Below are 72,089 nucleotides of genomic sequence, written 5' to 3' on the forward strand. Positions count from 1 at the left end.
CACTCGATCGAAGCAGGGGAGGGTTTTAGCAGTTGAATGAAGCCACTTAACAAAATGTTTCATGGGCCTGGGAGTTGTTAGTTAATGAGATAAATTCCCCTCGTATGGCAGCTCTTTCCTGGGAGTTTTTGGCCCTTCTGGAAGCAGTACAAACTCTTTCAGGCTGTTGGGGTTCCGCAGAATTATTTCATGCCCTTGTGGGAATTACTTTATCATTTTAAATCAGAGATCAGCAAACATTTTCCGTAAAAGGCCAGATAATAAATATCTTCAGCTACGTAAGCCATATGGTCTCTGTCACAACTATTCAACCCTGCCATTGTAGCAAAAATTAGTCAGAGATAATATGTAAACGAATGGGAGTGTCTCTGTTCCAATAAAACTTTATTTACAGACAATGGAACTAGGATGCCATGTAATTTTCAGGAATTACTAATTAATGTTCTTTTTTTCCTATATTTTTTCAATCATTTAAAATCTATTCTTCGCTCATGTGTCAGATAAAGACAGGCAGTGGGCCATAGTTTTCCCATCCTTGCTTTAAGCCAATTGACTGATAAAATAGAAATACCAACATAGTCATCAGCTTCCCTCATTTACCTAATCCTTAGCAAGCCCTCAAAAATGTCAGCTATTACTGAAATAATTAGTCAGTTGGGACACGTTTGGGAATGAAGGTCAGCACGTAATTTTTCTATGCATAGGAAGAATGCTGGTAAACTCAGTGGATTTGGTGGTGGGATCAGAATTGATTTCTCTGACGTCCCACTTTCTAGAAAAGCTTAGGGTCTGAACTAAAACTGTAGAGTTTTCAATGTGAACTCTGAAACCCCTTGGCTGCGTGGTACCAACCGCTGCCCCCGCCAACCCCCGCCGCCCTGATATACTAACCTTCCCAGTGCTGCGGGGAGACACGTCTGCTCTCTGGTTTGCCCGTCATCCCTGGAAGGGTAACTTTCAGAACAGACAGAAGAGGAAAAGCTACCTCCAGAGCTTGGGTGATGGCAAGTAAGGATTTTCTTTTCTTCTTCACTCTGATCCACTAACTTGCAAAGATCCTTTCTCTACCAGGGAAGAGGATGAGAAGCTGGTGTGGCACTCAGGCTCCTAGTTGTAATTTTATGTGATAAAGGTACTTCCTAGACAGAGGATACCTTGATAAAACGAGGCCAGGGTTTCTTTTCCTCTATGCTTGTCTAATAAACTTCATTTTATTCTTCCCTGTCATTTTCCTCCTCGATTCTTTCTCCTTCCTCCCATTTTTCCTTTCTCCTTTCTGCCTTTTGAAGTCATGATTTGATATTCTGATGAGTTCTGCACCCTTCCCACTCCAAGTGTGACCCTGTGCAAAAAGCGACAGAAGCACTGGGAGCTTTTCAGAAATGTGGGATTTGGGGCCGCACCCTAAACCTACTGAACCATAATCTGCATTTTAACGAGATCTCCAGGGTGTGCACTGTAAAGTGTGAGAGGCCCAAGTCCTTACAATACCCTCATCGCTCCAGAGGAAAAAAAGCTCAAGACAAACCTCAGGCGTAAATAGATTCCGGAGGGAAGTAAAAACTTGACCTTCCAGAGATTATTCATATCTGAGGAGAAAAATGGAGAGTAGTAGTCAAACTTTAAAGTGAGCAAGTGACAGCCCTGCTTGGGTGAGCCTCGAAGGCTTTTTCCCTCTAGCAGTCATCCAGGTGGAAACAGGTTATCCAAGACCAGAACAGGATAGTTAAGGACACAGAGCCTGGAGCCTTAGAATAGCGCCCCAGCTCCAGTGAAGGGAGATGTGGAAATGATACCAGCACACATTCTGTGGCTCAGGCTGGGAGTAACAGAGCCCACTTCACTGCAGAGAGATGTCAGAGGACGGTGTAGAGGGCAGAGGCATTCCTTGGCATTCTGGAATAAACAGTCAGTGGTGTGCTCTCTGGGGGAGGGGGAGGAGGGCTGGGGAGAAAGCCTTTGATTTGGAGCATTTACCAGTTTTCATGGTGTACATAGTCCTACCCTGGCTGATTTTAAACTATCAACGTGATATCACCGAAGGTGGAGTTGGGAAGAGACACACAGTAGCACACCATACAGATACGAGAGGCGCCAATAAACTCAGAAACGTAGTAAGTTGTAATAATCAGGAACTGATTAAAATAATTTCCTCTTCCTCAATTAGAAACTGAGGAGTTGTACTTATTACCTTTGTTTTTAATATAACTAATTTAATTGTGAGTTTATATAATTTAATTTTTAGTAATGGCTGTGTTGAACAACTACGTCCAAATATTCCCGAGAATTGGCTCTCATGAGACAGTACAAGCAGGCTCCAGCACATACCTTTAAAAAGGGCATTTTTCTACCAAGAGGGGTGGGATAGGGAGGGTGGGAGGGAGATGCAAGAGGGAGGAGATATGGGGATCTATGTATATGTATAGCTGATTCACTTTGTTATACAGCAGAAACTAACACACCATTGTAAAGCAATTATACTCCAATAAAGATGTTAAAAAAAAAAAAGGGGCATTTTTCACAACTTTGGACTGTAAATGATAGGATGCCTCAAAAGATAGCTGCACAATACATTTGGGTATCATTCATTCACACTGATGTCCTAGCAAGCCTCTGTTCACAGATTGCCTTCAAAGGAAAAAAAAAAGATCTGTAGTATTTCACTCTTACAGTTCATCCTACAAACTTCCGTTAAACTTTCTCAAGAACGTTTTATAGGTGTCCTCTGTATTGAGTTCTAGTTGAGAATTTTTCAGTTTCCAATTGGAACATTTCATGTGACTTATTACACCCGTGAGTTAACACAGAGATGTTCCCAAAACACCATTTTAGCCTGGCTTCAACTCTTCATTCACAAATTTTTAATGCCTATCGCTCAACAATCATAATGCCTTGGCTTGAGTTTCATCTCATCTTTCCTCTTCTTCAATTTTAGCCAAAGGAAAATTGACAGGCAGCACCCTCACAGCAGTAAGGAGAGTGAAATGAGCTTAAATGGTATAAAGCAAATAATCAGCTTCCTATAACACAAATGACCATTAATTTCCTTAGCAGGATCCAGAACTTTTACGACATTTCCAAGAATCCTTTCTCGTATTTGCCTCGTGTTACGGATACACGGGACAGAGTGAGGCCACCTGGTGCCTCATTCCAGCTCCCTCATTAACTGCCCCCCCACCCCCACCCCACCCCCACCCCCGTCTACGTCACTCAACCTCACTGAGCCTAAGTTTGCAGCCTGTAAAATAAGGGGCTGGTAGATAACGTCTAGATCCCTTTCAACTCTTTTAAAAATAATTTATTCTGGAAAATAAAAATTAATTGGAAATAAGATAAAAAGAAAAAAAAATCCAGGAAGGAACAACTTGTTGCTCATTTGGGCAGTCCGCCTGGTCTGCCTTTCTTTGATGGATGCCACCATTTTAATTCTCTGAGAGAAATATGCACACCCATCCACCCTCTTTCCTTACAAGGTAACAGCTCATAAAATGCACCTTCCATAAAAATGATTTGCATGACCCATTTCGTGGCTGCTGAGCTGTTTATGATCCTAAAAGTCTGGTTTTCTTCACTGAGTGGGCTTCTGTTTGCGTGCCCGTCCCCTCCAGGGTCTCCCTGCGCCACTGCAGTCTGCTGCCAGCCGGGCCGCCTCCACCGTCCACCTGTCCTCAAGCGCTGCTTCCGCCGGTGGGACTCCTACGGTCGCCTTCCTCGCAAACTCCTTCTACACAGTCCCCACGGGGTCTGTAGCCCCAAAGCCAACAGCTTGAGCGCCCGGCTCAGGCAGCAGAGGTGGGGACGTTCCCCACGATGCCTTGGAAAGGAAAAAAAAAAGAGGTCCCCGCAGGATGCTGGCGCCTAGGGTACTTTTAAAACCAGCGTGGCCAGGCATTAGTCTCTCCCCTCACTAGGCTCGGGAGAGGGCAACCCAGGTGTCCTTTAAACGCCTCCGATCTTGCAGGTCCCGGTTACAAAAGTCCCATTGCCACCCAGGTCCTAGGTCCGCGTGATGGGGTTTACCGTGGCGACGTTTCCGGGCCACGGCCCTGGTGTCGAGCGCCTCCTGCCGAGCCTTTAAGTGCGCGAGGCGGGAGAGTCTGGAGTCACTGAGGGCGGCGGGGGGAGGCGCAGCGCGCGGGGCCGAAACGCACGTGCGCAAAGAGCGCGGCGAGGAGCGCTCGAGGGCGCGCAGGGGGCGGCCCGGCCCGAGGAAAGGCGCGCGGCGCGCACCGTGGGCTGCGGACCTTCCCAGGCCGCTGCAGAACAGAGACGTGTGCCCGCGCCTCAGAAGGGCTGGAAAGAGGGATTCAAGGTAAAAACAGAGACAAACGGGAACAAAGTCTTTTACCCGGCAGGCCTGGCGATTCCCACGCTTGGAGGCGGCTTGGACGACGGGCAGTGGGTGGGCGGGGAGGAAGCGACTTTCTTCTGGGGCCGCTTAACTGCTGTCTTAACCAGGTCTCGTGCTGCTACAGGACTAGCTTTTGTGTTTCAAGAGCCCGCGAAGGTGGTCGCACCCCAGGGCAGAGGTAGGAATAACGGGATGAGCGGGGCGTTCGGCACAGAGCTGGTTTGGTGGTGATTCGCAGGGGAAACTGAGAGTTCCTGGGAGCCGCCATATAGGCTTCCGGAAAGTGGGCCCCTTGGGAGTTCCTTAGCGCTGGAAGAGATCTTAGCAGCCGTCTGGCTGAGCCCTCGTGCTGCTCACAAGAGGATCTAGAAGCCCAGAGAGGTGGACAACTTGCCCGAGGCTCCACAGCTCGTTTGGGGGCAGAGCTGGAGATAGAACCAGTTGTCAAGAGTCTCGTCCTAGGACTCTGCCCACTCTCCCTCAAGGTTGCATCTCCCGTAATTCTTCTGGAGAAAAGAATAGGCGCTTTTTTTCTAGGGTAGTGCATGGAGGGATGGGCTGGGGGAGGCGGAAATGCGGTCCGTGATTCTTTACATCCTCACCACCAGGGCGAGATTCCACAAACAGAACTAGGAACCCACAAAGGTACCTTCCGGAGCGGTTACCCAAAGACAGCGTTACCATATAATTTATCATTAAAAGCAGAATACTCTTAAGAATGGAAGGGAACCCTATTAATAACTTTGCCCAGACAGTCTGATATAAGCCCATACTGCCTGCCGCAAACCAAGACTTAAGGTCACCCCTCCTGAAGCGCATTTTTGGAACTCCAGTTTAAAGAGCACACCCTTTCTCTCAGCAGCTGATGGGCAAGACCTTCTTCAGTATCAGTTACAGCACCTACTGTGTGTGCGTCCATCTAAAACAAACCAGAGGCAGCTAAAGGCTGGGACTCAGGCTTAGTCCCTGGTGCCCTGGGGGATGCCTGTCCCCAGATGCCTACCCATCTCAACATTGTTTTCTGCTTTCCATCCCAACCGCCACTGTCTGCCTTTAGGGCCCCATTACCTATTATTGGGTCTTTCTGCCTCTCCCATCACCACCCTAACCAGGCTATCTTGCTAAGAAAAAAATTCCCTGCAGTGTGCAAAAGTTTACGTTTGGTCCTACCTGTCTCTCTAATGTCATCCTCTGCTCCCCAGACGCTCTCATTCGTGGACCCTCAGGTCTGCCAAGCCAAGAACCTGCAGTGCTCAGTTCCTCCAGGCTTCCTCACCCTCCGTGCCTTTCCCCATGCCATTCCCTCTTCCTGAAATGCCTCCCTGGGCCCCATTTCCCGTCTGCCTCGTGAAATCCTACTTCTCCTGTCAGTGCTGAGCCCAAGCACCACTGCCCAAATACTCTGGTGCTCCCTTATCACGTGGTAAATGTTTGTTTAAAGCTGCTTCTCCCTAATAGATTTATGGGCTTCTTGGGAGCAATTTGGTCATCTTTGTTATTATTCATCACTGCTGTGGAGTAACATTAAGAATGCTGTTTTTCCCTCTCCTTTTCCAAAAAATAATGTGATTTTAAAGTACTAATCCATTTTGCTTTTCCTTGTTTGTGCAAAAATCTTTTAAAATTTATTTTACTGGCATGATTACATATAAGACTTCAGTAGAAGAAAATTTTCACTATTTGAGTTTGTTTTCTGGCCATTTATCATTTGTCCCATTTCATGGTTATTACTGAAAATAATTTTGTTGTATAGAGAAGGAGTGCTGAAAAGCAATCCTCTCCAAGTGTCAAATGCACTAGGTCCCTTTGGGCCAAGCATCTCAAGGCCTGGGAGGGGTTTGGGTTTCTTCCTGAATTTCCTTGCTTGGATTTTGGTACAAGACTCCTGATTAGTCTCCCTGGGTGCTTCCTTCATGACCAGCCTCCACCTGCCCTGCAGCTCCAATCTTCCACATGACCTCCAGAGGGATCGTTCTAAAATAAAATCTGATTATGTCAGTTCTCTGCTGAAAAAAAGTCAGTGACCCACTAGGTAGACACACCAACCAATGGTCAAGAATGTGACTACCTAGGTTTGATTTCTGGATTCACCACTTGTTAGTTGTGTGACTTTGGTTAAGTCATTTGACCTCTCTGTGCCCTAGCTTCCTTATCTGTAAAATGAGCGTAATAATAGTTATTTTATAGAGTTGTGAGGATTAAATGAATTGAGTTCACATTAAGTGCTCATACCAAAGCTTGGCACAGAATAAGCACTTGATATTAATTATTACAATCACTATTATTACCATTATTTATGTGAGATAAAATCCTAAGTTCTTAGTGTGCCTTACTAGCGACTTTTGAGCTGACGCCTGTCAAATTCTCCAGTTTCATCTCTCCTTTCCCTCCGATTCTGGTCAGACCTCACCACGTGTTCCGCAACCCCATTCTGTTCCTACCTCTGTGCCTTTGCACCTGTTCTCTTTCCTTCAGACCTTTCCTTCTTTGTCTTCCTGGACCACAGGCAAATATGCCCCCAGGTTTCAATATGACTCAAGACCACTCTTTGCAGTCCCCCTGCCCCTGCCCCCCTGCTGGTGGAGTGGACCTTACACCTTCTCCTATCATATTTCAGAATTTTTCATTGTACTTATTTGTTTCCATGCTTGCCTCCCATCCTAAGCTATTACTGAGGAAAAGAACTGCTTTTTTTTTTTTTTGGCGGTACACGGGCCTCTCACTGCTGCGGCCTCTCCCGTTGCGGAGCACAGGCTCCGGACGCGCAGGCTCAGCGGCCATGGCTCACGGGCCCAGCCGCTCCACGGCATGTGGGATCTTCCCGGACCGGGGCACGAACCCGTGTCCCCTGCATCGGCAGCAGGCGGACTCTCAACCACTGCGCCACCAGGGAAGCCCAAGAACTGCTTTTTGTCTTTGTGTCTCCAGTGCTCGCTACAGTGCTTGGTGCAGAGCAGACATTAACGAATGTTTCTTGGGTGACTGCATGTCCCTCCCGGCTCCTTCAATTCCTTAGCATCTTCCTGTTTCCTAGTAGCATAACTAGACTAATGACACTCAGCAAGGAGGAAGTTTAATATTAAAATCACCTGAAAATAGACTCAGAGTTGACTCACGTCTGTACCTCTCTTTCCCTACCCCAAGCATTTGACTTTGGAAATCTGATCTGGGAAAAGTATGATTATTAATTAAACACTGTCAGGCTGTCAGAACGGTACTTTTTGCTACCTTCATAAATGCGTAGGGCTGAGAGTTTACTAGTTCGGCAGTGTCTTTTAAATGAGATCAACATATTTGCTTGCATGAAATATTTATGTTTCTTAGCGGCACAAAATATTCTGAATCAAACTTCTTGAGATCTGCCTGCAGAGTTTCTGTTCACTCTCCCTTAAAGTGGAAAGAGGACATGGTAATAAAATAATGCATAAGAAGGAAAGCATGGGAAACTTTTTTATTTGGAGAATTGCTCTTCTATGTGATTAACTCAAAGTTTCTTGCTTAATATAAAAGGGGAGAGACTAGATTGGAATAGATGATCTCTAAGTATCCTTCACAGTTTTCCCCTAAACTTTGACAAGAAAATTCTTGTTGTCAGTAAAAGGAGCTAACTTTTAAAGTGCAATTAAAAAAATATATATATATATACATTGTAAAGCAATTATATTCCAATAAAGATGTTAAAATATGAATATATATTTCTGTTTGGTTTTTGGAGGGTTGCTATTGATTATTACATTTGTTTGAAGTACACTAGAAAAAAATCAAAATTTGATGAGAAAATTCTTCCTATATGTCTACGGACAAATATATTTATAAAATGCACCTACCAATAATTTGATTTAAGAAGGTTTCAGCTCCAGGGAGCCTTGACAGATGACTCCCTCCCTCCAAGCTGTTTGGCAAATTTGTTTCCCCAAAGCTTTAGAACACAACATATAATACTGCCAGACCAACCAACCAACAAACAAGCAAAACACCTTTCTGTAGTTAAAAGTAATACCTTTTTCGGAATGGTGTTAATTCCCATGCATAGCTGTTACCTTGGAATTCACAGTTTTTCAATTCTGTCTAAAATTTATCAATTTTTATTAAGACAAGGAAGCATAAAATGAAATTGATACAAAATGTGGAAATGTTGAATCTGTACTTCTGCTACAACTTCATCTCAAGGAAAAAATAAAACCTTCGACCCACCTCCCCACCCCCTTCCCCCAGTACCATTGCAGACAGACTTCTTATTGGTGTGAAAATATAAGTGCACGCATAGATAGACCAGGAAAACTGTCTGTGCCGTATCCCTGTGAGGCATAGATCTAATTAGTTTGTAAGTATCTCTCATCTTTGGACTATGTCTATTCTCAAGTCTAGATTATGAAATTGGGTGTTAAAATTTCCAGAATGTGTTGCACATAGATAAGATGTTTGAAAGACTTCTTAGTTTGCAAAAGAGAAAAACCTTAAATTTCTGCTCTGGAAACTGAAGGCTGGTGCATGTTCTTTTATGCTGGAAGCTTGTGTTTCATTGGCTACAATTTAAGTTTTGGTCACTGACAGAGCTTGAAGGCAGACCATACCTAAATAAGCATAAATGGGAAAGTTCCTTGCTAAGGCCTGGATGAATTGCTTTGTGGGAACAATTGGGAGGTTGTTCAGGGTTGTGGCATTTAAATCTATTCTGACTTGTATTTGACAGATGATCTTTGTGAAAAGCCACGTGTTAGACTGAAAACATTCAAGTTTGCTCTCAGTTCCAATATGGGCATTTTGTTTATTGTTGTTGTTAAATCAGTTCCCTGTTTCAGGATCTCCACTGGGAAATCTTAAATGGCAAAATTAGTCCCTGTGTGTAACTCAGTGCTTTACTAGGTTCAAAAAACGATGGATCTGTGAAACGAAGTGAACTTGTCAAAATAACTGTCTTACTATCACTGTAGATATTGGTTTTTAATAGTTCATTTGGAAAGAGGGACAGTATAATCTTTACCTTCAGTGTGAACTGTGAGCCCCTAAAAGATAAATATCAGACATGGCCTCCTTTTCCTTTGTTATATAAAATGTGTGTGTGTGTGTGTGTGTGTGTGTATGTGTGTGTGTGTGTGTGTATTTCATATTATATATATATTTCGTATAACAAAGGAAAAGGAGGCCCTGTCTGATATGATTGTTATTATATAATAACATAGCATGTAATATGTAAAGACTCTTTTCCTGGGTCAGCTTACCATTCAGGGGCTACATGGGCAGTAACTGAGTCTGTGAAGAAAGAGATGGAGAGAGAAAGAGAAAAGCATGTAGGTCCTCTCCCACTTTCTCCTTGCGCTGAGTCATAGTACAGATCTGTTGAGTTTTTATTTGCTTACTTGTTTGTTCAGTTGGTTGTTTTTTCATATTTTCCCGTGTAGTTCTGAGCCACAGAACTAATTAACCATCAACACAATGAACTGATGTTGGTTTAGCTGGAGTGATCATGTTCTGTAAACAGGGTGGTAAGCAATGCGAGTCTCCCTACGAACACGTGAGAATCGCTAATTGAATTCTGAGAACCCGAGGGTGACGGGCCCACCACCTAGCTATGGTGATTTCTCCTTAGCCTCTGAGGGAGCTTTGGAATGCTTCCAGAAGGTGGTCAAACGTGCTTAGATTTTTAAATTCGTATGATTTTTATTGTGCAAGTCCCGAGAGTTTCATGCTGGTGTCCTGGCTTTTTATTGTTTTCCTAAAGGGAATGTTTTCTGTTCAGTTCCTAGAGTCATAATTTAGAGCCAGAAGGGACCTCTCTCCTTTAAACTGAAGCTCTGAGAGGTCCGTTATCCACCTTTCTGATATTTCGGGGCCCACCTCTTTCCCCCATTTTCACTACCACGGTCCTAGTTCATGCGTAATCCAATCTCACCTGGCCAACTGTAGGCATCGTAACTGGTTGCTCTGTGCTGTCCCATCCTTCCTTCTACTCCTGCCATTTGCACTAACCCCAAAGTGATTTTTCTAAAAATCATACCTGATGCTTTTACACATCCATGTGTAAAAACCCTACAAAAGATTCCTGTTGCCTTCAAAATAAAATGACACGTCTTTACCTGTCGCAAAAGACTTTCCCACCTCAGCACCGACCACTTTCTACCTCAGTCTATTTCTGCTAAACTGGAGTAATTCAAGTTCCTCGGCACACCATGTTGTTTCACACCCTATCTTTGTGTGTACTTTTTCCTGTGTCTAGAATGACCTTTTCTTCTTCCCCACTGGAAGCTCATTCATCAAGACCCAATCCGGGCATTTTCTCGTTGATACCATTCGTGACCCCCAACAAGACACACACGTGTATCCGTGTGACAGGGCTGTGCTGAAAAGAGTGGGAGTTGGAGGGTGGAGGCTTGAGGCCCTTTGAAGTTTCAGAGGAGAAGAAGCTCACCCCTTGGGCCGAAATAGTAAAATCAGTAGACATTTTAAAAATGGCTAGAAGGGTGTGGACGCAGCTTTGTTGCCTGAGGCAGGTGGCGGTGGAAATTAAGGGAGTCGGGGGCCAGCGCTTTTCGGGACCCGCAGTCGCGGCCGTTGCAGTCACTTCGCCTTGTGGCCTTTAGCGTAGGAGTCGCATCGATAGCAGCCATGAGCAGCGGGGTGTACGGGGGAGATGAAGTTGGAGCCCTTGTTTGTTTTTTGGTTTTTTTTTTGTGGTACGCGGGCCTCTCACCGTTGTGGCCTCTCCCGCTGCAGAGCACAGGCTCCGGACGGACAGGCTCAGCGGCCATGGCTCACAGGCCCAGCTGCTCCGCGGCACGTGGGATCTTCCCGGACCGGGGCACGAACCCGTGTCCCCTGCATCGGCAGGCAGATTCTCAACCACTGCACCACCAGGGAAGCCCGGAATCCTTGTTTTTGACATTGGATCCTATACTGTGAAAGCTGGTTATGCTGGTGAGGACTCTCCCAAGATGGATTTCCCTATGGCTATTGGTATGGTGTAGAAAGAGGTGATGGAAGTACATTGATGGAAATAGATGGTGATAAAGGCAAACAAGGCGGTCCCACCTATTACATAGATACTAATGCCCTGCGTGTTCCGAGGGAGAGTACAGAGGCCATATTCCACCACTGAAAACTGGCATGGTTGAAGATTGGGGTAGTTTCCAGGCTGTTTTGGCTCATACCTCCAAAATGAGTCAAATCAGAAGCCAACCTGCATCCTGTTCTCATGTCGGAAGCACCGTGGAATACCAGAGCAAAGAGAGAGAAACTGACAGAGTTAACGTTTGAACACTACAACATCCCTGCATTCTTCCTTTGCAAAACTGCTGTTTTGACAGCATTTGCTAATGGTCATTCTACTGGGCTTATCTTAGCCAGTGGAGCCGCTCATACCACTGCAGTTCCAGTTCACGATGGCTATGTCCTTCAGCAAGGCGTTGTAAAATCCCCTCTGGCTGGAGACTGTATTACTATGCAGTGCAGAGAACTCTCCCAAGAAATGAATGTAGAACTGATTGCTCCATATATGATCGCATCAGAAGAAACTGTTTGTGAAGGATCTCCAGCAAACTGGAAAAAAGAGAAGTGGCCACAGGTTACAAGGTCTTGGCACAGTTACATGTGTAACTGTGTTATCCAGGATTTTCAAGGCTCAGTACTTCAAGTATCAGATTCAACTTACGATGAACAAGTAGCCGCACAGATGCCAACTGTTCATTATTAATTCCCCGACGACTACAACTGTGATTTTGGAGCAGAACGGTTAAAGGTTCCTGAAGGATTATTTGACTCTTCCAATGTAAAGGGGTTATCAGGAAATACAATGCTGGGCGTCAGTCACGTTGTCACTACAAGTGTTGGAATGTGCGATATTGATATCAGACCAGGTCTCTATGGCAGCGTTATAGTGGCAGGAGGAAACACGCTAATACAGAGCTTTACTGACAGGTTGATTAGAGAACTCTCTCAGAAAACACCCCCAAGTATGCGGTTGAAACTGATTGCAAATAATACAACAGTGGAACAGAGGTTTAGTTCATGGATCGGTGGCTCCATTCTAGCTTCTTTGGGCACATTTCAGCAGATGTTAATTTCCAAACAAGAATATGAAGAAGGAGGGAAGCAGTGTGTAGAAAGGAAATGCCCTTGAGAAGAGTTCCCGAACCTCTACCTTCTATGTCACCTTATGTTTCATAGCTTTAGTATACTCAGGAAAAGAACAACCATCTTTTGTAGAATGTTTATACATTTTTGCATATTTCAGTTTCCACTTAAATTTTTTTTTTTTTTTTTTTGCGGTACGCGGGCCTCTCACTGTTGCGGCCTCGCCCGTTGCGGAGCACAGGCTCCGGACGTGCAGGCTTAGCGGCCATGGCTCATGGGCCCAGCCTCTCCGCGGCATGTGGGATCTTCCCGGACCAGGGCACGAACCCGTGTCCCCTGCATCGGCAGGCGGACTCTCAACCACTGCACCACCAGCGAAGCCCTCCACTTAAATTTTTTAAGGCTTTAACTGGCTCTGTAGATTAAAATAAGTTTGTGCTTTCCTTGAAATGCACTTATTCTTATTACAAGCATTTTATAATTTTGTATAAATGTCTATTTTCTCTAAATATTTTGCTTTCAGTAAAATGCTTTCCAACTCCGTTTAGTATATTACCACTGGGTTGGTAGAATTGCTTTTTACTGACTAGTAAAACTTACTGCCTATATTTTTTACCTTACGCTTTTAAAATTAAATAAAAGTTACTAGCCAAAAAAAAAAAAAATAGCTAGAAGACAATAGTCTGTAGGAGAGGCTTATGTTCTTGCCTCTTCTAGGGATACTATAGAGGATTCCTCTGGTAAGTGTGTCTTGGAGAAGGAGCTGGCTGATAACATCTACTAGAGGCCTTGACTTCCATTGAATGAGGAGTGGGAGAGAAAAGTTTTTCTGAACATATTAATTTACTTCCTTTCAAAATAAATGACAGTTCTTTAAATCAAATTGATTTAGCTTTATGAAAGACTCCTTATATTTTCCTTCTTTTACTGTGGAATTATGAAAAATTTGACATGGACCAGCATTTTGGAGTTGGTGGTTTACTAAATCACCTATCAGCCCCTTTTATGCCATGTTTCAGCCTATTTACAAGCAGTGAAACTGTGGTATGAAGAAATAGACATCCTTAAAAGGAGAAGGTGGGATTGTAAGTCAGTGCAGGATTTATAGAAGGCCCTCTGGAAACACATATTAATATAAAGTAGGTATATCCTCTGACTCAGCAGGTCCACATCTAGGAATTTATTCTCATGGAAGGATTGGGTGAGTTCACACTGATGTATATGCACAGATATTATACCAGTTCTCTTTATTATATTGAGAAGTTAGAAACCTAGATGTCCTTCAGTAGGTGGTTTAGTTACATAATGGACTGCAATGCAGTCGTCAAATAAACAACTACTCTCGCCATTAAATAGAATGAGATAGACCTATATGTGTTGACATAGGTAAGTGTCTCTGATATATAATAGTTACTAGAAAACAAGGGTTACAGAAATACCATATATCACTTAATATATAATCTGGTTTTTTTTGTTTCTTAAACAGCTTTATTGAAATGTAAACCACATATATTGATACAATTCATCTATTAAAATGCACAATTCACAACCATCACCACAAGCTAATTTTGGGACACTTTTGTCCCCCTAAAAGGAACCACTATCCATTGGCAGCCAACAGGCATTTCCTGAGGAACCACTAAATCCGCCTTCCGTTTCTATTAATCTGCCTCTTCTGAACATGTCATGTAAGTGGAATGATCTTTGTTACTGGCTTCTTTCACTTAGTATAATGTTGTCAGGTGTCACCTGTATTGCAGCGTGTATCTACTGATACACGTAAGTCAATAAAAAGCTTCATTGCTTTTTATTGCCAAATAATCTTCCTTGGTATGGATAGGCCACATTTAATTTATCTAGTCATCAGTTGCTGGACATTTGGGTTGTTTCCACTTTTTAGATATTTGAATAATAACTATGAAGATTTGTGCAAGATTTGTGTGCAAGATTTTGTATGAACAGACGTTTTCATTTTGCTTGGGTATATACTTAGGGGTGGAATTTCTGGGTCATCTGGTAACACTATGTTAAGAGGAAATTTTTGAGGAACTCTCAAATCATTTCCCAAAGTGGCTGCACCATTTTACATTCCCACGGCAATGTGCAAGGGTTCCAATTCTTCCACATCCGTGACAACACTTCTTATGATGTGTCTTTTTCATGATAGTCATCTTAGTGTGTGTGAAGTGATATCTCTTTGTGGTTTTGATTTACATCTCCCTAATGACCAATGATATTGAACATCTTTTCATATGCTTACTGGCCAATTCCAATTTATTTTTAAAGATTATAGTTATATAATCAAGCATATTTGGGAAGTTATATACTAAGATGTCAATAATGCTTCTGTCTAGGGAATGGTCTTTCTTATTTTCTACTGTGTTTCTGTATCAGTCAGGGTTTTACCAAAGAATCAGAACCAGTAGGATGGATGAACAGATAGATAAATAGATGTGTTATAAGGAATTGGCTTATGCAATTATAAGGGCTGGCAAAGCAAGTCCAAAACCCATACAATAGAATAGGTGGTCCAGAAAGCTAGGCTGGAGCTGAAGCTGCATCTACAGAATTCCTTCTCCCTCAGAGAAACCTCGGTTCTACTCTTAAGGCCTTCAACTGATTGGATGAGGCCCACCCAGATTATTTGAGGATCATTTCCTTTACTTAAAGTCAACTAATTTTAGATGTTAACCACATCTACCAAATACCATAACAGCAAAGCCTAGATTAGTGTTTGATTGAAACAAAAACAATTATGGTAGTTTCATTTTTAAAAAGGCTTTTACGAAATTGAGTTATTTGTAGTGAGGTGGATGGACCTAGAGTCTGTCATACAGAGTGAAGTAAGTCAGAAAGAGAAAAATACCGTATGCTGACACATATATATGAAACCTAGGGGGAAAAAAATGGTTCTGAAGAACCTACGGGCAGGACAGGAATAAAGACACAGATGTAGAGAATAGACTTGAGGACACTGGGAGGGGGAAGGGTAAGCTGGGACCAAGTGAGAGAGTGGCATGGACATATATACACTACCAGATGTAAAACAGATAGCTAGTGGGAAGCAGCTGCGTAGCACAGGGAGATCAGCTCGGTGCTTTGTGACCACCTAGAGGGGTGGGATAGGGAGGGTGGGACGGAGATGCAAGAGGGAGGAGATACGAAGACATATGTATATGTATAGCTGATTCACTGTTATAAATCAGAAACTGACACACCATTGTAAAGCAGTTATACTCCAATAAAAATGTTAAAACAATAAATAAAAAGGCTTTATACATAGCAGTGTCTTTACTTTTCACATTTGATAATTAAACTTGTTCATCTTGGTGTCCTCCAGAATACTCAGCATGATAGCTTGTACCTGGTAGATTCCTATTAGTCACTGCGTTAGATTCCTACTGCCGCTATAACAAATTAATGTAAGTTTAGTGGCTTCAAACAACACAATTTTATTCCCTCACAGTTCTGGAGGTCAGAAGTTCAAAATTGGCTCCACTGGGCGAAAGTCAAGATGTTTGCAGGGCTGGTTCCTTTCAAAGGCTCTGAGGAGAGAATCTTTTTCCTCGATGTTTCCAGCTTCTAGAGCTGCATTCCTGCGTTCCTCGGCTGGTGGCCCTTCCTGCATCTTCATTGCTGGTACTGCAGCATCTCCAACTGTGTCCGTGCTTCTGACGTCGCATCACCATCTCCTTCTCTGTGATCAAATATTCCTCTGCCTCCTTCTTCTAAGGACACCTGTGATTACATTCAGAGCCCACCTAGATAACCTGGGATACTCCTGCTATCACAAGGTCCTTAATTTAATCCCACCTGCAAAGAAAGTCCCTTTGCCACATAAGGTCACGTTGACAGGGTGCTGGGTACTACTCAGCTATTCACAAAGCAGACCGTGTGGCATTTTCATTTTTTAAGAAACCTTGACTCTTACAGAGCCGTTTCCTTTTCACAGGCTGATGTCGGTGTGGCTCATTCCGGGGAGAATTTCAGACCTCAGATTGAAACTACGCTGCCCAAGGATAATGTGGGCAGCCCTGGAAGCCTGGACAAGCAGGCCCAGTTGGGAAGCTTACCTGGAACCATTACAGAAAGTTCCCCATTTCCTAGTGAAAGAAACAGAAGAATAAATTCAGGCAACAGCCCCTGTTCATGTTGATCTATATAAAATACTGTTTCTCTGAATATATTCTATAATGTGTGTTTGGTGACTTATCACAGCTTTGTGAACCAGGCAGTGCTTCAAATGTCAAGGTCGCCATCTCCAAGACATAGCCTTAGGCCTTCATTAGGTGAGTAATACTAACCATTAATCTTCTTGTTGATGACATAATTAAAACTATCTTTTTTTAAACTAAGAGCCTTTATTGGTGGTTGGGATAAGGCCTTGGGAATACGAGTTGCACAGGCTTTAGTTAAATTCCTCAAAACTTGCACTATGTTAACCTCTTTCCAAGGCAAAGTTCTACATTTGAAAAATTAAGTAAAATCTACATCAAACTTTTTCTCTTGTCTCTCCCCATTCAAAGTTATAAGCAAATGTACAATAAAAATATCTTTCAAAAACATAAAAGATGTGATGTAGACCTGGTGTGTTCTTTAGAAACTATTTGTGGTTTTTCCTATTGTATGTTTTCACTTTACTTGAGTTACCCTTCTGTTGTTAAGAGCTCTTGTTTCTGTTTCATCAGCCTTTGAAACAAATTGAACTTAACAGACTTCAAGGAAGACTTATTTGGGGTAGGGGGAGGCTTTCCTTCCTCATTGCTGTAGTTTATTCCCTAGGGACCAGTTAGAGTTGGAAAATAGATTGGATAGTAAGTGAGATTCTTTTTCCTGGACTTTTGTGGCAACTCGGGTTATGACAAATTTCCTTTTTTAATACCCTTTTTATTTATTTCTTAAATTGAAGTATAGTTGATTTACAATATTATGTCAGTTTTTAGGAGTACAGCATAGGGATTCAGTATTTTTACAGATTATACTCCATTAAAAGTAATTACAAGGTAATGGCTGTAATTCCCTGGGCTATGAAACGTCCTTGTTGTTTATCTATTTTATACATAGTAGTTTGTATCTCTTCATCACCTACCCCTATCTTGCCCTTCCCCTCTTCACTCTCCCCTTCGGTAACCACTAGTGGGTTTTCTATACCTGTGAGTCTGTTTCTGTTTTGCATATGCATTCGTTTGTGTTATTTTTTAGATTCCACATATAAGTGGTATTATACAGTATATTTCTTTCTCTGTCTGACTTATTTCACGAAGCATAATATTCTCTAGGTCCATCGCAAATTTCACATTTGCCCTCCTCTTGTGCTTCTGATAGGGTGTAGCATGACCTCTGAGGATGAAGGAGGAGATGGGGGATGCAGGGCAGGGATGGCCTCTTTCTCTACCTCTGTGTTGGGCCAGCACATGTATTTTTTCTCTCTGATGACTCTCTTGATGAGAATCCCTCCTAGACTGCAACACGAATACTCAATATCCATGTGTTAACAGACTAGGGATTGTTAGGAGGACAGGGGTGCCCTCCGACAGGCAGTCCTGCCATCTGTACACCGTTGAAAGCAGTGTGGGGAGGGAGGGCCCCAGGTAAGCAGGATGGTGCTAAGAGAGACCAGCAGGGGAGGGACTGAACCACCAAAGCAGGTGTTTTCAAAATGTTGTATAAATTCGTTTTCAGGAAAGCTCTTCCCACAGAATGAATAAGAACCGGTACCCTGAGCTTTCTACTTGTTCTCTGCCCAGTTTCCTCTCTGCATCCCTGCTCTTCACAGCTACAGAGTATACTTGTTAAAAATTTCAAGGTTCATACAACATTGTAAATCAGCTATACGTCAATAAAAATTTTTTTTAATTTCAAGTTTCACACTAACATTTCCCAAGTATTTCCTTTTAGTAAAAAAACAAAACAAACTAACACTTCTGTGGAAGTCCCTGGTGGTCCAGTGGTTAGGACTCTGAACTCTCACGGCCAAGGGCCCGGGTTCAATCCTTGGTCGGGGAACTGAGATCCCACAAGCTGCATGGCACGGCCAAAAACAAAAACAAAGAAAACAAAACAAACAAACAAAAAGAACTTCTGATTTTGAGAAGTTTCAGATAAGAAAAGTTGTCCAAAACAAAGAATGCCTGTATTCTTTCATCCAGATTCCTCCAAAGTTAATGTTGTACCATGTTTGTGTTATCACTGTCCCCTCTCTTCCCTCCCTCCCTCTCCCCTCTCCGCCCTTCTCCCATATACATCTATATTTTTTCTGAGAGTAAGTCACAGACATAATGATACTTTACTCTTAAATATATCAGCGTGCATTACCTAAAAACAAGAACATTCTCTGCAAAATCGCAGTACAAGGATCCAAATCAGACAATTACCACTGATGCACTGCTGTTTTCTCACCTATTCACATTTTGTCAGTTGTCTCACAAATGTCCTTTGGAAATAAATTTCTGGTTCAAGATCTAATGCAGAATCACACGTTTAATGTAGTTGTCGTGTGACTTCAGTTTCCTTTAATCCGGAACAATTCCTTGGCTTTTTTTTTGTCTTCTAAACCCTTGATATATTTGGAGATATAAGCCACTTACTTTGTAGAACATTCCTCCGTTTGGGTTTGTCTGATATTTCCTCATGATTAGGTTCAGAATATGCATTTTGAGCGAGAATACCAAAAATGATACTGTATCCTGCTTAGTACATCAAATCAGGAGGTACGTGATACCTAGTTTTGACTTTTACTGTGGGTTTTTTTTTTTTGCCATTCTGAAGTTTTTTTGTTTGTTTGTTTTTTGTGTTTTTTTTCGCGGTATGTGGGCCTCTCACCGCTGTGGCCTCTCCCATTGCGGAGCACAGGCTCCGGATGCACAGGCCCAGCGGCCATGGCTCACGGGCCCAGCCGCTCCGCGGCACGCGGGATCCTCCCAAACCGGGGCACGAACCCACATCCCCTGCATCGGCAGGCGGACTCCCAACCACTGCACCACCAGGGAAGCCTCTGAAGGGTTTTTTTTAATGTAGTAAAAGTTATCAATCTTTCTTTCATTGAACCTAGATTTTGAGACATAGCTAGAAAGCCTTTCCCTACACCAAGATTAAAGACAAATCCACCCATGTTTTCTTGCATAATTTCACTTTTTACACTTAGGCTTATGAAATTTCTAATGGCATGAACTGATGCTACTGTAAATATTAACTACATAAGAAATAAAACTGGATGTTCAGTATGATGTCAAATTTATAAAAATTAAATTTCATATGTTAACTGGCAACCTCTGAAAGGTAAGAGTATGGACATTTTAATTTTCCTCTTTACTCTTTTTTATATATTCCAAGTTTACTCTGATAACTATGTATTTCTTTTATAATCAGAAAGAAGCACAATGTTATTTTTAAACATTCCCCCAATAGTCTTCAGTGTCCCAAGAAATCATGAATATTAGCTGAAATGACTGATGTAGTCCAGGGATTTCTGTATAAGTGAGCTGTAAATGTCAAGCCAAGTACTTTGGTAGACTCAGAAAAGAATGGATAGAAATGGTTAAAATAATTCTGTTATGGTAGTGACAGATGTCAACGATGACATTCTTTTTAAGAACATCCTGAGAGAGAAGTGGACCATGAACAGTGGGAGCCATTTATTGATACATAACCTATTTGGGAAGGAATACAGTGAGGTGGTGAAGAGCGTGGATGCTAATGTCAAATAGACTTGGATTCAAATCCTAGTTAATTCACTTACTACTTGTGTCACCTTGAGCAAGTTAATTAGCCTCTCTCATATAGTTTATGTATAAAATAGAGATACTGGGCTTCCCTGGTGGCACAGTGGTTGAGAGTCCGCCTGCCGATGCAGGGGACACAGGTTCGTGCCCCAGTCCGGGAGGATCCCACATGCCGCGGAGCGGCTGGGCCCGTGAGCCATGGCCGCTGAGCCTGTGCGTCTGGAGCCTGTGCTCCGCAACAGGAGAGGCCACAGCAGTGAGAGGCCCGCGTACCGCAAAAAAAAAAAAAAAAAAAAAGAAGAGATACTAACACCTCTGTCACAGAATTTATGTTTGAATTAGATCTTACAAAGAACATAAAGTACTTAATATAGTGCCAGGCACATGAGTGCTCAATAAATGGTCATTATTATTATTATTTTGACCCTTGCAGATAAGCCCAGCTTCTAACAAATAATTCATTCTAATTCCTTGAAGAGGATTCACCTCTTCTTTATTGATTTTTTTATGTTCTTTTAGTTTCTAGTTTACCTCCTTGAAACCCGTGCTTTACTACTCTGTACCAAAATCTGTACAGAGCACTTTAAAATGAGAACTGACTCTATTTCAAACACGTGTATGAGTAGAAGACATAGCATTGGAAAGGTGATAAGACTATAGGAAATTCGTTGGGGTTAATTGCAGCAGGCAATTAGAGAAGTCTCTGATACCAGGAAGGTTAATATTCTGAAGTGAGGGACATCTGGTTTGTGTGTGTGTGTGCGCGCGTGTGTGTGTTTTTCCTGTCTTCCCATTACAAATTCATGAAAACTGTCTTTGTTAACCAGTGGGTTTAGAAATTTTCATAAAAAGATTCCATCCACTGGATGAAATGGACTTCTTAAAATAGAAGAGAGCTCATTTCTGAGGACCCCTCATTGCACCTTTATTTTATGAGGTTGTAAAAACAGATGCTTGCTTGCTTATTTATATAATTGGGTGATTTGTAATGGGAGCGGTCTCTCTCATTAGTGCTCCCCTATAAACTATTTCAGCGCCATTTTTAGAATAAAAATTTAGCTACCACTCGACTCCAATTCTGATTTGGTTCAAAGACTCTTTTCAAAAAGGCATGCTTTTACTTATGTAGATTTAGCAGATGGCGTAATTGTAAACTCAGGGTTGCAGAACTAGAAGTCTCTTGGCAACATCACGCTGTTTATCCTTTGTATACAAAGCATAGAAACCAAACTGCAACTCAGAGTCACTGAAAGACTATCTCATTCGTGGCTATGGTTTAGCTTCATAATTATTGCACAGAACCTGTATAATCATACCCAAGTGTGTAAGTGTTGTTACAACAAAAAAGTAGTACATAGCAGCACAAAGACTTTTTGTTATGTTAATATTCGACCTGCTAAGTAAACAGTATATTATGTAGATGTGTATCCTCTGTAAGAACATTAAGGATTTGAAGTTCAAAGGATTGTAAAGATTTTTAGTAGAAACAGATATTTAGGTACAAGTGTTGAGACTAAGAGTTAATTAGCATGATTTATAAGGCATGTATTTAGCATTTGATTGATAAAATCTTCGTGCTTAAATTTCTTTTTTCTTTTCTTCTTTTTTCTTTTCCTTTGGAAGACCTAGTGATCAGTGGATTAATCCATAAACCCCAACCCTTAGAGAATCGAGAGCAACAAAAGTCATCAGACATCCTAGAGGAGTTAATTGTTCAAGGAATAATACAAAGCCACAGCAAAGTATTTAGAAATGGAGAATCATATGATGTCACGGCAAGTAATTTTGTAATTAACAGTAGCTTATAGTTAAAATAGCAACAGAATATGACTGATCACAAGTTATTTTTTCCACCAATATGCATCTTAGTGTCACAGTACAGATTATGGCATTTATCTAAGCCAGTTTTTTCTCCCATAAACTCCCTCACCCCTCTGCACACCATCCTTCTCTACGGATTCAGGAATTGCCTGATTGTTAATGATTAATGAATCCAATGAAACATATCTTGGGTTTTACCAAATTTGAGACATGATAAGCCCCATTGAATAAAATGCCTTCATTCTTTCAGCAGTTTTTATTAAACATTGCCTATGTACTAGGCATGTGAATATAAAACTGAACCTTGACTTATCCAATAAGGAAATAGGCCTAAATGTCAAAGCTAAAATAGATACATGTATACCTTTATATACACACCCTGAGGTCAACCATGAGGTAATAAATACAATGATAAAAATTGTTATACCCTTAATTTTCTTTCTTGATTCATCTTGACTGATCTATCATTGTCTTTCTGTAGTGTGAGCATTATTTGTAGCCTGATTTTAACTTGTCGTGGCCAAAGTCTTGAGTTCTTGACTTTTTAATAACTTCTTTGTAAACCTATGAAGAAGATGGCAGATTTGCTGTTGCATTGTTTAGTTCTCATTGGTTTGGGTTTCTTTTTAAGCCACTGCCAGCAGCACCAGTAATCCTAAAGCATAGACAGAGGAAGGAAGATAAAAAGAAGAAATAACACAGAAAAGAGGCATAAGGGAAAATGAATAGGAAAGAAAAGAAAGATACAGAAGTGTGGAAATTGAGACCAGAAATTATATCAAAGGCACCTTAGTGGTGGCCAGTCCCCTGTGTTGTAGGGAAAACAGTCAATAGGGAATAAAAAGATTCATTAGTGAAATCAAGTTTGCACCTAGACCAGGCCACTTAGTGTTTCAATAAAGGTAATTTCCTTCTCTGTGTGTGGGACCTGCTGAGAACTCATAAATAAAATTCAAAGTGGCATTTTCTTTTGAAGAAGGAAAAATAAGTACTGCAGAAAGTACTTGGCAAGGAAAGAAGTTTGTTAAGCCTTATAAATGATATTATCAGGCTGCCAATAATAAGAGGAACTGGGGGGAAGGTAAAAATGGACCACATAATGGAAAAACTGATGCCAACATAATGGCAATTTACATTTGCACAAGGCTAGCTATCAGGATGCAAGGCATTTTCGAGTACCTTATCTTACTTCAAAGTACTAAAAAATGATGCATCTTTAATATGGAAAGGACAAGGAGAGATTTTTTTTTCTTGCTGTAGGTGAATCGCTGGGGGTCAGAAAATAAAAGGTGGGTCATAAAGAAAAGACAGGAACTTCCCTGGTGGTGCAGTGGTTAAGAATCCGCCTGCCAATGCAGGGGACACGGGTTCAATCCCTGTTCTGGGAAGATCCCACATGCCTCGGAGCAACTAAGCCCGTGCGCCACAACTACTGAGCCTGCACTTTAGAGCCTGTTAGCCACAACTGCTGAGCCTGCGCATCTAGAGCCCGTGCTCCACAAGAGAAGCCACTGCAATGAGAAGCCTGCGCACCACAACAAAGAGTAGCCCCCACTCGCCACAACAAGAGAAAGCCCGCGTGCAGCAATGAAGACCCTATGCAGCCAAATAAATTAAATAAATAAATAAATAAATTTATTAAAAAAAAAAAAAAGAAAGAAAAGACAGGAGTCTCAAGCCTCTTAGATAGCCTCATCCACCAGAGGGTAGAGAGCAGAAGCAAAAAGAACTACAGTCCTACAGCCTGTGGAATAAAAACCACATCCACAGAAAGATAGACAAGATGAAAAGGCAGAGGGGTAGGTACCAGATGAAGGAACAAGATACAACCCCAGAAAAACAACTAAATGAAGTCGAGATAGGCAGCCTTCCAGAAAAAGAATTCAGAATAATGATAGTGAAGATGATCCAGGACCTCGGAAAAAGAATGCAGGCAAAGATCAAGAAGATGCAAGAAATGTTTAACAAAGACCTAGAAGAATTAAAGAACAAACAAACAGAGATGAATAATACGATAACTGAAATGAAAACTACACTAGAAGGAATCAATAGCAGAATAACTGAGGCAGAAGAACAGATAAGTGACCTGGAAGACAGAATGGTGGAATTCACTGCTGCAGAACAGAATAAAGAAAAAAAGAATGAAAAGAAATGAAGACAGCCTAAGAGACCTCTGGGACAACATTAAACACAACAACATTCACATTATAGGGGTCCCAGAAGGAGAAGAGAGAGAGAAAGGACCGAGAAAATATTTGAAGAGATTATAGTCGAAAACTTCCCTCACATGGGAAAGGAAATAGCCACCCAAGTCCAGGAAGCACAGAGAGTCCCATACAGGATAAACCCAAGGAGAAACACGCCGAGACACATAGTAATGAACTTGGCAAAAATTAAAGACAAAGAAAAATTATTGAAAGCTGCAAGGCAAAAATGACAAATAACATACAAGGGAACTCCCATAAGGTTAACAGTTGATTTCTCAGCACAAACTCTGCAAGCCAGAAGGGACTGGCATGACATATGTAAGGCGATGAAAGGGAAGAACCTACAACCAAGATCACTCTACCCGGCAAGGATCTCATTCACATTTGTGGAGAAATCAAAAGCTTTACAGACAAGCAAAAGTTAAGAGAATTCAGCAACAACAAACCAGCCCTACGACAAATGCTAAAGGAACTTCTCGAAGTGGAAAACACAAGAGAAGAAAAGGACCTACAAAAACAAACCCAAAACAATTAAGAAAATGGTCATAGGAACATACATATTGATAATCACCTTAAACGTGAATGGATTAAATGCTCCAACCAAAACACAGAGGCTCGCTGAGTGGATAGAAAAACAAGACCCATCTGTATGCTGTCTACAAGAGACCCACTTCAGACCTAGGACACATACAGACTGAAAGTGAGGGGTTGGAAAAAGATATTCCATGCAAATGGAAATCAAAAGAAAGCTGGAGTAGGAGTACTCGTATCAGATAAAATAGACTTTAAAATAAAGAATGTTACAAGTGACAAGGAAGGACACTACATAATGATCAAGGGATCGATCCAAGAAGAAGATGTGACAATTATAAGTATATATGCACCCAATGTAGGAGCACCTCAATACATAAGGCAACTGCTAACAGCTTTAAAAGAGGAAATCGACAGTAACACAGTAATAGTGGGGGACTTTAACATCTCACTTACACCAATGGACAGATCATCCAAACAGAAAATTAATAAGGAAGCACAAGCTTTAAATGACACAATAGAGCAGATAGATTTAATAGATATATATAGGACATTCCATCCAAAAACAGCAGATTACACTTTCTTCTCAAGTGGGCATAGAACATTCTCCAGGATAGATCACATCTTGGGTCACAAATCAAGCCTCAGTAAATTTAAGAAAATTGAAATCATATCAAGCATATTTTCTGACCACAATGCTATGAGATTAGAAATCAATTACAGGGAAGAAAACGTAAAAAACACAAACACATGGAGGCTAAACAATACGTTACTAAATAACCAAGAGATCACTGAAGAAATCAAAGAGGAAATCAAAAATACCTAGAGACAAATGACCATGAAAACATGACAATCCAAAACCTGTGGGATGCAGCAAAAGCAGTTCTAAGAGGGAAGTTTATAGCTATAAAAGCCTACCCTCAAGAAACAAGAAAAATCTCAAATAAACAATCTAACCTTACACCTGAAGGAACTAGAGAAAGAACAACAAGCAAAACCCAAAGTTAGCAGAAGGAAAGAAATCATAAACATCAGAGCAGAAATAGATGAAATAGAAACAAAGAAAACAATAGCAAAGATCAATAAAAAAGCTGGTTCTTCGAGAAGATAAAAAAAATTAATAAACCATTAGCCAGACTCATCAAGAAAAAGAGGGAGAGGACTCAAATCAATAAAATTAGAAATGAAAAAGGAGAAGTTACAACAGACACCACAGAAATACAAAGCATCCTAAGAGACTACTACAAGCAACTCTACACCAATAAAATGGACAACCTGGAAGAAATGGACAAATTCTTAGAAAGATATAACCTTCCAAGACTGAACCAAGAAGAAATAGAAAATACGAACAGACCAATCACAAGTAATGAAATTGAAACTGTGATTAAAAATCTTCCAACAAACAGAAGTCCAGGACCAGATGGCTTCACAGGTGAATTCTACCAAACATTTAGAGAAGAGCTAACACCCATCCTTCTCAAACTCTTCCAAAAAATTGCAGAGTCAGGAACTCTCCCAAACTCATTCTATGAGGCCGCCATCACCCTGATACCAAAACCAGACAAAGATACTACAAAAAAAGAAAATTACAGACCAATATCACTGATGAATATAGATGCAGAAATCCTCAACAAAATACTAGCAAACAGAATCCAACAACACATTAAAAGGGTTATACACCATGATCAAGTGGGATTTATCCCAGGGATGCAAGGATTCTTCAATATACGCATATCAATCAATGTGATACACCATATTAACAAATTGAAGAATAAAAACCATATGATCATCTCAATAGATACAGAAAAAGCTTTTGACAAAATTCAACACCTGTTTATGATAAAAACTCTCCGGAAAGTGGGCATGGAGGGAACCTACCGCAACATAATAAAGGCCATATACGACAAACCCACAGCAAGCGTCATTCTCAATGGTGAAAAACTGAAAGCATTTCCTCTAAGATCAGGAACAAGACAAGGATGTCCACTCTCACCACTATTATTCAACATAGTTTTGGAAGTCCTAGCCACAGCAATCAGAGAAGAAAAAGAAATAAAAGGAATACAAATTGGAACAGAAGGAGTAAAACTGTTACTGTTTGCAGATAACAAGATAGTATATATAGAGAATCCTAAAGATGCCACCAGAAAACTACTAGAGCTAATCAATGAATTTGGTAAAATTGCAGGATACAAAATTAATGCACAGAAATATCTTGCATTCCTATACACTAATGATGAAAAACCTGAAAGAGAAATTAAGGAAACACTCCCATTTACGATTGCAGCAAGAAGAATAAAGTACCTAACAATAAACCTACCTAGGGAGGTAAAAGACCTGTAGTCAGAAAACTGTAAGACACTGATGAAAGTAATTAAAGACGATACAAATGGATGCAGAGACATACCATGTTCTTGGATTAGAAGAATCAATATTGTGAAAGTGACTATACTACCCAAAGCAATCTACAGATTCAGTGCAATCCCTGTCAAATTACCAATGGTATTTTTTACAGAATGAGAACAAAAAATCTTAAAATTTGTATGGAGACACAAAAGACCCCAAATAGCCAAAGCAGCCTTGAGGGAAAAAAAACGGAACTGGAAGAATCAGACTCCCTGACTTCAGACTACACTACAAAGCTACAGTAATCAAGACAATATGGTACTGGCACAAAAACAGAAATATAGGTCAATGGAACAGGATAGAAAGCCTAGAGATAAACCCACGCACCTATGGTCAACTAATCTATGACAAAGGAGGCAAGGGTATACAATGGAGAAAAGACAGTCTCTTCAATAAGTGGTGCTGGGAAAACTGGACAGCTACATGTACAAGAATGAAATTAGAACACTCCCTAACACCATACACAAAAATAAACTCAAAATAGATTAGAGACCTAAATGTAAGACTGGACACTATAAATCTCTTAGAGGAAAACATAGGAAGAACACTCTTTGACATAAATCACAGCAAGATCTTTTTTGATCCACCTCCTAGAGTAATGGAAATAAAAACAAAAATAAACAAATGGGACCTAATGAAACTTAAAAGCTTTTGCAAAGCAAAGGAAACTACGAACAAGACAAAAAGACAACCCTCAGAATGGGAGGAGATATTTGCAAACAAATCAACGGACAAAGGATTAATCTCCAAAATATATAAACAGCTCATGCAGCTCAATATTAAAAAAACTACCCAATCCAAAAATGGGCAGAAGACCTAAATAGACATTTCTCCAATGAAGACGTACAAATGGCCAAGAAGCACATAAAAAGCTGCTCAACATCACTAATTATTAGAGAAATGCAAATCAAAACTACAATGAGGTATCACCTCACACCAGTTAGAATGGGCACCATCAGAAAATCTACAAACAACAAATGCTGGAGAGGGTGTGGAGAAAAGGGAACCCTCTTGCACTGTTGGTGGGAATGTAAATTGATAGAGCCACTATGGAGAACAGTATGGAGGTTCCTTAAAAAACTAAAAATAGAATTACCATATGACCCAGGAACCCCACTGCTGGGCATATACCCAGAGAAAACCATAATGCAAAAAGACACATGTGGGGCTTCCCTGGTGGCACAGTGGTTGAGAGTCTGCCTGCCGACGCAGGGGACACGGGTTCGTGGCCTGGTCCAGGAAGATCCCACATGCCGCGGAGTGTCTGGGCCCGTGAGCCATGGCCACTGAGCCTGTGCGTCCAGAGCCTGTGCTCCGCAATGGGAGAGGCCACAACAGTGAGAGGCCCGCATACCGCAAAAAAAAAAAAAAAAAAAAAGACATATGTGCCCCAATATTCATTGCAGCACTATTTAGAATAGCCAGGTCATGGAAGCAACCTAAATGCCCATCGACAGACGAATAGATAAAGAAGATGTTATACATATATACAATGGAATATTACTCAGCCATAAAAAGGAATGAAATTGAGTTATTTGTAGAGACTTGGATGAATCTAGAGACTGTCATACAGAGTGAAGTAAGTCAGAAAGAGAAAAACAAATATATATTAACGCATATATGTGGAACCTAGAAAAATGGTACAGATGAACTGGTTTGCAGAGCAGAAATTGAGACATGGATGTAGAGAACAAATGTATCGACACCAACGGGGGAAAGCGGCGGGGGGTGGGGGTGTGTGATGAATTGGGAGATTGGGCTTGACATGTATACACTGATGTGTATAAAATTGATGACTAATAAGAACCTGCTGTATAAAATAATAAATAAAATAAAATTCAAAAATTCAAAAAAAATAAACAGGAGAGCCATCTGGAGGAGGATAGATTGTGGGAACATACAGTAGCTAAGCAAGCCTTCTGAAGAGAGATGCTATGGACTCTTGATGCTCACATCAGTGGGAGTAACATTAAAACATTTTTCAGTGATTCCAGTGCCAGAGATGAATGACTTCAGACTCGGACCTTGCAAGGGCACCAGCAAGGTTAATTAATATAAGCTACATTGTGAAGGAAACGTATCTATTAAGAAATGAAAACTACAGGCTTGACTTTCAGTAACATCATTAAGAGAGCCAAAGATGAAGACTGTGATCCTATTCGTATTACGTAGAAATAGAATGGTTGTCGGGCGTTGGTGGAGTATTCTCAGAAGGATTTAAATGTGACAGGACTGCAAAGGTAGGCAAGAATAACACAGTTGGGCTTCCCTGGTGGCGCTGTGGTTGAGAGTCCGCCTGCCAATGCAGGGGACACGGGTTTGTGTCCCAGTCTGGGAAGATACCACATGCCGCGGAGCGGCTGGGCCCGTGAGCCATGGCCGCTGATCCTGCGCGTCCGGAGCCTGTGCTCCGCAACGGGAGAGGCCACAGCAGTGAGTGGCCCGCCTACCGCAAAAAAAAAAAAAAAAAAAATAAGAATAACACAGTTATTATTATTATTTTTTTGCTTTGGAATTGGGCCAAGATGGCCAACAAAAGCCAGACTTGCAACAGGCCGGAGCTGTAATGCACAGCTGTGCATCTTATTGCCTAGTGCAGTCCTTAACCTGTACATTTGCATCACCCAGGAAACTTTCAAAACTCCTGGGACAAATGGCTTGGGGTGGGCCCAGAATGTGGTGCTTTTGAAAGCTCCCAGGTGATTCCAGTGGGCAGCCCAGGCTGAGAACCGCTGCCATGAAGTTTCAATAAAAATGTACACCAAGCCCTCAAATCCATTATCCAGCTGGGGAGGGTTAAAGCTTTCGAAACTGAAATCCCCCATTCACTGTGAAAGAGAGTCCTAAAATATTCCTGAAAATAGAACATGTGTTCACTATAGGACTGAGATGATACCCAGGAAGCGTATGGAAATGAAGAGAGATAATTGCTCGGTGTCACAGGTAAAGTCTCTTTCAATCCAGGTGTAGCTGAGAACATGTGTGTCAGACACCAGATGTCTTGGATATTCAGGGGAAAGTTCTGAGGCCAGTACAAAAAGATGAGAATGAATATTGAAGGACTGAAAATGAAAATATTATGAGACAGTTAATACTTTTAACTAAGAAACAAAGAGCCAAAGGAAACAAAAAGGGGATAGTCAAAAAAAGGGATGTTAATGGCAGCAGATACTACAATACGATGTATCCAATCAGACATGTGAACACCATTTCTTCATTGCTTTAAACAAAACTTAGAGTGAAATATTATGAGAAAAAAACAGAACAATGAACGTGAGAATACTTAAAAAGAAGGCTCCTTCTGTAGACCAATATTATATATAAATACAAGGGAATTTTAGACATAGATCTGTCCCTGTCTTAGCCAGGTTGTTATCTTTAATTCAGTTATCATTTAGAGTGAAATATAATAAAGGATGCTGAAAAGGGGACTCCCCTATGAGCTAGTCTCTTCCTAGAAATCCACAGCAGTATCTGTGTCCACAGGGCCCCCTGTCGTCTTTTTTCTTAATTTTTTTCGTCATCAGCTTTTTAGCCAGTGCTACAGCCATTCCGTAGCCCCTCTGGGTAACCCGCCTGCAAGCACATTCACGCTAATAGATGTTACGCTCACTCAGAAAGAATTATAATGATATGTAAGTAATACGATGTTAAGGAGATAAATTACCAGACTAAGTGAATCTTCCAGTATATTTTAAAACATTCTACTGAGACTCCAGTGGCTGTATTATAAATGTATATTAGTTTTATATCCACATGTAAATACATGTATGGATTGGTACAGATCTCTTTAAAGAGATGGGAGTGGCTCTCATTTATCCACATAGGTATTATCCACTTTAGGTGTTTTTCATCCAAACTCGTTTCTCCCGTTCTGGGTTTCCCTACACAAGACTCTCAATCCTCTATTGATCCCTTCTGTCTCTAGTCCAAGTTGATTCCCTTTTCCAGGCAACCTCTGTCCTTGATAACCTTCAGTGCAGTTAGGGAGTTTGTTGACAATGGATCAGAGTCTGTAAAATTATTGCTGAACCTCATGGGGAGTCTTTTAAGGAGGAGGAAGTTGACCAGGGTAAAGACAAAAGAATGGCAGTTAACGCTCAGAGTGACCATCTTAGGAGGTCTTGACAGTGGCAGAGCAGGAGTGACAGATCTGTTGTGAGAAACTTCGGCTTATTCTATGCACAAGAGTCCTATTAAGAGAACATAGCCAGGGTAGGTTTATCTGTCGGTCAATAATTAACTAGGAAAGCTCTGAGGAAGACACAGCAGATGCAAGAAGTAATGTACACAAGCAGGTTGGCTAGAAACGAGATCCCCTTCTTATCGCAGCATCTTTGGTTCCATCCCCTGCTGGTGTTCTTAAAGAGAATAATTGAACTAGTAACTTCTATAGGTTTTAAAGTTAATTTTTTTTTTTAGAGTTTCTATGGGTAGTACCTCTCTACGTATAATGTGATCATATAATGCTATCATTTTCTAAGTGCCAACAATTGGTAACTCCTGCCTTTATAAAATCCAGTGGTAAAGAATACAGATAGCTTTCCTCAGGTCTTTCAGTGCTTTTCTTTAAAGTGTCAAACTCAAGAAAGGACAAGGGCTACACAGGTAGGATTAACTTCCACAAGGGAAAGGAAGTACATGATTTCTTATGCATCATTTTGGGATAAAGCCACAGGAAGAGGTCAGCCAAACCAGAAAGCCCAAGCTCTCTTGAAACTGTTGATCTCATGATTTAAATCAAGGCTGAGACTCCTGTGTAAGCCTGAGGGAGACTTGCTTTATTGGATCTTAGATGACTATTCCATTCTCTGTTAGCCGTCTATGAGTGAACTTCCCCCAAAAACTGTTTCATCCTAATTTCACAGTATCTCTAGTTGAGCCTCCAGAGCAAGCATGTCCTGTCTTTTTAGCAGATGGCTTTTGTCAGCAGGGAGCCTAAAAGCCAATTGTCATAAAAGATGACACAAGGATGGGGGAGGGGGAACTTGCTTTGACAAACATCTCCCAGTTTTCCTGTAGTGAAAAATTTCTCATCACATAAAAGTGTCTGAAGGCTGCAACTGAACCAGAACTTTAATAAATGTTTATCCTTTAGAAGGATTCTTTCCAAGGATCATAGGTTTTAAAGCTGGAAGGAACCCTAGCCATCCTCAGCAAGTTGCAGAGGAGCGTTATATGGTATAATTTTGAGAAAAGTGAGTCCAAAGAGAAGTGCTTTGTGTCAGGTCACACAGTGGGTATTAGCAGTAGACCCGGGGTTAAACAGAGCCCAGGCCTCCTGCCTGCTGGCCCCTGTGATTCTGAGTCTCATTTCTCCCCTTCATTACAAAAACTGTATTTGGTTGTGATTCTGTGTGCTGTCATTGAAAAAGGTCACTGCTTTCACTGAATAAGTAATTACCATTTATTGAGTGACTACTGTATACTTTCCTCTTTATTTTTTTCATTTCAGACAAGCTTTTATTTTCAATGTGAACAATACTGTTATCTCTAAAAGGTAAGAGTAAAGTCAGATGTCAGTTAATATCATTTTGGGGTGTTGAACTTTGAAACAAAATTGGTATTTTGGGCTAATGAAGACTAGAATATCCATGAAGAGCAAATGCATCTTTCTTTTGCCGTCCATTTCTTTTATGCCTTCCAACTGTGTTCTCCAGAGCTGCCCTCTGTTGAGACCGTATCTATTTTGAGTCCTTCTTCTGGTTTTTCATTCCCATCCTCGTCATCAGCGTTTTCATATTGATATTCACTCTCTTTCTTTAGAACCATACAGACTTTGGGATCATAAGTTGGCGGAAAAAGTATCCCAATTGAAAATCAGCAGCAGAATCTAGTACCCTGCCCTCAGGAGGATCGTCCCCCTCTTCCTCTTGGTCCATCCTCTCCCTCATCTCTCCTTCTCCTTGTCCAACTCTCTCCTCCTCTTCTTCTGCCTCTTCCCACTGTCCTACTGGCTGTACATCCCAGTACTCCTTGACTATGGGCTGGGCGCCCTCCTGCCCACCCTCCTTTGCCCGAAGAGTTCGCACTACCACCTGGAAATCCCTAGGGGCTGCGTCTCGGCCGACCCTGGTACGCCATTCGGCAGGCACCACTCCTCCCCTGACTGATCCAGGGTCATGGCCCATCCCACTACCTGCTCTGTTCTGACCACTGGTGGCTGGGCCTCGCTTCTCTGTGCCAGACGTGGCAGGAGAGATGCACCAGTCAGTGCCTCAACCAGAGAAGTGATCTGCCTGCTAGACCAAGTTGGCAAAGATTTTCCTCTTTTTTTTCTAAAAAGAATCCTGTGAAATAAAACCTATTTTATAAATGAGGAAGGGAAGGCTTACGGAGTTTAAGAATTCATGCAAAGCCACACCGTGACCAAGCCAGGATTCAAACCCACGGCTGTATGTGTCTGGATCTGGTACCCTTTCCTGCTATGCTGACCTGTCTGTCTTTGTGTGATTTACTTTCTCAGTAACTACAGTATTGCAATCTGAAGAGACCGTCTTTTCAATATGACAATGGATATCAATAGCTCCTTTGTCTTTAAAAGTCTTTAGAGAAATTATCTAGAATAATACAGGAGTACCTAGTTGGAGATATTGTGGGTTCGGTTCCAGGCCACTGCAATAAAGCAAATATCACAATAAATCGAGTCACACGAATTTTTTGGTTTCCCAGCGCATATAGAAGGTATGTTTACACTATAGTGTAGCCTGTTAAGTGTCCAATAGTATTATGTCTAATAAAACAATGTTCAGATCTTAATTTAAAAATACTTATTTTGCTAAAAAATGCTAACCATCATCTGAGCCTTCATCGAGTCATTATCGGTTTGCAGTAGTAGCATCAAAGATCACTGATCACCATAACAAATATAATAATAATGAAAAAATTTGAAATACTGCAGGAATTACCAAAATGTGACACAGAGACATAAAGTGAGCAAACACTGTTGGAAAAATGGCGCCAACCTGCAACTTGGTCGACGCAGGGTTGCCACAGATCTTTAATTTGTAAAAAAAAAGAAAACCAAAATATCTGTGAAGCACAATAAAATGAGGTCTGCCTGTTTTGGTTCATTTTATAATGAAGGCTTGGTGTTCATTAAGTCAGTTTAATAACTCTTTATATATACTTTATATACTGACCTGGAAAGATGTCCATATTAAATGAAGAAAGTAAATTGCAAAACAGTGTATATGGTATAATCCCATTGATTGGTTGAACATGACAGATGCACTGTTAATATATGTGTATGTAGATATATGTGCACAGAGAATGTCTGGAAGGACACACACCAAACTCTTGAAAACGGTTCGTGCTGATGAGTGGGATTGGGGGCCAGCTGGTTAAACAGAGAATTAGGGGACTATTTCTGTATCATTTGAATTTTTTTATAACCAAGGTATATTATTTTTAAAAACCAATTTAAAAAAATTAAACTTTATAAACCCTTTACAACAGTTTAACCTTTTTTAATAACTAGAAATTATAATCAAAGTCATTAGCACTGCTCTAAACATATAAACGGTAGTCAGTCAGGAAATAGTATGGGTTTTTTTCTATTGTCATGAAAACATTTGTAAAGTACTGACAGCAAAGACCAGTGTTAATTCTCTCTTTCACCAGACCAAAAGTCCTAAAACTAATTTCGACCCCAAATGAAAGTCATTTGTAGCTTATGGAATATTATAAAATCATGGGGTTTAACTTTTTACCTTGAAATACAAATGCATCATTCATTCGCCACCTTTTCCCATCTTTTATTTGTTCTCCAGGTTTTTTTTTTACTTCTCAAGAGCCCTCCTCCATCACTGCATGTTTCTTTCATGTTTTTTGATAATAGCCTGTTTTTTCCTAGACATCTAATAGATATTTTTTCTTTAGGAATTAGTTCTGTTGTTACCAGGCATAAAGTCTTTAGGGATGAGTTCAGCTGTTACCAGTTTTCACGTAATTATTTTTACAAATCTATCCAAAAATCTGTTTAGATTTTTAGGACTAAAACCTTAAACAATGTTTATTCTCTCTCTTATCTTTCTCCTCTGCTAATAAATACATTTGTTTCTGCATTTTAAAAAGTGTCTTTCTGCACGTAAGCATGACTGAGAAGCTGCTGAGAAAGCCACCAGCCAGGCTGAAAAAACTTAAAAAGGAAATAAAAGATTTCCTGATGAAGGACATAGAAGAGGAGATGCAGGCAGTGGAGGAGTGCAGGAAGGTAGCCCAGGTCTCGCGTGAGGGGCGCTGCCTCTGAAACGCGCGCATCCTCTCCAGTCGCCAGCTTAAAGACCGATTGCGTGGATTGTATTAATTCTTTTAGTGATCTCTATGCTTCCTATGCTGTATGTTTAGTTTTTTTAAGTTCTCTTTGTGTGGTGAAGAAATGCAGCACTATCTTGAAGTTGGTTGAATTACAGTTTCATCCCTGTAGCCTAAGGAAGCAATATCCACTTCTGAGAATTAAGTATGGTGTTTTTTTCCTATTAAAAAAAAGAGAAACTTCAGTTGGGGCCAGGGGTGGCAGGAGGTCCCAGGTGGAGGATGGGAGATGAGAGGAGGCCATGCAGACCCTCAGACAACTTCTGCAACATTGACACACACGTGGTGCCCATAAACCCTCTGTCTGCCCTTCTGCCGGAACCAGCCTTCACTGCTCTGGTCTGACACCCTTTACTTCGGTGTCTCTACTTGGCCTCTCAGAGAGCAAGGACAGACCATAGCCCTGTGAGGGTATGTCTGGAGGGTGTCTGGAGGGTATGGGGTGGGGGCTGGCGGCTGGCTCTGTCTTCTTCAACAGTAATTCCTCAACCTCTGCTTGTCGAATGATTGCATAATGAAATAGGGAAGCCAGGAATGTTCATTACAGGCAGTTATGAGAACTTGGAGAAAGTCACTCGGACTCGTTTTCACTCTTTAATACTGCTTTTCAGACTAAAGAAGAAGAAATAAGAAAAAGGCTGCGGAGTGACCGACTTCTGCCCCCAGCCCATCATTCAGATTCAGCTGAAGCAGGTGGGAAGGAGGCTCCGTTTGCAGAAGGACTTAAAACTGTGAGTTGTGCCGCGTTTGAACCCTCTGACCTGCCGGAAGGAAAGCTGTTGAAATGATAAAATGATAGAAACTACAGGTACGAAGGTATCGGGGTCGTGGAGTCAGACATGTCTTACAACCAAGCAGATGACGTATTCTAATGAGCCGTTTTATGTGAATTTCGTGAAAAGGCATCCTTTCCCCCAGGTGTGACTTTCTTAGTATGTCTCATGTTTTCTTTGTTTGACCCACTGGGATGTGCCTTGGGTTTAGGAATGATTGTGAGAGCTGCCTGGGCTGGAGATTAGCTGAGTAAACCAAATGACTATGTTAGCTTAAAAAGAAGAAGAGGAAGATTTGACTAGCTTTGGTTTTATAAAGTTGTCATTCTCCTTCAATGTGGCTTCCAACATGTGAAAATGTCTTCCATTTATGAGCACCTTTCAGCTTCCATTAATGTATTCGTGCCAAATGAAATCCTTCTTTTTGGTTCCTGTCTCTTGGCTGTGTCTGCCCTCTGAGGGTCCTTTAAGACAAATTGTATGGATTTGTGTTAAGTATTTTAATGATCTGTATGCTTTTTATGCTCTATGTTTAGGTGTGTTTTTTTTCTAATTCTCTTTGTGTTGTGTTGTGATTAAAGCAATATCCTGAAGTTGGTTGAATTATAGCTTCATCCATATAGCCTAAGGAAGCAAAATCCACTTCTCAGAATTAAATGAAGTATGGAGTTTTCTTCATATGAAAAATGAAAAAGTTATCAGGTCTTATGAGTCTACATTCTGTGAAGATCTCTTGCATCCCTTTTCATACTTTCCCCTGTCATTACCTGTTCAGACCACCCGACCATTTTTCAGTTATATGACTACAACAGTCTTCTTAGTATTTATCCAACAGTCTTCTTTTTTATTTTTTGATATTTATTTCTTTATTTGGCTGCGCCGGGTCTTAGTTGTGGCATGCGGGATCTTCACTGTGGCATGTGGAATCTAGTTCCCTGACCAGGGATTGAACCCCAGGCCCCCTGCATTGGGAACGCAGAGTCTTAACTGCTGGACCACCAGGGAAGTCCCTATTCAATGGTCTTCTGCTGAAACCCTTTGTTGGCTCCCTTTTATGGTCAAGGTAAAGTCCAGCCTCCGCCTTCTGACTGGTAAGACTCTCAGCTTTCATAACTCACTCCTGCTGACCTTCTAGCTTGTCACACTCAGCACATTCCCTAGCCTCTGCGTCTTTGCACATGCTGTTCCCTCCTTCCCCTCTCCCCGTCTCACTGCTTTACTTGCCTGATGCCTTCTTGTTTTTCACGTCTCCACTCAGACAGCACTTTCTCTGAAGCCCCTGGTCTGGGTTGGTGGCCCTCTCTCATAGTTGCCTTTTGGCAGCCCGGATTACTCAGTGTCGCACTTGCCACCCTCTTTTGGAATTACCGGGTGCGTGTCCATCTTTATCGCTAGATGTGTCAGTTCTAACAGGACGGAGGATGGGTCTGTCTTGATCACGGTTGCAGTTTTGTACCTTGGAAAGTGAATGGCACATGATACATGGTGTGTAGATGTTTCTTCTGTGGATAAATCAGTATACCCATATATCCTCCAGAAGCTGGAGGACAGCCCCAGGAGATGGCTTGTTTCCCTGGGAACCCATGGCAGTGCTGATTTGAGCAGAAGATCACTGGGCACCTCCTGTTTGTACATTCCCTTTGGGATGTTGCAAATGGACACCTCATCTTCCTATAGCTTGTAGGACTGAGAACTCCTGCAGCAGTGAGATATGATGATGGTGGTGGTGGAGGGGGCTTCTTTCCTAACTCATTCCAGAACCAAAACCTTGAAGAACCAGTCTACTTCTTACAGCGGTACCTTGGAAAGTCCTTTAGGCTCCCTGGACCTCTTTTACCTTACAGTATGTCCACTGCATACGAACCTTCTAGTTGAGAGCTTTCGAAGATGTGAACATGCGTTCCATCAGTGTCAGGCGTGAGTGACATTGCAGCTTGCCCTCCGTCTCCTGTTGCCGACGATCCTTCAACTCTACCGTCTCCCACCTCCTCTCCCTCCTCCAGTCGGTCACTCTTCTTGCCTGTTCACTCAGTGCCAGCCCCTGTATGCCAGCTGTTGGACTGTACTTCTCAAGGTACTGTACTGTAAGATTAAAAATGCTTTCTTTACTTTTTGTTTGTTTTTTATGGATTACTTGTGTGAAAAGTATTATAAACCTAGTACAGTACAGTACTGTTTAGCCAATTGTGTTAGTTGGGTACCTAGGCTAACTTTGTTGGACTTGCGAACAAAGTGGACTTACCAATGCGCTCTCGGAACAGAACTCGTTCATATGTAGGGGACATACTGTATATGTTAATTTGGGATCGCCATTTTCCCGGAGTTATACCAAATGAAATAATGTTTAAAACTACTGTGCAAACTAGAATATGCCGCAATATTTATAGCATATTATTTATATAAAATCCTACGTGGACAACATGATGTTTTTCGTCTGTCCGTTGCTTTTTCTGTGGAGATGATCTCGTGGTGGCATGTGCCAATCTTACGAAATATTAGATCAGCAGGTGATTTACTAGTACAGAATGATTGTACTGGGACACTTAGGAAAAGTTGGACTATCATTCAGATCTCTGCAAATAATAAAATTTAAATGACCAAAAGTACATTCAGTTCAAATTTTAGCAATTCTTGTAAGTTAAATCAATCCTCAAACTTGCTAAATACCCAAATAACACTTTCTCTTGAAATCTCATGCTCTTGCCTATGCTATTTATAGTGGCTTGGAAGACATGTTTATTGAGTTAAAATATATACAATATAGATGTGAGCATTATCACTGATACCCTGGCTTGAAAACCTCTCTCTATATATATAGAGTGAAACTTGCCAAGTAGTAACACACCCTAAACGGTAAGCCATATATTTTCTTAGCAAGACCATCCATTTTAACAGGATGGAGGGACGATGAGTTACCTGGATTCTGGGAACTGCCCCAAAACTCTAGGCGTGTTACTACTCGTAAAACTTTCTCAGGGTTTAGGGGTGAAGAGGAGGCTCAGAGACTGTAGGCACTTCCCACATTCCCAGAGCCACTAGCATCAACTGGGCAGGGGGCTTGTTTTTGAATCCACTCTGCCTCTAATGAGCCATTAACCCCATCTCTGCAAAATTTAAAAAACGAACAAACAAAACAAAACAAAACCAACAACTTCAAATGTAAATGTGACTTTTTTCCATGATCAACTTTCTTTCTTTTTTAAAGATGATTCACACTGAACGTTAAAGGATTGAGATTTCTAAAATATTTCCTCTGGGAATAATGTTAATTTTATCTATTGAAATAACATAATTGGTTTTCTCATTCTTAAAACAAAATTTTGAACATCACCAGCGTACTTCAATTAAAACCAAACCACAACCTTCAGGAAAGTTATGAGTCAGAAGAAGGGATTAGATAGACATCTTTGTAAGCATTTTAATTGAGGGCGGCTGAAAACATGCCTGTATTGATCTCCTTGTGAAAGATGGCCTTGCTGTGTCTAATAAAAGGTACTTTGATATCTAGTAAAAATCCCCCAGTTTTTCTGGGGGAAAAAACTTACGGATAACATATTTATTTAAAATAATATTTAAAAGATGTATTTAAAAATATTTCACATATATTTAAAAGATACACAATGTAAGATTCTTATGTTAACAAAAGAAATTTTACAATCACAAGGACAAAAATAGAATTTATTATAGGGTGTTGGTATAGTGGCTACCAGTAATTTATGACTGTGCCTATTTCTGTCTTTGTTATTTCATTATCAGTAAATAGCTCATATTTGAAGGAGTAATTATACAGTAAATGCTGCATTCTAAAGATATATAATGCTACGGTGTGTCAGCAGATAGATCACTTTTGCACCCATATAACCTGTGTATACAGCGCCTTCCTATAGGACGGTGGAATTTTTGTCTCAAGAGATCGATAAAGGGCATTATTTTAAAATAAACAGTGGGAGATGACCCTTATGGTCTCTCTGTGTCACTTGTATTTGCTTCTTAAAAATAATAGCCACCTCGTTGTTTTTATTTTTCTAAAGCCCGTAAGTAATATGTTATAGGAAATATGCACTGAAAAACATAAGAATCAAAAAACACCAAGAATCCAACATTTTCCCCTCCTACCAAGAAAACTACTGGGAACATTTTGCAGGTACTGTAGCTTTTTTCCTCGCATAAATGGACTCATACAACATAAACTGTTTTGTAACTTGCTTTTTTCACTCAGAAGTACAATATCTTTTCATGTAACTAAATCTGCTCCCACAGTATCATTCTTTTTTTTTTGTTTTTGCTTTTGTTTTTTGCGGTACGCGGGCCTCTCACTGCCGCGGCCCCTCCCGCCGTGGAGCACAGGCCCTGGATGCGCAGGCCCAGCGGCCACGGCCCACGGGCCCAGCCGCCCCGCGGCATGCGGGATCCTCCCGGACCGGGGCACGAACCCACGTCCCCTGCATCGGCAGGCGGACTCCCAGCCACTGCGCCACCGGGGAAGCCCCACAGTGTCATTCTCGATGTAACATTGTTGAGTTTCCCTGTTATGTGTTTAGGGATTCTCATCCTTAAAGCCAGTCATAACACATTTCTGTTTCTGTTTTTTATAAGTTGGTGAGTAAAATAATTTGAACACTCCCCGTTTAACAACAGTCTTGAACCCCCGGGAAGTCGGACAGCTGCCATGCTTGCTTGTCCAGGACCCCGCTTTCCATTGCCCTTATTGGTCCCTGTCCGTCAGAGGACAAATGACCAGTCTTGCAAATTCACCTCCAGACTCTTCTCCTGTTCAGGAAACTGTATTCACTTCACCATAGTTTGTATTCAGCACACTGAGATCTCAAGTATGCTTCAAAAGCCCACATGATAAAATTATTTTTTTAACATCTTTACTGGAGTATAATTGCTTTACAGTGGTGAGTTAGTTTCTGCTTTATAACACAGTGAATCAGTTATATCTGAGTTAGTTTTTCACTGATCAGGAATAAAGGCTACCTACATTTGCAACGTGTTATTGACAGAAAAGTGTTTGCAGTTAAGGATCCGTAACCTTTTCTCTTGTCATTTAGAAACAAGAAATTACTGTCAGAAAAATTAAGCGATCAGCTATTTTGAGCACCAAATGCAGTCATTCTAAACATCAGGATCATGAAAGCAGTGATTCAATTCCTAGTCATTTCTAGTAATTGAAACATACATTTCCTCTCTGTGTAATACAGTTCAATTCCTGAACCAACCATATCGCTTAAAAAGATGTATGACAAATAAAAGGTATATGACACTTCATGCTTTTTCCTCTTAAGGAGGAACTAGCAGTGTTCACTTGTTAAAGGAGAGAAAGACTGTACAGAGGATTTTAGCCCTTAACCAACCCTGTGGGATTGGCCTGTGCCGGTGGTTCTTAGCGTGTGGCCCCCCCACTGGCAACATCAGCATCACTTGGGAACATGTAATAAATGCAGGTTCTCAGCCCCACCCCAGACCTTCTGTATCAAATCACGGGGCTGAGCAATCAGAATTTAACAAGCCCTCCAGGTGATGCACACTCAGGTTTGCCCTGTGTGTTCGTTCACTCCGTAAGCCTATCCAGCCATGCCCACAGTAAGCTGCCCATTTATGACTAGTCGGCCACTTCCAGCAAGTTCAAGCACCCATGCACCCAAGGGTCAAGTTGAATATTTACCGAGAGTCAGTTATGTCTCTTCTAAAACATATTAACACCATTTGTACTGATGTATGGTCAGGCCATTCAAGATGGCTGTACTCTTGCTCGCTGTACATCCCCCTGCTTGACCAGTCTCTGCTTCACTCATGACTATCCACTTCTCTTAATTATAAGGCTTAACCAGCTGCCTACCTGCTTGCCCCCTGCCCTACTCGCTGGTTTCCATGGTAACTGATGAGTCAACCTGATGTCAATTCCCTATATAAATGGTAGCTTCCTTCTCTTGCGAGTACTGAAGATTGCAGCTGTGTCCTGCCTGCTGTCTGCTGTGCATGGCAGGATGTCAGTCCAGGACCTTTTGCTTCAGATGCGTAAGATCCCCTATCCGATAGCCGTTGATGTCTCTGTCACTGTCTGTGGGCTCTTTCTTTCTTTGGTCTAGAGGCTGGGCAACTACAAGGCTTGCAAGCCTGTGGGGTGCAGCCCAACAACTGGCTGTTACATTTAATTTTGAAATGCTTTTTGAAAAAATGTGCTCTATAAAGGAATAGACAAGATTGTAAAAAAAAAAAAAATCTTGGAAGCTTCTAGACTCACATGGTTTCATAAAATGTACAAATTTCACCCTCCAATTCAAGGAAACTAAACCTGCAATTGTAGATAATGCATTACGAATGTGGTTTTTGTAAGAATCCTGACCATGCCTTGGTGTTACATCACAGTATATTCAGGTGAAAGTATATATAAATGTTTTAAGTTCAAACAAAATATTTAGGGTATATACGCACTGTTTTTTAAGACTCCCTGTCTAACTGACTATTTTTATTAACTAATAATCTTCCACACGATTCATCTATTGTAAGAAATTTTCTAACACAATCTTTAGTATATTGACCCCAAAATGTTTAACATTTTAAATTTAAAATGAGCTTTTTTCTCACATGCCATTCAAAATTGCAGAAAAAAATTTTTTAAACCACTTAAGGGGTTTACAGTTTTTAAAAAGTTGAAAGATGCTACTATTTATTTAACCAATGCCTGTTTGTTGGAGGTTTTGGTTATTTTCAGTTTATCAGTAAGTTATTGTAAACAATTCTACAGTCATCACCAAAATGCCAGCTTATTAGTCTTAAATTTCACCTCATAAATTCTATAAAATGGACATTTTCATTTTGGATCTTGTGTCTAGCATTGCAGAGAAGTTGATGATGCAGAGAATTGCTATTTCCACAGGAGTATGGTGACAATGAGCGATTGCCAGATTAGCCCAGAATACTTGGAACCATTTATTTAATTCTTCAAGGAGGGACTGTTTATCCCTTTGTCCTTCCAGACTTGTTGAAATCTGTGCAGCTTGAATGTGGGAAACCCACACCAGAAAAAAGCAAGTAATTACCAGCTGCAGCCGAGGTGGAGAAATTCATCCGGACCTTCGTCCTCAGCCCAAGGTGAACAACTGCTGGCCCGCCAGTCAGGTGCTAGAACTCGCTGTAATATGGAAGTTGTAGGTTAAATGTGGTCCAGTCATTGGCAATTTTATGTCACTCAGTCTAATAAAAGCCTGCTCTTTCATATGATCAAGGAGCATTTCAGGGCCTGCCTAGATAGCACTTCCCCAGGCCAGTGTGAGGACAGCCTCAGTGGGGGACTCAGGACCCTCACAGTGAGCACACTCCCCAACTTCCCAACCACCAGGCGGCTTGAGCCCTCCCAGGGGTGGCCACTTCATGAAGTGTTTCTCCCCATCTCCCACATTGCTTCAACAAGATCAGTGAATATTCTTCCATTTGTTTTTCTCCTTCCTTTGGTCTTTTTAAAAATTTGTTTTATTGAAGTGTAGTTGATTTACAATGTTGTGTTAATTTCTGCTGTACAGCAAAGTGATTCAGTTATACATATATATGCATTGTTTTTTAGACTTTCCCATAATGCTTTATCACAGGATATTGAATATAGTTCCCTGTGCTATGCAGTAGGACCTTGTTGTTTATCCATGCTATATATGATAGTTTGCATCTGCTAATCCCAAATCCTTCCCATGGTCTTAAATTGAAAGTTTTGGAATGATTTTAGTCACTACCCCATCACTCCAATTCCCAGTTTTTCTGAGATTACATGCATACACACACACACACACACACACACACACACACACACACACACACACGGTCTCAAAATGGTTACGGTGTTTTTCTCCTCTGACCCATTGATGGGGTGAATATACAGCATCTTTGCCAATACTGAACAACACTGTCATTCCCAGAATTAAACCCTCAACCAAGTCATTTTATCAGTTAGGATGCTTTCACGTAGAAATAATTAAGAGCTCAACTTGCACCAATATAAACAATAAAGAAATAAAGAAATGTGCTGATGTATATAATCAGAAATAAAAGGCAAGGCGAGTCCATGGTATGTGGATCCAGTGCTCAGCAGTCATCCTGGATCCAGGTTTTCCGGCTCTCATTCTTCTACCCACATCATTAGCTTCCTTCTAAGGCAGGTATTCCTCGTGGTCATGGGATGGTTTTAAGTAGCAGCTGGGGCTACATGCTCACTTACCTTCGGCAGAAGAGAGTCATTTCAGGAAGCGCTCCCATAAAAGCAAGGGGGAAGTTTCCTAAAGAACCCTGAAAGCATCCCTTTGCATTCCATATGCCTAGATTATGTCCATGCCAATTCCTGAGCCAGCCGCTGTCAAGGGAACGGGAGTTACCTTTGGGACAATCAAATCCCCCTGCTTGGAGTTGAGGACAGAATTGTTTTCTTGGAGACAAGTTGGAAAGGGGTGGATACCTGAATAAAATTGGGTTCCATTCAGAAAAGAGGAGGGCAAATGAGTGCTGTACAATGTAAACCACAGTTGTGAGGTGTTGTTATTTTAATATGATGCTGGACTCATTTTGCTAATATCATATGTTGAATTTTTCATACTGTTATGTGGTTTTCTTCGTTATGGCTATTTCACATAAGAAAGCTCTTTTAAGATTCTCTACCAAAAACCTAAAATTATGCAGCGCATCTTCCTCCCAAGCTGCTGTCTGACTGTCTCCTGCTATTTATCACTAAGGGATTTGAATAACTTGCTTTCATCTTGGCTGCATTTGAGAAAGCTACGTTAGCGAACTTTAGACCATCCTTTCAATTCACCAGTGTCTAATTTATTCATGCTCTGGTCTTTGAGCAGTTTATTTTCAATACCAAGTCATTTTATTAGATATTCTTTTTTTTAAAATTAAACTTTTATTTTTCAGTCGTAAGAAATAACATAGAGAGATCCATGTGCCCTTTACCTAGGGGTAACGTCTTGCAAAACTGTAGTACAATATCACAACTAGGATATTAATTAACGTCAATTCGATCAAGATCTGGGATATTTCCATCACCACAAGGATGCTTCATGGTGCCCTTTTAAAATTGTTTTAAATTTTTTAAATTGTGGGTTTAAAAACCACATAACATGAACCATCTTTACATTTTTAAGTGTACAGTTTGGTAATAAGAATTCATATTGTACAACTAACTTTTTTCTTAACTAAAGTATAGTTGATTTACAATACTATATTAGTTTCAGGTGTACAACACAGTGATTCAATATTTTTATAGATTGTGCTCCATTCAAAGTTATTACAAAATAATGGCTGTATTTCCCTGTGCTGTACACACACATATGTAAAATAGATGTGCTTGTTGCTTATCTATTTTATACATAGTAGTTTGTATCTCTTAATCCCAGACCCCTATTTTGCCCCTCCCCCATTCCTTCTCCCCACTGGTAACCAAGAGTCTGTTCTCTATGTCTGTGAGTCTGTTTAAACTATATTTACTCTTGATTGTTTCTTCTTACTGCAGTCCTTGGTGAATAGTAAGCATCTACTCTGCCTGGCTCTGTCATAGATACAGTGGTAGGATAGGCATGTCACTAGTAATGTGTAAGACGGGAGACCTGATGACAGAAAACTTTAACCTTTGGGAGAGGGGATAACATGTGTACACATGAGAAATTTCAAAAATGGATAGTGTATTTCCCAAAAGACAAATCATAGAATAATTAGACAATTCTTCTGTCTCATTTCCACTTCTTTTTTTATCCCTTTGTGTGCCTATTTTTTTAGTCTTCTCCAAATTCTACTTCCCTCTTTATATATCCTCCTTTGTTCTCTATTTTTTCCCCTAGCTAGTTCAGAAACCAAGCTTTGTGAAATTGATTACCTCTGGTGAAGTTGCAAAGTGATTATCTAATTAATCAGAGTACACTAAGAACTTTTTTTCCCACCTGCTGTGAAATTCTCTTAATCACAAGGACTTTCCTTAACGGGTTCATCCTTCTGTAGTTATTGATATTTGCTTTGATCTATGTCCAGCAGGTGGCACTAAAGGATAGTTAATAGAAAATATGCATCTCCACCGTAGACTAAAAATCTGTCGGAGTATACAGCATTTTGAGTCCTACTTGACTGCATAATAATCAAAACTTTGGATGGTCTGTCCCTTGAATATTTTAGCTCCTGGGTCACTGTTACACTCTCCAGCACTCCTCTTGTCTTAATTCTTGGTGATTTCAATATCCTCGTGGAAGATCCTTCCCACATCCTTCACTTCTTGGTTCGGTTCCTTGACTTTCTTATATCTCTGATCTCTTCCCATTGGAGAGCTCAGAACATTTTGCTTTGGGCTTTTTCTCTTTTCTATCTATATACGTACTGTTGACCTGAAACAAACAGACTGACATATTTCTCCTGCAAGGATGGGTTAATTTGGGATCAGCAGAGAATTGAAATTCGGGGTCTGCAACCATGGTGAGCCACACGCAAGTCCCTGCAGAGGAAGAGAGGAACACTTTTATAAAAGGAAAAGAAAGTTGGGAGGGCTGTAGTAAACAAAGAGTCCATAGCTTTTCATTGGTTGAGTCCTTGCCAGGAAAGGAGTCTTTCTTCTTCCTGCTGCGTTAAGCATGGCTCAGGGTGTGAGAGCTCCCCCTTCTGATTTCCCAACTCTAATTGCAATTTCTGGTTATTAATTATTTTTACAATACTCATCTTTGGTGATCTCATCCTGTCTGATGGCTTTAAATACCATCTACATGCACATGACCGCCAAATTTATATCTTCAACATGGACATGTTCCTTAAGTCCAGGCTCCACTTGGATGTCTCGTCAGTATCTCAACATGTTCCAGGTAGAGCTCTCTGCTTCTCTCAAAGCCTTTCCCATGTGCACCCCCCAAACAAACCCTGACATCATTTTTTACTTCTCTCTTTCTCTCACGTTTTCTGTCTAGTCCTTCAGCAGATCCTGTCAGCTCTTCTCTAAAAATATATCCAGAGTCTGGCCACTTCTCACCACCTATGCACTAAATCCTTGTCTAAGCAGCAGCCATCTCTCAGCTAGATGGTTGTCATAGCCCTCTGATTCATCTCCCTGCTTCTGCCCTGTCTCCCTTCAGTCAGCTCCAGAGACGGCAGCCGGATTGGCTCTGTTAAAACATAGGAGAGATCCTATCGCTTTTCTACTCAACGATACAAAGACTTCTGACCTCACCCCAAGTAAAAGCCAAAATAATAGTGGTCTACAAAGCCATGTAAGACCAGACCCCACCCCCCAACTCCCGCCACCCTGTTCTCTTGGATCTCATCTTCTAACACTCTCCCTCACTCACTCTGCTCCAATCACACTAGTCCCTCCATGTTCCTCAGGCGTGACAGGCGTGACACCACCCAGAGCCTTTGTGCCTCTCGTTCCCTCTGCCTGGAAGGTTCCTCCCCCAGACAGCTGATTGGTCACTCTTCCACCTGTCCAGGTGGGACAGCCAGTGAGCTCTTCCCTGGATGAAAACCAGTCCTACAACTCCCATAATTCTTTAGCGTGCTCCCCGCTTTATTCTCCTGGGGTGGTTCGCACACGCGCATGCACGCACAGGCATGCCCACACACGCACGCGCGCACGCACATATTTGGTTTTTTTTTTTTTAACCCATCTCTTCCCCAGCTAGAACGTAGGATCCATGCGGGAAGAGACTTGTTTTGTTACTGCTGTATCTTCAGGGCCAACAAGGGTGCCTGGCACATGATTGGCCCTCAATAAAAACTTGTTGAATGAGTGAATAAATAAATGATTACATTGAATTAGTGGTTGAATCCCAATATTTCTCAGCACACCAATGTCACCTAGCCCTCATGACATAGAGTACTTTGCCCTTCCGAAGTACAAGCATGGGCAGATCTCCAAGCCCTTGGTCAAGGTTTTATTGAAAAGGAAGTTTGAAACTCAGAACAAAGGAAGTCACATGCTTTTGTAAATCATTTACTGACAGATAGTCTGCCAACAATCCTCTTTCCTTGATCCAGCTTTTATCTGAATGTATGACTCCTAATGGCATAAATTCTACAAGGCTGAACACAATGACATGTGTTGTAAAATACCAGCCAGTGAGAGAAAAGCATCCTCACCCTTAGAATCATCTATAAATTTAGGATTTTGTCAGCCTAGCCAATGTTTTAGAACCCTGAGAATGGATGACTGTAGTTTATTTTTGTGAACCACGATAAGTTTCTCCTGTAGCCACTTATGTGTCTTTAAGCCCTAAGATACTTGCATTAATCTGAATAAAAAGGAAGGACTTTGGGTCTCTATCCTCCAAATTACATGTCCTATATTTCAAATGTGATGGGTGTTATTAAGCCATTTCTCTTTTTTGTCAGGTGAAGTAATTTTATTTGCAGTTTATTTGCTCAGAAGAGAGAGACCACACCCAAACTCTTTTGTACAAATTTTAAATGCTAAGTCCTTTTTTGGAGGGTAGGGTAAGGAATGGAGAATGTAGCATTAATTCCTGTGTAGAAAGGATAGTGTTCTAAGGACGTTCTTTATGAAATCTATATTTTCCACACTGTCCAGCCTTAAACAGTTTCCAGATCTCGCTGATAGCTTAACCCCCATTAAACAGTGATTCTGTTTTTTTACTTTAAATACTTTTATGCTTTAAGGAAAAAGCCAACCAACTCTTTGCCTATAGTGCCCTTGACTATCCAGTCTTTCGTGCAACAAGTGTTAATCTAGCATGTCTTTTGTGCTAGGTCTTAGGGATATAGAGAATAAGCAATAAAGAGAATAAAATTTAGCTTTATTTAAGAGGCTCATGAAGCATTAGCAAGATATGTAAACAGATAATCGAGATATTCAAACAGAATCAAAATGCAAGGCACTGTATTCCACATCGGAGCACAGAGGAGCAGAGAGAGGAATGATATTTCTGAAGGATCCTGTGACGGTTTCATGGAGAAAGTGACATTTAAGCAGAATATTGACTTTTGAGTGGGAGTTGACCCAATATAGAAAGAAGAGAATCTCTCCAGGGAGAGACTTGTATCTGCAAAGACTGTGAGTATGAAGGAACACAGCATGGTGGTAGCACAGGGAAGTGTTTGGTGTACATGAGCCAGAGATGTGGACAGGAGGGAGAGGTTACTGGGAAAGCTGAAGTGTCTGTGGACCCTGCTCAGTGGTTGGGCTTTCTGCTATAAACATGCAAGGCTTTTAGGCAAAGGACAAACCCATCAGTCTATTTTAGGACGCTCATTCCAGTGCAGCGCTCCTAGAAGTGTGGCCCTGGACCAGCAGCAGTGGCCTCTCCTGGGAACTTGATGGAACTGCAAATTCTCAGCTCCAATCCCAGACTTCAGAATCAGAAATTCTGGTCATGGGGCTTGGGAATCTGTGTTGTATCAAGGTGCCCAGCTGATTCCGATGCACACTTAAGTTTAAGAACCACTGTTCCGGTAACAACAGGGAAGATGCAGTGGGGTAAATACAGATTGAAGCTCGATAGGCTGTTCCACATAGCTCAGTCCTGAAAAAAAGCCAGAGGCATGAGTGTGGGCAGGACAGGATGCATTAGAGAGAACTTTCTAAAACCTTACACTTGGCAGGAGATAAGCAAAGGATATCTGGAGCACCAGTTGTCAAATCTCACCAGCATTTTCTGGGTGACTTTTAAAATTTTTATCTTCTGGGTCCCAGTTTTTTATCTCTTTTTAAATTTTACTTTTTAAATTTTATTACCTTTGGCTGTGTTGGGTCTTCATTGCTGCACGCGGGCTTTCTCTAGTTGTGGTGAGAGGGGCCTACTCTTCGTTGCGATGTGCGGGCTTCTCATTGCGGCAGCTTCTCCTGTTGCGGAGCATGGGCTCTAGTTGCGTGGGCCTCAGTAGTTGCAGCATGCGAGCTCAGCAGTTGCGGCGTGTGGGCTCAGTAGTTGTGATGCACGGGCTCTAGAATGCAGGCTCAGTAGTTGTGGCTCATCGGCTTAGTTGCTCTACGGCATGTGGGATCTTCCCGGCCCAGGGATCAAACACCTGTCACCTGCACTGACAGGCAGATTCTTAACCACTGAGCCACCAGGGAAGTCCTGGGTCCCACTCTTGACTCATGAAACAGAATTGGCATCCTATTTGGGGATCCTCTTCTGCTGCTCCTATGTCTTCTTTGCATTTTGTGGTGTTTGTTCATGGAATCTTCCTTCTTGCTAAAGTTGTTCAACTACTTGCACTTTGGGGGAGTTTCTGTAAGTACCACCTGCTTTCTTTAGGGAGGAAGATGGCCTTACAGCATCAGAGCTGAGAAGTGCTGTCACCACGAAGAGACCCAGGAATCTCAATTCCTGCCACTCATTAAGTCCCCTGGACAATTTATTTTAAAATGCTGCCGCTCAGGCTCAATTTCAAGCTTAAATAAATTAGAGTTCCTGGGAGTGATGTATTTCTAAAATGCTCCCTAGGTGATTCTAATGTGCAACCAGCAATAAGAACTATAATGTAGTCCAACAGCTTCATTTTAGGAAAAAAGAGGAAAAAAAAGATCCTAGGGTCAAGGAGGAGCAGACCATGTAACCTGGGTCAGATAAGCTATTATCAAGTGTATTAAAATGCTTAAAAGGTGAAGGAGGTTGAGTACCATAAAACATCTTTATGATTAGTAATGAGGATGATAACTGTTGGACTTCCAGACACAGAGGGCAGAACAAAGCCAACTCATGGGCTCTCTTCTCTCCCCAAGAGTTGAAGCAACAAAAAAAATATTGACACAAAAGCCAACGAAACAATAAAACAATAAAAACTTACCAGCCTCAATTAAATAAGAAAAAAGGCAAAACTTCACCTCATACACTTGGAAAAAGAGGCATCAACAGAAGAACCAAGTGATCCTGGAGTGGTGCAGTCTGTTGTGGCTTCTGCTTTTTCCTCCCCAGAAGCACTATATCAAGCCAACAAAATCTTGAATCTTCTCACTAACACCTTCCTATTTGCAAAGAAGAGGACCAAGGGCGTGGATTGGCATCCCGGGGAGAAACTGTAGAAAAGCCTTCAAGATTAGAAGCACTTTTCTCTCCCTTGGGGCCCTTGAAAGATGCCGGAAAGACTACAAGGTCTTCCCATCCTCCAAGACATTGGGTTGAGTTGGAGTGATGAGCCAAACCTCACAGAAGTTGGGTGTATCCCTTGCTGGGTTGACTGAGCTCTGTTACACTTGACAGAATCTCCAAGCACTTTCAGAGCTCATGTCTCCTAGGCTCAGACTTCAGCCCCAGCTTGGCTCCACCTCCACAGTCCTCCTACCAGCAGGCTACAGAAAAGTGATCTAAGAGCAACACCTTTCCTTCAGACTGGAAAGGCACAATAACCTGGCCTCAAAATAAGGTGGGGAACATATCAAGTAGAATCCATTCCACCAAATGAGAGCAATTAGACAACTGAGCAGAGCTATTTAAATCACGAATAACTTCTGTCTGCTCTACAGGTGTTCTGTGGCTGAAAACAAAACTAAACTAAAAGAAAATTAAAAGTGAAAAAAAGAGCATGCAACAAATGGGCAAAGAACCCAGTCTGGAAGAAAACATAAACCAAGAAGTGGAAGTAGATTTCCCATGAGTACATCATGCTACAGAAGACTTTATTTTTAAAATACTTTTTTTTTTAATTGAAGAAGATTCTAATACTCTTCAAGGAATTGGTTTTAGAAAAGTGGTGAGGTAGAAATTGGATCCCAAAGAGTAAAGGACTAAGTACAGGGTAAATAGACCTTTATTATAATAATGAGGAAAAAAAGGAAAAAGAGAAGTTTGAGGGTTTATCTGAGAAAAGACAGGGAATTATTATGTTTGTATGTTTATTTTTAGATGGAATCACTGAGCATATTTGTAGGTTAAATGAAACAAACAATGAAAAAAACAGAGGCCTATCAGTCTTAAAAAAGAAGGAAATTCTGACACACGATGAAACATGGATGTATTTACCTTGAGTACATTTTATCTAAGTGAAATAAGGCAGCCACAAAAAGACAAATACTGTATGATTCCACTTAGACGAGGTAACCAAAGTAGTCAAACTCATAGAATAGGAAAGGAGAATGGTGGTTGCCAGGGGCTGAGGGGAGGGGAAATGAAGAGTGCTTGTTCAATGGGTATAGAATTTCAGTTTTGCAAGATGATAAAATTGTAGAGATCAACAATGGGAATATACTTAACACTGCTGTACACTTAAAAATAATTATGATGGCAAAGTTTATGTTTCTTTTACCACAATGATAGATAGTTAGATATGTAGGTAAGTAGATAGATAGATAGATAGAGAGTCTTAAGGTCCAAATAACCCCCATTTATCACCTCACCCGTAGGGTTGCTGCTTATCTGGTTAGAAGGATTTCCATCCTCTCTGCTGGAAAGGAATCATGATTTAACAAAGAGGAGATAAAAAGTCAAAAGATGAACAAAGACTGAGATTTAGTGACGTCATTTGAGCCCCTGGGTCATGTAATACCTGAAACAGTAACCCTTTGGCATTTTCAGTTAGGAGAGACAATCAAACTCCTTTTTTTTTTCCTTCAAGAAAAAAAAAAAAGATGAAACTAACACAGCACTGTAAATCAACTATATTCCAATAAAAATTTTTTTTTAAAAAACAGGGAAAAAGGCATACTATAGGATCCAGCCTGACTTTTATTTTATCCTTCAGACCACAATGTTGTAAATCCTTTCTTAAATAATAGGTTAATAACAGAGTACATGTGCTCTACCACGACTGAATCTGCATTTAGCTCAGTGTGTTCACTAATTGCTGTACTGGCTGTGGCGCATTTTGCTGCACAATCTAAAAGTGCTGACTGGTTTCATTAGCAGAAAAAATGAACTGCGGCCTATGCGTCAGGCAACCGCTTTGCTTTCTAGTACGTAACTGATTCTGCTCCAAAGCGCCAAAATCCATATAAGTTCTGAAAACCTCACATGGATTTGCTAGGTGATTCTCATTCATTTTGGAGCGGCTCCCCTTCTTGTTCATCCTCTTTCCTACTTGGTTATTTTTGTCACTGCCCGAGTTGGAGACCCCGGTCTGCTGGTAAGGCACCATGCCCCTAAACTGCTTTTCAAGGTGGTTGGCAAGTCCCTTTAAGAACACCCAGAAATCTCAACCTGAAGGGGAGGGGCCCCAGGAATAGTTCATCTAAAAGATGAATGGAATGGGCTTCTTGTTCCTCCTCTCTCCAGGACAAAAAGAACATTTCCATGGGATTTGATTAGCTCCCCTTTTATTGACCTCTGGCTCATCTAAGAAAGTGCAAGAGAGAGAGTTTTAAAAGACTCTGTACCCATAGTCAGCTCTCATGAAAAGAACCAACAGCTATTTCAAATGATAGTTTAGATCAAAGACCTGAAGACAAAATTATGCCATCATAGGCCAATCAATAGAGACAGCAAATGTTTGGTGTGTCAGAATAGTAGTCCTTCCTGGAGAAGAATTTTTTGGAATTAAAGATGTCCCAGGTGACTTTTAAAAAAAAACCCAATTGAAATCATAGTTTACAAACAGCCTTATATCATGATTTACTTAGCAGTGTAGAGCATAAAGATTTTGATGCGAAACATTTTTATTTCTATCAATGTTTATAATGGCTGCATAATATTCCTCCCTGTGGGTATAAATCTTATCTTTTTTAAACTTTCTTTTGTTGTTTAATACTTTGGATATTTCTGATATTGCACTGTTGGGGCTAACCATGATGAACATTTTTGTCCATCTAGATTTTCCCATATTATGAACTGTTTCCTTAGACTCTCAGGGGAATTATGTGGTCAAGCGGTAAACATGTTTATCAGCCTTGATCCGTGCTGCTCAATTGTTTTCCAAAACGGATTTAGTCAATTGAAGATTAGTTTCACTCTCTCCCTGTTAACACTGAATATCATTAAAATAATTTTCGTTGTAATTAAGGGGGAAGAAATGTCCATTTGCACCCATATAATTACTACTGAAATTAAACACTTTCCATATATTCTTTATTAATTTATTTCCCTTTTGTGAATTGTTTTTGTGATAGTTTGTAAACCAATGGCAGGTTGATTTCTGGAACTTTCTAATGTCCTCAAGCTCTTTCTTTCACTCATTTCCACTACCTGTGACTGGCAGGCCAGAAAAATGCCCGTAATGCTCTATTTTCACACTAGGTAACTCGGTGGGTAACACTAGGTAACCAGTTAATTGCCATGTGGTTCCAGGCAAATCCCCAGCCGCCTCTGCGTTACCCTCTTCCTTCTTGCTGCCCTCTGCTCCCTCAGAGGAGTGAGAATGCCGTTTCTGAACTTGGGAGAATTTATTCCTGAAAGCACTGGTTGCCAACATTGACGGCACATTAGAATCATCTGGGGAGCATTTAAAATTCCCAGCTCTCAGCACATTCTACACACCAATTAAATCAGAGTCTCTGGGGGTGGGACCTGACATCACTGTTTTTGGAAAGCTCCCCTGAGGATTCCAAAGTACAGCCGAGGCTGGGAACCACTGTTTTGAATCTGCAGCCACAGGAGCACTACGCCAGGCACTCAGGCTGCAAAGGCCCATATGCAGTGAGCCCTGCTCTTAGGGAGCTCACAACTGGGTGGTTTGGGGGACAAAGCACATTCTGAATGTTTTCATAAGGGAGTGATTTTATATATATGTATATGTATGTATATATATACACACACACGTGTATACATGTATTTGCACATACACACGTATGTATACCCATGTGTGCCACTTAACTATAACCTATAATTTGATCAACCAGTGGCATCATTTCAAAAGGCTGACCTTTAAAGCACGATCAGATTCCGACTTGCCTAAGAAATGGTTGGTTACGTTCACTATGCTACATTTACTGAGGTAAAAAATATATATGTACATATTAGAAAAATCATTTACAAACTAGAGATTAAAGAGGGTTTTCACGTTATTTCTCTTAACAAGAAATTTTAACTCATTACACTATCGCCCCCTGAGGTTTCTGCAGCAATACTTCTCTCCACTAGGTGGTACTCTGGACAAATTCATAAGCTGTTGCCTTTGCCACAGTTGGGGGTCCCGTTAGAGAAATTCAATCTTTCTGTGGCAGAAATGGCTATTCATTCATGGTCTGGATCTGCAGCAATCAGAAATGGTTTTCTTACCTTTTTCTAATTGAGAAATGAAGTTAGACCTGCTTGAACAGTATTTATAACGATCAATCCAAATATTGTCTTTAGAATTTTAAAAATCTACCTTATTATGTTATTGAATTCGACTGCATCTCCACCCAATTATCAAGATAATTATAGACTTTAAAATGGCTTCACAGGCTTCATCTTACAGACACTCAGTCCCTTCTTTTTCTGTTAAAGCCAATAATGAAATACAGCCCCCATCATCTATATATAAAGATCCAAACACACATTAGACCTCAGAGAATTGAATTTATTTTTATGTGTTAAAGCATCTGAATGTTATTTGAGACAGGATTAAAAGAAAAGCATTCCTGACTCTTCTCAACAGAAGTAGGACTGTCCTTGGCCCTGGGTCTGGGTGGTTGAGCCCTTGGCTAGACTAATATACAGTATTCAGCAGAAGGCAGGTCAGGGTGGAGTTGCCACTCGTGGTGCTTGTGCGAATTCTCAGGAAGCTCGACCAGAATTTCCAAAGGCAGCTGGTCACTGCCATTCCTTCAGCTACTCTGGAAAGGGCAGGATTCTTGACCGTCCAGGAAGCCCAAATGCCACAGTGTATCCTGCGTTCATCCACATCTAAGTGCAGGTCCTGCCCCATAGATTCTTTCTGCCATTTTTGTTGATATGGATAGACCATTGGAATGAGCCTGGGTGCTTCTTCATAAAACTAAGTTTGATATCAAGAGCCAGAGGACAGAGACATGTTTGCTTCCTTCTCGTACTAGGTTTCCTCAGTGTGAGGAAACCTCAGAAAACTGGATATTAACGGCAGGGAAAACGACAGTAGTATTTCGTCCTTCCACTGGTATGGCCTAGAGTTTGGCTGGTCTCTGAGCCTGCCTCGGCAAATATGATGCACTTGACGTTCGTAGCAGCTTCTTGGATGAGGATATTGGTGCCTGAGTGTTTACATGGTGCTCTTTCTGATTGCTAGTTAATTCTCTTTCCCGTCATTCCCAGGGCCCAAGTCAGCTGTGGATAGGGTTAGCCGGCCTCTCACACCACAAAGCAGAGCCCCACCATCTGTGCTGGTGCTTTTACACGAACACTGCTTCCTCCTTCTAAGAAATGTTCTCCAAGAACATGGGGTACTTGGAATGAACACAAAAGTAAACATGGAAGGTGAGAGGATGCAGGACTGGAACACCTAAGTCATAGCTTTTAAAAGAGCAATCTTCTGCTCAAGGCCGACTTCTCACCTCAGTGGGGAGCTGGACACACAGGACAGGCAGACCGTCCACGTCGAATGGGTGCTTGTCCTACGTGAGGCCAGCCAACCAGCCATGACCCGCAGTTCATGTGAAAACAGCAGAGAGGGAAGGGACAGTGTGAGTTAAGCGGTGCCACTGGAAGTCAGGCTAACGTGGGTATGGTCAGGCTCATCCTCAACATGCCCCTGTATGCTGGGGGGAGCGGAGGGGACCGAGAGAGGCTCGGATGACCCAGCAAAGGGAAGGAGGTCAGAGTATGGTTGCGACCAAGTACAACTCTCACCAAGTCATCATGTGCCTAGCACTTTACATCAACCATCTCCTTTAAGACCCCAAACAGCCCTGGGTGATAGTATTGTGTTGGCCAAAAGGTTCATTTGTTTTCTTCCATAAGATGGCTGTAGTAGCTCTTAGTTGTCTTTAACTTCATTCAAAACCATTTTGTTAGATTGTATGTGACGGCTGTCATATCAGCGTGCATTTAAAAAAAGACATCAAAATTGGTGAATTTTTGTGTAGCCATTTTAATATTGAAGATGGAAGAAAAAAAGCAACATTTTCAGCATATTATGCTTTATTATTTCAAGAAAGGTAAAAACTCAACCAAAGTGCAAACAGAGATTTGTGCTCTCTTTTTGGAGAAGTGTATGGAGAAGGTGCTGTAACTGATTGAACATGTCAAAAGTGGTTTATGAAGTTTCATGCTAGAGATTTCTCACTGGATGATGCTCCATGGTCAGGTAGACCAGTTGAAGTTGATAGCGATCAAATCGAGACATTAATTGAGAACAATCAACGTTATACCACGAGGGAGATAGCCAACATACTCAGAATATCCAGATCAAGCATTGAAAATCATTTGTACCAGCTTGGTTATGTTAATAGCTTTGGTGTTTGGGTTCCACATAAGTTAAGCGAAAAAAAACCCTGTTGACCATATTTCCTCATGCAATTCTCTACTTAATGAAAACGTTCCATTTTTAAAACAAATTGTGCCTGGAGATGAGAAGTGGATACTGTACAACAAGGTGGAATGGAAGAGATCGTGGGGCAAGCGAAATGAAACACCACCAGCCACACCAAAAGCCGGTCTTCATCCAAAGAAGGTGATGTTGTGTATATGGTGGGATTGGAAGGGAGTCCTCTATTATGAGCTCCTTCTGGAAAACTAAACGATTAATTCCAACAAGTACTGCTCCCAATTAGACCAACGGAAAGCAGCACTTGAAGAAAAGCGTCCAGAATTAGTCCACAGAAAATGCATAATCTTCCATCAGGATAACGCAAGACCGCGTGTTTCTTTGATGACCAGGCAAAAACTGTTACGGCTTGGCTGGGAAGTTCTGATTCATGCATTGTATTCACCAGACATTGCTCCTTCAGATTTCCATTTATTTCGGTCTTTACAAAATTCTCTTAATGGAAAAAATTTCAATTCCCTGGAAGACTGTACAAGGCACCTGGAACAGTTCTTTGCTCAAAAAGATAAAAAGTTTTGGGAAGACGGAATTATGAAGTTGCCTGAAAAATGGCAGAAGGTAGTGGAACAAAAGGGTGAATACGTTGTTCAATAAAGTTCTTGGTGAAAATGAAAAATGTGTCTTTTAGTTTTACTTAAAAACCGAGGGCACTTTTTGGACAGCCCAATATCATCCCGGTTTTACAAATGAGAACATAAAAACTTTAAAATGTTGAGTATGCTATAGTCAGTGCCACACAGGACGTGGCCGGGTCTCAACCTGAATCCAGGCCAGTCTGCCTCCAAGTCTCACCCTTTGTGAGAGCAGGGTTTTCTGCTTGGTTTTCCAGACTTTGTCCACATCCTTCAAAGGGGGCAAACAAATATCTCCAGTGAAGTACTAGCTACCCCTAGGACCCGGGAATGGGGCGTAGGCGGGATAAAGGAAGAATTCTGCTCTGTGAAGTGATGATTGAATGCAACAAGGCTGAACCTATTGGTGGAACCCGGGCTGCTTTTCTGCTGCAATCGATACTTGGCTTTTTAAAGGATGGTGACACATACTACCAGTGCTCATTCCTATTTTAAAATATGGGCACATAGCCCAGAGCTGCTTTTATCAGCTTTTCCCCCAAAACCTCAGCTTTAATTCCTCAACAAATGAAATGTATATTTAAAAGTTTTTTCTCGCTAGAAACAATGCTATAGTGCTTATTAAATCTATCGATTATTCACAACACTAAATATTTTTTACACAATAGCATTTAATACAGGATTTTGAACAGAATGTCCGACCCATTTTCATAAATGGCAGACTTTTTTGCCGAGATGGATCGATGTTTCCATTCATTCCAGAAAGGTTCTGTTGAAGGAAACAAACACCATATTCAAAGCATTCATTTTTCAAAAAGTGACATGTACACAGCAAAATCATCAAGATTTGCATTACACAAAAGAGATGATTTAGGCTCAAGCACTCAATATAATTTGATAAACTGTCCAAAGGAAACAACTTTTCCAGATATCTGAGAGCTCTTCATCCAGGAGTGACGTGCTTGCCCAAGTTGAACCAATCACTGCCCTTCCCTGGCATTTTATTTAACCTTGGGACCAAGAAGAAAGTGGATTGGTCCTGTTCTAGTTGTGGGAGTAGCGAGATGTAAAATGTGGACCAGTGTGTAGTGATAATGAAGTCGACAGGTAGAGAAAAGCATAGACAAAGCGCAGATCCTTGTGATATTTCGGTCTCCCATCATAGTTTCTCAAGCAGGGCTGCATCTTCATCCTTGCCCCTCTGGCTCTTTGGGTGTCAGTTTCCTTTGATGATATAAGAAACTCCCATATCCCATCAAATCTCTCTTTGTACATAAGCTCATTTGAGTTGATCTTTTATCACATTCAAAGAAAAAAACAACTCTTGACTAACATGCCATCAAACTGAAACTATATGAGCTATTCGTCTCAAGAAATTTCAGGACTATGTCAGAATTTTAACTTCTTGATATAAGGAAGCCAACTTCTTTGATAGAGTTGCCAAATGGTCCCTACCTTAAAAGGACTCGGTAAGAGCTGAGCAAGATGAGAGCAGGCACAGGGTAGTCCTGCTGTGCATCAGACATTTACATAAAAGGAAAGCATTCAGCACATCTGCATAAGAGCGCACAGCCTGGCTGGTGGAAAATGCTAATAGGAATCCAGCACTCCACCCCGGGCTTGTGCTCTGTCCCAAAAGAAGCTGAGCTCAGGAATCCGTGAAACACAAGTCTTTGAATGTAGAGACGAAATTTTCAAAATGGTGCTCTATAGAGAGGTTGAGGGGATCCAATCACATTCAAGTCTTGTCAGTAATTAACAATTACACTTAGGCAATTGGAGAATGCCATTTATATGAGTGAACGCCACTAGTCATTTATGTCCTGGGCAGAAACCTCAAACACCAGCCTATCATGTTCAGAACACTATGGCCCTATCCCTGTGAAGCCTACCCAGGCGCCTTAGAATCAGGTCCTCTGTAGGGAGGAGTAAGCAGGCAGAGGAGAAAGGCAGGAGAGAAGGTTCTCCAGATACACAGCAGGTCTAAGGAATGGAAGAGAGCTCGACCCTCCAGGTGGGCATCTGCAGGTACCATCTCCTGCTCCCTTGGGCCTGATTTTCCAAAAGGAGAAGCCACGTCTCACCTGGCAAAGAGAAGAGGAAGAAGGACCAGTTCTAGAGTACGCATTTAAATTTTGCAGCTTGTACATGTCCTACCCAGCACCACCTATGAGGCCCCCTCCCCTCTCTCCCACTCTTGCAATGCCTATATAGTGGTTGAAGAGTGTCCCACCCCAAATTCATGTCCAGCCAGAACCTCAGAATGTGACCTCATTTGGAAATAGGATCTTTGCAGATGTAATTAGTTGAAAAGCTTGAGATGAAATCATCCAGGATTTAGGTGGGGGCCCTAAATCCAATGACTACTGTTCTTATAAGAACAGAGGACACAGGGAGATACAGATAGAGAAGAGGCTTTGTAAAGAGGCAAGCAGAGAGGCAGAGATTAAGTGGTGCTGCCACAAGCCAAGGAATGCTAAGAGCTGTCAGAAACTAGGAAGAGGTAAGGAAGGAGTCTTGCGTAGGGCCTTCAGAGGGAGCATGGCTCTGCTGATACCTTGATTTTGGACTTCTAGCCTCCAGAACTGTCAAAGAATAAATGTCTATTATTTTAAGACACCAAATTTGTGGCAGTTTGTCACAGCAGCCACAGGACACTCATATAGTCTCAAAGCCCTTTGGCATCCCTCCCCATGCCACACAGACCTCCCTTCTACACACCATCTTCCCACCCCCTACTACGTCTCATCTCTACCTTCCACTTTCCCATCCCACTATCAAAGGCCCCACGTCTTTTTTTTTTCTCATGTATCTGTTAATCCCAAATTCCTAATTTATCCCTACCCACTCCCCTTCCCCCTTTGGTAACCATAAATTTGTTTTCTACGTCTGTGAGTCTGTTTCTGTTTTGTAAATCAGTTCATTTGTATCATTTTTTTTAGATTCCACATAGAAGCGATATCCTTTGATATTTGTCTTTGTCTGACTTAGTCTCTAGGTCCATCCATGTTGCTGCAAATAGCATTATTTCATTCTTTTTTTATAGCTGAGTAGTATTCCACTGTGTGTATATACCACATCTTCTTTTTCCATGCACCTGTGGATGGACACTTAGGTTGCTTCCATGTCTTGGCTATTGTAAATAGTGCTGCTGTGAACATTGGGGTGCATGTGTCTTTTTGAATTAGAGTTTTCATCTTTTCTGGATATGTGCCCAGGAGTGGGATTCCTGGATCATATGGTAACTCTGTTTTTAGTTTTTTAAGGAACCTCCATACTGTCCTCCATAGTGGCTGCACCAATTTACATTCCCACCAACAGTGTAGAAGGGTTCCCTTTTCTCCACACCCTCTCCAGCATTTATTATTACAGACTTTTTGAGGATGGCCATCCTGAGTGGTTTGAGGTGATACCTCATTGTAATTTTGATTTGCATTTCATTAATAATTAGCGACGTTGAGCATCTTTTCATGTGCCTGTATGTCTTCTTTGGAGAAAAGCCCCCGCTTCTGAAATGTGGCTCATGTCAGTTAAAGATTCAAAGAAAATCTATTTGGTTGAATCAGTTCTCATCAGAATAGATAATGCCATCATTTGCTCAAAACATTTCCATTTTTAGAGAGGATTCTTAGAAATCTTTAATTGGTAGAATTTACTATTTGGGGGGAATGAATATTTAAGAATTAGAAACACTTCTCTTTTAAAGAAGAAGACATGTTCACCCCTGGGATTCTCTTGGTTCGGAACTCAGGTGGTATTTTTTTTTTTTTTTTTTTTTTTTTTTTTTTGCGGTACGCGGGCCTCTCACTGTTGTGGCCTCTCCCGTTGCGGAGCGCAGGCTCAGCGGCCATGGCTCACAGGCCCAGCCACTCTGCAGCATGTGGGATCTTCCCGGACCGGGGCACGAACCCGTGTCCCCTGCATCGGCAGGCGGACTTTCAACCACTGCGCCACCAGGGAAGCCCTCAGGTGGTATCTTGAACAAGAACTGGGAAGTCAAGCAGCCAGCTTCAAACCCAGATCTGTCTTTATCTGCTCTGCCTCATTTTTCTCCTGGGAGTTGAACTGTAGCTCTCCCGAGAGCTTGGCCCCAGGCTTCTCATCCCTTAGCTGTCTCCTATCAGCTGGGGAAGCCACAGCTGCAGTCATGCCCACCTAAGGGTAGGGGTTAATTTTGGAAGTGGGGTGAGCTCTGGGGACTGGAGAGTTAGCTGACGTCTCCCACATCATCTACCCACGGCCCTGCCTGCCTGGCTCGGCCTCTCTGGTGCGTAACTCGCATGCGCGGTTGTGGAGCCTACGTTTCCCAGTTCACACTGACGCAGAGGGAAAACGAGGCCTGCTGACAATAATGCAAAATATTTCTCTGGCTCTGCAGTCCCCTCCTCCCCAGGGCTTCCTGCTCCCCTCTCCCACCTTGAACCTCCATCCAGGTGGAGTAAGAAGTGAGGGGATTGTACTACCCGCCCCACCAGCCAGGCGTGTCCTCTGGCCAACACCCTCCAAAGCCCCGCTCCGTGGCTGCTTCTGAAAGGGAGGCTCTCCTCCCAGGCATTAAGCAGAGGCCGTTACATGGATGGTTATTTGGGGTTATTATTATACCTTTATTTCTTGAGGACTTGGACATAAGCTATATGTCTGTGCCCCTTTTTACCCCTTTACTCCTTCCCGTTGGTTGAAAAATGCACTTGGTGGCTGAACTGGAACAGCCAACATAGACCAGAAGGTGACCTTGGAAAATGAGGTCATGGATTGCTGATCATTAAGCCGGAAGGACCCTGAGTTCCCGAGGCTGTAGGGCACTATACAGCATCATGGACGGATGGCTTCCAGATTCTTATATGAAAGAGAAATACATTTCTGTCTCCTTTGAACCACTGCTATTTGGGGGTTTGTACCTCATAACTGAGCCAAATCCTACTCACATCCTTTAGCTTTATTTGTACTTAATGTTCTCAGTTAAGGGTGCTTAGTTGCAAGTGACAGAGTAGCTAGAATTTGAGCAAGAAGCCACTGAATTGTCCCCTGTTACAAGAAGCCTTGAGGGAGGGAGCTTCAGAGTTTGCTCGGTGGTTCAAGAACACCAGGATTTTAGGGCAGCAGCTCGTGGCCTGCTACACCTGGACACAGTCTGGCTGCAGCAGCTCATTTTCACACGATAGCACCCAGAGCAGGAAGGAACTCTCTCCTTTATTAGGTAGAAAATCTTTCCCATAAACCCACAAGCGGATATTCCCTTATCCCTCTTTGCTCACCCCTAGTCCTGCCACTACCAAGGGCACATGGGATTGTTCCATGGGGTGGGGGACATTGCCATTCAAACAAAATCACTCTTCCGTTAGCAACGAAGAATGGAGAATGGCTATTGGGGAGGCCACCAATGATGTCTCCCCTACTAATTAAAAAGCTCACATTGAGGGATAAAGATATTTTGGTCCTCGGTTTGATTCCTTTCTACAGTCGTGTTGACATCATTCTGAAATGCCAAAACAAATTCCATTCACTTGGGGCTTTGAGATTTTAGAACAGACTATCCCATGACTTAAGGCTAAAGAACTGTGCATGAACAATATTTAACTAACCTTACAATTAGAAAAGATTATGATTTAATCCTTTATGCTTTCAGCCCAAATCAACCTCAGCAAGAAATGAGAGCTATTTATTTTAAGAAATACCATGGAGAACAGTATGGAGGTTCCTCAAAAACCTAAAAATAGAACTACCATACTACCCAGCAATCCCACTACAGGGCATATACCCTGAGAAAACCATAATTCAAAAAGAGTCATGTACCACAATGTTCACTGCAGCTCTATTTACAATAGCCAGGACATGGAAGCAACCTAAGTGTCCACTGACAGATGAAGGGATAAAGAAGATGGGGCACATATATACAATGGAATATTACCCAGCTGTAAAAATAAATGAAATTGAGTTATTTGTAGTGAGGTGGATGGACCTAGAGACTGTCATACAGAGTGAAGGAAGTCAGAAAGAAAAAAATACCATATGCTAAGACATATATACGGAATCTTAAAAAAAAAAAAATGGTTCTGAAGAACCTAGGGGCAGGACAGGAATAAAGATGCAGATGTAGAGAATAGACTTGAGGACCTGGGGAGGGGGAAGGGTAAGTTGAGATGAAGTGAGAGAGTGGCATGGACATATATACACTACCAAATGTAAAATAGATAGCTAGTGGGAAGCAGCCACATAGCACAGGGAGATCAGCTCGGTGCTTTGTGATCACCTAGAGGGGTGGGATGGGGGGGTGGGATAGGGAGGGTGGGAGGGAGACGCAAGAGGGAGGAGATATGGGAATATATGTATATGTATAGCTGATTCACTTCCTTATACAGCAGAAACTAACACACCATTGTAAAGCAATTATACTCCAATAAAGATGTTAAAAAAAAAAAAAAAGAAAGAAAGAAATACCAACCTCAGGGGCTCCTGAGCCATTCCCTCTCTTTCTGAATTGTTGGTTGTCCTCTGGAATACCGCTGGTGTCTGCCCTTTCTCCAGGGAGCTCTCCTCCCCCTCCCTTCCTCCCCTCCCCCTTCCCCTTCTCCCTTGCCCTCCTTGTGCTTCTTCCCCCTCCTTCCAGACTTGCCCTGGGCCTTCTCTCTTTTTTTTTTTTTTTTTTTGGCGGGGGGGCTTCTCTTTTGTTATTGTTCTTTTTCTCTTTATGTTATTGTTCTTTTTCTCTTTATTTCTTTTGTCTTTCTTGCTCCTCCCTGCCTTTCAACTGCTTTCAATATTGAAGTCTTCCCAGTAGAATCTGTTGTTTCCTTAGATTTGTTTCATGTTCATTATCCTTACGTTAAAAAGCAGGTGAGTTAAATGTTTGGGCATGGTCCTTGAAGAAATCCCTCACAAAATGAAACGAAATGAACACAAAACAAAACAAAAAACCAACCTTCCCCATTTCTATCACATGATTAATTATATTTAGTATTTGTTCATATGAGGGAAAGAACTAGCAAAAAAGCAGTATCCTGTTGGGCTCTCTCCTTTGATTTGATCTAATTCATTCAGCCCTGGCGGACAGTGCAAAGCCATATGGGCTGTGGTGAAGCCCAGCAAATATTCATGTAGCTGGATCCTTCCAGGTACTTGGCTACTGACACAGAGACCTGGCTTGGACCCAGCACTGAGCAGAAGAGTCCTGCATGGGGGTGGTATGGACTGAATTGTGTCTCCCAAAATTCATATGTTGAAGCCCTAAACCCCAAATGTGAGGGTATTTTGAGATGGGGCTTTTAGGAAGTAATGAATGTTAAATGTGTTCATAAGGGTTGGGCCTTAATACAGTAGACCTGAGGCCTTGTAGGAAGAGGAAGAGACCTCTCTCCTCTCTCTCTATTCCACCCCCCCTCTCCCCACCTCCTGTACCGCATGAGGACACATCAAGAAGGTGGCTGTCCACAAGTTGAACCAGCCAGTACCTTGATCTTAGACTTCCCAGCCTATGGAACTGTGACAAAATTAATTTTTGTTGTTTAAGCCATCAGGCTACAGTATTTTGTTGTGGCAACCTGAGCTGACTGATACAGGGGGCATAGTGTCAGAGCCAAGATTACGACAACATGGAACCATTTCTTCATCCGCCTTCCTCTCTGTCTGTAGCTGAAGATCCACCTCCCAAGGAGGCTCTGCTTGTTCATCCATGAATCAATAAACTCTGGCTTCTCAGGGGTGTGGTGAAGAGGGAATGAAACTTTCCTGAAACTAGTTCTATTTCTTTCACATCTGTGATGAGTTCTCTATTATTTCTGGGGTGATTTCTTTCTTTTTTTAAATTCCATCCATAAAATGTTTTGCATTATCTCCAAAAGATAAGTTTTCAGAAATAACCATAATGATCACATCCCGTTAAATTACCAGTAATTCCTCAATACCATCAACTATCTAGTACCCGATATTCACATTTCCATTTGTTTCATAAATGTGTGCATTTTTATTTTTACAAATAATTTATTTGAGTCAAAGTCCAAGAAAGGGCCATCAACGGCAGTTAATTCTATGTCATTTAAGTCTCTTATAATCGATTGGGTCCACATTCATTATTTTATTTCCTTGAATTTGTTGTTGTTGTTTGTTATTGTCATTGTGGGGAAAGCCAGACGATTTATCCTATAGGGTTCCCCTGTTTGGATTTGCTTGTCTTATCTTCATGGTATTTTAAAATGTTCCTCTTTCTTTTGTGATTTCCTGTAAATGGCCAGTTGGATCTCTAGGCTTGGCAAGATTCAGGACGAATTCTTTTAAGACTGCTTTATAAGGGTGCTGTGATCTTCCATGTGAATGAAGATAATATTTAGTTGTTTCTGTGATGTTGGCAGGCACTGATGATTAATACATAGACCCATTAATTCACTAAGGGATGAAAATGATAATATTCTGTTGATCCTTATCTATTTATTAGCTGGAATAATTCTATAAAGAGAAACTTTCCCTCATCTACTGTTTGGTTATCCAGTACAGTTTAGATAACAACATCAGGATAAATCCTGATTATTTCCCTTTGTTTACTGGCTTCAAATTAATGTGTTGGTTCACCAGCATTCTCCAAAGGGGACCAATTGGTAATTAATCTGAGTTGATTTTTTTGGTTTGTTTTTCTGTACCATTGTGAACTTGTGGATTTCAACATATTTTATGTGTTTCAATCCATTGCAATTATTGTCCTTAATAATGTTAAAATTGCTCAGTCTTTAGCTAGGGAGAGCCTCTTAGGTCAGCCCCAAGTCCTTTTGACATGCCTTAGAGTAAGATGTCTTTGCCGTCATCCTTTCTTCCTTGATTTCTGATCCGAACACATATTCCAGGTTTTTCTTGTATGTTTCCTGACCCAGACCTAGAAGAAGTCATCTCTCCAGAGAAATCTTTCCTTATAGTGGGAAATGGTATTGTAAGATCACAGTCGGGCCACTCAGGATATACATTGCTATGAAGTTGATCATTATTTTTTTGGCTATTTCTGTAGACAGAACTAGGAACTTTTTTTCGAAAAAGATTTTATTTTTAATTTTTAAAAGACAAAATACATCATGAGAACATATTGATACTTCCAATTCAAATTCAGGAGTAAAGGGTTTATTTAACCTTTTCTATCGTAGATATGTCCTTTTTCCTGCACCAATAAAACTGGTTGTCAGTGACACTGGAAATGATACAATTAGAATATCACACCATTCTTCATTTGTTTTATCCCACAGTATACTCACAACGGTCTTAGAGAAGTAATGCCACCACTCACTGACAATATGAATACTGAAACTTGTGTTTAGATTTTTCCCCATTATGTTTATCCTAAAGGTATAACCCACTGGGGGTGTACAGTTAAATTATTGTGTTTAAAATCTCTTGGAATAGCTCTGTTTTTTTTTTTTTTTTTGGCTAAATGGCATGTGGGATCTTAGTTCCCTGACCAGGGATCAAACCTGTGCCCCCTGCACTGAAAGCACAGAGTCTTAACCACTGGACCACCAAGGAAGTCCTGGAATACAGTAGTTCTCTTCTGTCTGGTCATCTTTCAGAATGTAGATCCGAGAGGTCTGAGGAGGAACAAGGCAGAGGAGAGGTAAAGGACCAGCAGGGAGAAGGACCATTACTCTTCCCAAGAGCACCAAGTGCTCTCACATCCAGCTTAATTTTATCCTCCTGGGTCCATCATTCAGTCCCCCTAACTCCCAGTTCCCCTGTTACTTCACTCCATGCTCCACTACTCCAGCACTCCCTGCTAACATTCCAATGTCAGTTCTCTGTGGTATAGTTATCTTTACCCAGTATATGGGGATACAGGTTCACAGCAACATTGAGCAGAAGATACAGAGATTTCACATGTATCTCCTGCTCCTGTTCTTGCACTGCCTCCCCCATATCAACATCCCCCACCAGAGCGGTACATTTATTACCATAGATGAACATACATTGGCACATCATTATCACCCAAAGTCCACAGTTTACATTAGAGTTCACACTTGGTGTTGTGCGTTCTATGTGTTTGGACAAATCTGTAATGATATGTATCCACTATTCTAGTTTCAGACAGTGTAGTTTTTCCGCCCTAAAAATCCTCTGTGCCCTACCCTAGGCATCCCTTCCTCCCCACTAACCCCTGGCAACCACTGATGCTTTTACTGTCTTCTTAGTTTTGCGTTTTTCAGAATGTCGTGTAGTTGGAACCATACAGTATGTAGCCTTTTCAGATTGGCTTCTTTCACTTAACAATATGCATTTAATTTTCCTCTGTGTCTTTTCATGGCTTAATAGCTCATTTCTTCTAAGTGCTGAATTAAATTCCATTGTTTTGACATACCACAATTTATTTATTCATTCACCTACTGAAGTACACCTTGTTTGCTTCCAACTTTTTGCAATTGTGAAAAAAGCTTCTATAAACATCTGTGTATAGGTTTTTATGTGAACATAAATTTAACGTCTTTAGGATAAATAGCAAAGAGTGTGATTGCTGGACTGTATGGTAAGAGGACGTTTAGTTTTGAAAGAAACTGTCAAACTGTCTTCCCAAGTGGCTGTACCATTTTTCACTTCCAGCAGCAATAAATGAGAGCTACTGTTGCTCTACAAACTTGTCAGCACTTGGTGTTGTCAGTGTTCTGGATTTGGGCCATTCTAATAGGTTTTAGTGGTAGGTCTTTGTTTTAATTTTCATTTCTCAAGTGACACATGATATGGAGCATCTTTTCATACACTTATTTGCCATCTGTATATCTTCTTTGGTGAGATGTTTGTTAAGGTCTTTGGTTTATTTTTAAATCAGGTTTTTTTTAATTGTTGAGTTTTAAGTGTTCTTTGTATATTTTGGATAACAGTTCTTTATCAAATATGTCTTTTACAAATAATTTCTCCCAGTCTGTGGTTTGTCTTTTCATTTTCTTGACAGTGTGTTTTGCATAGAAGAAATTTTTAAGCTTAATGAAGTCCAGCTCATCAATTCTTTCTTTCGTGGATCATGCCTTTGATGTTGTACCTTAAAAGTCATTGCCAAACCCAAGGTCATCGAGATTTTCTCCTATGTTATCCTCTAGGAGTTTTATAGTTCTGTGTTTGCATTTAGGTCTGTGATCCATTTTGAGTTAATTTTTGGGAAGGGTGTAAGTCCTGTGTCTAGATTCTATTTTTTTTTTTTGCATATGGATATCCAGTAGTTCCAGCACCATTTGTTTAAAAGATTATCTCTGCTCCATTGTATTACCTTTTGCTACTTTGTCAGAGATCGGTTGACTATATGTATGGGTATGTATTTCTGGGCTCTCTATTCTGTCCCATTGATCTGTTGGTCGATTCTTTCTCCAATGCCACACTGTCTTGATTACTGTAGCTTAATAGTAAGTCTCAAAGTCAGTCAGTGTCAGTCCTCAGACTTTATTCTTGCCCTTCAATTTTCTGCTTTCTATTCTGAGTCTGTTGCCTCTCCATAGAAACTTTAGAATCAGTTTGTCAATATCCACAAAATAACTTACTGGAATTTTTTTTTTTTTTTGCGGTATGTGGGCCTCTCACTGTTGTGGCCTCTCCTGTTGCAGAGCACAGGCTCCAGACGCGCAGGCTCAGCGGCCATGGCTTACGGGCCCAGCCGCTCCGCGGCATGTGGGATCTTCCCGGACCGGGGCACGAACCCGTGTCCCCTGCATCGGCAGGCGGACTCTCAACCACTGCGCCACCAGGGAAGCCCCTTACTGGAATTTTAATTAGGATTGCATTGAATCAATAGATCGAGTTGGCAAGAACTGATATCTTGATAATATTGAGTCTTCCTATTCATGAGCATGGAATATCTTTCCATTTATTTAGTTCTTCTTTATTCCTTTGATGTAGTCATTTCATTTCTGATAAGTAAATCACCCAAAGAAGGAGAAAAACATATATGCAACATTGATTTTAATAATTCATGGGCTACAAGATAGTTCTGAAACTTTAAAAAGAATTTAAAATTTCCTAGGAAGTGTTTAAAATGTAGATTCTATATGTGACTTTAAAGTACTTTACCTGACCACCAGTTAGACTGGGCAGCTTCTCATTTGTCTATTGGCTATTTTATTTCCTTTTCTTGTGAAGTGCCTGTTTATGTGGGAGTTTTTCTCATTTTTTTTCTATGAGTTCTCAGTTCTTTCCTTATTGATTTGTAGGAATTTTAAATATATGCAAGATACTAGACTTTCTGGTAACACATGTTGCCAACTATTTTTTTCTATTCGGGCTTTCCCCCCCCTTCCCCATTTTCACTCTATGATGTCTTCTGATTAACAGAATTCTTAATTTTATTAAAATTAAATATATCAACTTTTTCCTTCATGATTAAGAAATCTTTCATTACTCTTGAGTCATTGATATATTCCTATCTTCTTCATCTTTATAATTTTGCCTTTCATATTTAGGTCTCTTCTCCACCTGGAATTGATTTTTATGTACAATATGAGGCAAGGATCCACTTTTGCTTTTTTCCATATGGATACCTATTGGGTTGGCCAAAAAGTTCGTTCGGTTTCCCCGTTGGATGTTACGGAATAATACTTATCCCCACAGTACCATTTGAAAAGTCCACTTTCCCCCACTGATATACAAGGACATAGCGGTCACATATCAACTTTCTATACGAGTATATCTCTGTTGCTGGGGTCTTTATTCCATCACTCTCTTTACCATTTCTGCATCAATACCACACTAATTACTGTAGCTTTATACCATATGGGAGGACAAATCCATCCCTTGTATTTTCTTCAAGAGTGTTTTGGCCTTTTTAAAAAATCATTTACATTTCCATACACTTTGGAAGCAATGAGTCAATTTCAATAAATAATCTGCTTTAATTTTTGTTATGATTAAAAGGACTATAGTTCAGTTTAGGGACAATTAGCATGTTTAAGTAACACTAAATCTCCCAATCCATGAACATGGTTTAGCTCTCCATTTATTTAGGTCTTCCTTAATGTTCAATGAAGTTTTATTATTTTCTCCATACAGGTCTTTTGCACATCTGTTGTTAGATTTATTCCTGGGTATGCTTAGTTGTTCATGTTAAAAGCATTCCTTTTCTTACCTCACTTTCTGGTTGTTTGTAGCTAGCACTAAAAATACAAGTAAATGTTGCATGTTGGTTTTGTATCCAGCAACCTTGATAAACTCATTTATTAACTCTAATAATTTATCTGTATAGTCTTGTGTATTTTGTACATACATTGTCATATCATTTACAAATGATGACAACTTTGTTTATTATTTTTCATTCTTACTATCTTTATTTATTTTTGTCTTATCATTCCGACTTGAATCTCTGGTAAATATAAGTGGTGATAGTGGATATCTTTGTCTGATCCTAACCAAAGAGAAAGCTTCCTTTTTTTTAAAGATTTGTTTAGATACTCAGACGAACATAAGAAATTCTCCTTCTGTTCTTAGTTTTCTAAAAGTATCTTTTAAATTATTATTATGAACGGATGTAGAATTTGATCAAACGTGGTTTTTTTTAATCTATAAAGGAAATAATAGGATGAATCTTCTGTAAGAATTTCATGTGGTGGATTACTGCAGTTGACTTTTCTAATGTTATATCACCTTGTATTCCTAGGACAAACATAACTTGGTCATAATATATTGCCCTTTTAGAATATTGATGGATTTGATTTTTGTGGAAATGTATATATTTCATTCATTCATTCTCTTAGCAAATATTTATTGAGCACATACAATGTGCCAGACACAGTTCCACATCCACAAAATAAACCAGGATGTTTACCTTCACGGAACATAAATTTTAGCAGGGAGAGACAGAAAAGAATAACTAAACATAATTGATAAGTACTATTCAGTGTGTTAGAAGATGAAAAGTTCTGTGGAATAAAGAAAAATGGAGCAGGGGCTGGAGGATACAGAGATTCAGGGATAGGATGGGAGGGTGCAGTGGAATAAGATGATAAGAATACGGCTTGTTGAAAAGATAA

The 72,089-nt window shown here is 41.0% G+C and overlaps 1 protein-coding gene and 2 pseudogenes across 1 annotated transcript; 2 read left to right on the forward strand and 1 right to left on the reverse strand.

Annotated features, from left to right (window-relative positions):
• The first annotated feature begins 4,009 nt into the window (after positions 1-4,009).
• Positions 4,010-36,692, forward strand: STMND1 (stathmin domain containing 1). The gene is given in 7 exon segments (XM_089918384.1): positions 4,010-4,132; positions 4,184-4,312; positions 16,374-16,554; positions 21,766-21,911; positions 32,608-32,618; positions 35,202-35,322; positions 36,035-36,692. Coding segments are annotated over 7 exon segments (972 nt in total). The 3' UTR covers positions 36,296-36,692.
• On the forward strand, positions 11,001-12,590 carry LOC111181271 (actin-like protein 6A pseudogene; annotated as a pseudogene).
• Positions 32,076-34,844, reverse strand: LOC149748140 (uncharacterized; annotated as a pseudogene).
• Positions 36,693-72,089: the final 35,397 nt, after the last annotated feature.

The sequence above is a fragment of the Delphinapterus leucas genome, chromosome 10, assembly GCF_059928025.1.
Source record: "Delphinapterus leucas isolate spDelLeu-1000000601 "Yukka" chromosome 10, BTC_Dleu_Yukka2, whole genome shotgun sequence".
NCBI classification, from domain to species: domain Eukaryota; kingdom Metazoa; phylum Chordata; class Mammalia; order Artiodactyla; family Monodontidae; genus Delphinapterus; species Delphinapterus leucas.